The sequence below is a fragment of the Rattus rattus genome, chromosome 14 (genome assembly GCF_011064425.1).
Source record: "Rattus rattus isolate New Zealand chromosome 14, Rrattus_CSIRO_v1, whole genome shotgun sequence".
Taxonomy (NCBI): Eukaryota; Metazoa; Chordata; class Mammalia; order Rodentia; family Muridae; genus Rattus; species Rattus rattus.
Genome location: NC_046167.1, coordinates 60575967 through 60648055, shown reverse-complemented (window position 1 = coordinate 60648055; position 72089 = coordinate 60575967). Strand labels below are relative to the sequence as shown.

General features: G+C 43.8%; 1 protein-coding gene across 1 annotated transcript; it reads right to left on the bottom strand.

Annotated features, from left to right (window-relative positions):
• Positions 1-26786: 26786 nt before the first annotated feature.
• On the bottom strand, positions 26787-59303 carry Tmem170b (transmembrane protein 170B). Its single transcript, XM_032884557.1, has 3 exons — positions 58950-59303; positions 34200-34370; positions 26787-27459 (listed from the first exon to the last, which is right to left on the bottom strand). The coding sequence occupies exons 1-3, from the start codon at positions 59044-59046 to the stop codon at positions 27329-27331; spliced, it is 399 nt and encodes a 132-aa protein (XP_032740448.1). The 5' UTR covers positions 59047-59303; the 3' UTR covers positions 26787-27328.
• Positions 59304-72089: the final 12786 nt, after the last annotated feature.

The window sequence follows — 72089 nt, the reverse complement described above, 5'->3', positions numbered from 1 at the left end:
GCAGTAGTGTGAATCCTGATCGAAGTAACAGATCAAAACCACAGACTTCCACGTTCACACTTCCGAGAGATGTAACTGGGTCACGTTAGGAAGGAATCTAGAGATTTCTCATGCAGCTAGCTAGCTACCCGACTTGAATGAGATATTCAAATGTCTGAGGGCACATTCTTTTTAGAAATGTTATTAAAATTATGAAATGTATATGTACACACATACAGCATACATAATTACATAGGCATCTAATTACAAAATAAATAATATTAATATTATTGCATACATAAATATCTTTAGAGTGTTAACCTACAAAATTAGGATGATGGATATGTGTGTATATATACACATTGGGACGGGACATATATAAGAATATATTTCCTACATTTGTCGTTGACTGGTAAGATCAATTCTTCATGACAAGAAATAGAAAGCCTCAGTTGTTCCTCATCTCCCTGCCTCATTAAAATTACACTCAAAGCTTCTATTGAGATGCTCCCTCTGCCGTTGCAGCTGCCCTCTGCGTTTTTCATTCCTCTTCTGTTTTTTTCAGTTGCATTTATATATCTGCTCCTTGTTGTTGATATTTTTTGACCCTTCCTCCCCTTTCTCCTTTGTGAAGTAAGTTTATATTACAGGATAGCTAATTGTAAACGTCAAAATGAATGGCTTAAGAAACATCAGGGCTTTAGCGAGGTATGCCTTTGGCTGTGTGTGCGCATGCGCAGGCACAAGAGTGCGTCTAGAGATGATTGGCCTGAGGTCGCTCTGAATGTCAGTGGCACTGTCCCACGGACTGGGGTTCAGACAGAATAAAATTATATTCCCATAGAGCAAACAAAGGAACTTGAACCATCTACAACGAAACAGAGACACGAGTCTCTGTATACGGTCAAAACGCTCTAAGCTCAGACATTTCTAAAAGTACCCAGCTCTACAAAGCCGGCTCAAAGAGATCAGCTAGCTGCATAGAGCCCTTCGGAGAGCCTGGTGACTTCTTCTGGAGCTCCTGTGTTTGTCTCTGTCCATCCTTCCTGGGTAGGATTCCCATTACTCTAACCTCCTGATAATGCTCACCACATACTGGTATGAAAATGACTTCAATGGTGGTGGAAGGGAGGAGAAAGAGATAAAGGTCCCAGGGCATCCTGGGTGCTTTCACTCACAGTGACACGGGCTCCTATCAGCACTCCTGTGCTGCTGTAGACAGGTACAGAAAAGCACATGTTCAGATGACCCCATCCCTGCCCCATCCCCAATAAACAATTCATCTTGCGGTTCCCTTCCAAAACTGAGGTAGACAAAGAGGCCTGGGCTAACTGGAGCTGCATTGGAGATGCTCTTCATCTTGAAATTTAATATAAGGCAGAATCGGGTGGCTATTACAAGTGTCTAATAATGAAACCATTTGGTTTGTGACCAGTGCTGATCTCGAACGCCCCAGTGCCCTGAGCTAGAGTCTGTAGCTGAAAGACTTTTGTTCGGAAAGCTAATGGACCAGCCCAAAGACCTTCCAAACAGACATAATGGCTTAATTATTACTTTAATCAGAAGGTCAAAGCTTCTAAAGGGCAGCTTCCTTCCCTTAAGGTTTTCCACGCCTCCTGGCTTTATCCACAGCCGACCCGATCTTCCCACAGTTCAGCGGGCTCTGGGTTTACAAAGGGGAAAATGGCCAGCTGGATCTCCGAACAGCTTGGTACCCTGTAAACAAGATGTACCCGGATGAAATGAGGTGCACTGGAGAGCCTGCGCGGGGGAGGAAACTGAACCTGGATTCTGAAACAGTTGACTCACAGGTTAACTACCCATTAAAGTGGAATCTAAAACAAGAAATAACCTTTCCCCAGCATGGTTTGTATTAGATACTTAACATGCACAGGAAGAGATAGCGCGCAAGATAAAACCCGCTTGTGGCTAACCGGTGGGCTGGACTTGCTTGATTGGGTCTTAGCAAGCTTGTCAAAGAAATGTGTGAAGGACTTAGGGACAACACCTGCTTTGGAAGAAGACTCTTAAGTGTAACGAGAGTGTCCCAAGCCCTATCTTAGAAACACACAGCCTCTCCAGGCATCCCTCCTGCTGTCTTTCTCTTGAAAAGGTCAGAGTAGCTTCTTCTAGCACAATTCCCCACTCCCACCCTGCCCCAGCAACACTGCAACACACCATTAAATTAAAAGCAGTTCTTTGGAGAGAAAAATAATAATAATAATATGCCTGGTTTAAATGCCTTCTTAGTACTGGGGCCTTTTCAGTGATCTTAGAGATGAAAAAGAAAGAAAAGGAAAAAACAAAACAAGAACAAAACAAACCCCAAACATTGTAGATCGGAAAGTCTACTGTGCTGAGCCAGTTTTGTGTTTTGCAAATTGCTCTAATTAGGATGCCCCCAAGAACTTGGGCACTAGTGGCTGCCAGCCTCTCTGCCTGATAGCAGTGTCCCAAGATGGATCTTTGAGACTCAATTCCACCAGGCTGAACTCAGCTCGTTTTCCTGGGAGGTTGGGGTTTTCTTTGGAGATTGTTTCTGGGAGTCGGTCCCGCTTCCCCAGCTCTGATAGCTTCGGATGCTATTTTCAACTTCTCCACAGCATAACCCCTTTGTTCTCCCCATAGCCTCCCGCTGCCATGGCGTCCTTCCTCCTTTACACTCGAGTGTCTTTCTGTATATTTATCTCTCAGGGATGGAGCACCTAAGGAAGAATAATCAGTTACAGAGTTCATGCTTTGCGGTCCAGACTGCTTGCTTCTACTAGACATTTGCCCTAGAAAAGAAAAAGAAAAGAAAAGAAACATACAGAAACAACAACAAAAATAACAACAACAAAACCCACACAGTGAACCAGCCCCATGTCAGGTTCCTGAGTCAGGAGGGAACTCATAACAGATATATTATTTCCTTTGTTTTAGAACAAATGGTGCTTATGAGTGCCTAAGCTAAGGGCTGAGGAGGAGGAGGGTACCAGGACAAAACAAGTGCTGTTACAGTCCTGTTTTCTTCCTTTCCCAGAGTTCCCAGGGCGTCCCTGTACCCCACCCTGGGCCAGCCGGGTCAAGGGCAGGAGCTGACTCCTGACTGGAATGCCCGCCAATGGCTCCTGTTTTGTTCAGCTACAGGCTTCCCTTGAGGGGCTGGGCCAGTGTAATTCCAAGTGTGACTTCCCTGTGACATTCTTTGTCCTCTATCACCACTTTGAAGTCCCTAAAAACAGGTGGTGCCTTGCATTGCAAAATACACACCATGGAAGGTTCTAGAAACTGACAAATTGTTGCATTTTAGCCTCCAAGACAGAACAGGATTCAAAACTGCTATACACTTACAGGTATATCCATTTGCACTCATGTGAGAGAAAGTATCAAAACACTGCTAGGGAGCATACAGTGACCAGAGGCCCAAAATGCTGCTTCTGACTGTGGTGATGGGGATGAAGTGGGGCACCCAAAGTGCAGACGCCAAGCCACTGTCCTCCCTTGTCACCATCTCAGGAATCCCCCTCCTGACTTGGACCCATCCTGGGCTGTTGTTCTCCCCAGGAGATTCAGTGTTTAACCACAGATAAAAACCTCCTTGGCTTCCCCCATGAAGCTACCTGCCTTACCTGCATGGGCTGACTGTTACCATGGAGTAATGTTTCAGAGTACACTCACTCGCTATCCCGTACCTGACCATGCCCTTCCAACTTCCGGCATCGTAAGTTCTCTCTCGACACTCTACAGATCATTTAGCCTCAGTACTGCTTCAATACCAGAGGGCAACTTCCTGGTTGGGGGTGAGGAGGGAGAAGAGGGCGTGGTCAACAGGATGATATCAAGAAGAGGAGGAGAAAATGAGCCCAGAGAACTGCCGCCACCAACATTAGGGAAACAGGAAGCTTCTAGAAGGCGATGCTGTGGAGGAACGGGGCTGTAATCCAGAGAACATGTTTTGGCTTGGTCATCCAAGGCAGCTGAGGTGGTCAGAGCTAAAGGGAGTCATCCAAATGTGGACTCTAAGTGGACAGTCTGCTTCTGAAATAGTAGAGGGAAGAGGACTTGGTAACAGCTCAAAGGAAGAACGGGGTTAGACTTCCCTTTCCAGTCTAGGAATTTGGAGAGCCATGAGACCGTTATTAGGAGAGTTTCACAGTCTAAGTGGTCCCAGTTTGCAATGGTTTGATTTAATTGCTGACCTTACAATAACATGAGGACAAGGACATTGAGTGAGAATTGTACGACGGGTTTCGGATTTGGATCCATATTTCCCTTACATTATGGAGTACGGTCTTCTTTATTTCGGGCGATGGTGGCAAACCACAGCTCGCTGGCAGCTGCGTGATCACGAGGAGGAACTGGCTGGCACTCTACGGTGTACCGTGCTGCCAGACAGGAAGGTGGTAGCTCTTGTATTTTTGACTTTGCAACATTTCCAGTTTACAGGGGATCTATTCAGGCACGCACCCCGTCACAGGACAAGGGGCGTGCATTCGAGAAAGAGTGCGAGATTGGTAGGACGAGTTCAGTGGAGATAAACAGGGGATTCAGAACGAAAGTCAGAGGCCAAGGAGTCACCTGTCCCCCAGGGGAAGAACAGACTGTTCCTTGAAGAGTACAGGAGGAAATCAGTTAAAGGCAGCAGATGCTTGAGATGGAGAGAGAAGTTCCTCACACCCTTGGGTGTGCTAGGTAATTTGCCAAGTGGGGACTCAGGGTGTTGAGAGCCAGGAGGGATATTGAGCAAGCACGAAAAAGGCTTGAAAAGCAGTTTCTGGGTGAGCAGGAAAGACATCGCTATACACAGGACATCTGGGAGACTGCTATAACATGGGGTGTCTGGACCCCTGCAGGTCCCTTAAGTCCGTGAGGGTTACTGTTTTTAAAAATCTAGCCTTGAGTGTCCAGGGTTGAGTGAACTCAACAGGATCCTCCAAGACAGAGGAAGATTTTACGTCCAGGATAAACATTGGGCCACTGCTCCCTGCAGGGGACAGCCACCTGCTTCCTCATCTCTCCTTTCTGACCTAACAGACCTGCTTCTATCTGATTTTTAATACTCTAGTGCACCCACCATACATTGTGTTAGGCAAGATTCACTAGTGGAGCAGAACTAGATAGGCAGGCAGGTAGATAGACGAGACAGACAGGCAGATGATAAATATAGATAATATTTAGATAGATGGTAAATATGGATAATATATAGAAAAATAGCCAATACAGTATAGACTGTATAGGTAATAAAGGCAATTGTTAGATTGTTTTACATCATAGGTGCTGGATAATCCAACAATGACTATCTGCATGTAGAAGAAGAAAATAACTCAATAATTTTGTAGTTCACAAAGCTGGATGTCTCAATCGTTCCAGTCTAGCACTGAAAACCTGGAAATTCCTAGAGTCTCAGGTATTGAGTTCACCTTGAAAGTCTGGAGACCTTGGAGCGAAACATGAACGAGCTATGGCTGCAGCAGGGGTAGACGCTCATGCTCGAAAGGAAGTGAGGTCAGGTGTGTGCACACTGATCTTACCTTGAACTTCATTTCTATCAGCTCCCAACCCTAGAAGATGTCACCTACATTGAGGACAGGTCTTTCCCTCCCAGTCCCTGTTTAACAAGTCAGTCTTCTCTAGAAATGCCCGCACGGACACACAGGAACAATTAGCGTCCTGAAGATCTCTCAGTGCAGTCAACTTGACAGCCAGGATCAACCATTCCTACCTTCTAGCCATGAGTCTCTTAAGGGGTCACAAGCCTGAGGCATGACTGGAGCTAGTCCCATGAAAGGGACAGTGTGTTGGATGTGGCAGCGGGCAGGAGCTTAACAACCAAAGGGCTCTTGATGAGTATAACTGTGCCTTAGAATCCAAACGGAGGGAAATGAACGGCAGATAGGGGAACTTTATGAAATCATTATTTCACAGTCTGTTTGTATTTATAACTCCATGCTAAGTATATTCAACCTTTATTTGCTGGTCGTTCCTCAGTCATGCTTGCGGATGACTAGGAAAGTGAGATCAGCTATCGGGGTCATCTGTGGACTGGCTTCACCTCTGCTCACTCGTAAGAAAATAGCCAATAGTCGCAAGGCCAAGGAATGAAAGCCAGAAAAGGTCACTGGAAAATGGTGACTTTGGAAAATGAAGAAAGCAAGGCCACGAGAACTACATTTTTACACTGTGAGCTTTGCCGCGGGTCATGAGATCCTTTAGTTCTTGGGATTTTAGGATGCCGGGGAGAAGGAATAGAACTGAGAAGTCTACAAAACAAACAAACAAACAAAAGACTGGAGGTAGAGAGGCTGCAAACCAGAATTGACTTGATGTGGCAGGTGGACAGCAGAGGATTTTGAAAACAAACTTATTATCAATGAATTTTGCAGAACGCAGTATGCAGACAATTCAGACATTATTGTGGCAAAGGAAGTCACCCAAGTCCAGAGGAAGACAAAGAGGCATGGAAGGGAACAGGAAAAGAGAGCTGGGGAGAGAGACGGGGAGAGAAGGAAGAAGGGAAAAAGGGCAGGAAGACGTCATGGGAACCCAGGATTTACACACACACTCTCTACCTAGTGAGCCGTGGTTACCCAAGAACAAAGGCCATGTCTCGCTCAAGTGGAAAGACAAGCCACTGGCACCTCAGCCCCACAAAGGGCAGCACAGGCTGGAGTGTTTCGACATCTGGCCTGCCCCCACCTCCCGCCTCTGTGAGTAGCAGAGCATTCTTTTGATAATTTTTCCTTTTCAAGAAGATAATACTCTCACTAAAAGGTCAGCCAGCTAAAAATATTCTTGCTCGGATTTTCCATGTGCTTTTCTGCATGAGCTCTCTGCTTTCGGTCTCGCCTCGGAGAAATGGAGGAAGGGTTTTCCACCCACAGGAAATCGTTTTCCAGGCACTGGTGCCAATGTTTGTCTTTGCAATCTTCTTCCTTCGTTTCCCCCACTCCGGACTCACTGGTCAGTGTCGAAAGAACCAAAAGAATAATTTTATTGCAAAAGAGAAAAGAGAATCAAAACAATCCGGGGGTGGGGGCAGAATTTTTCCCCCCTGGGGTAGCCCTGGCTGTCCTGGAACTCTGTCGACCAGTCTGGTCTGGAACTCACAGAGATCTGCCTGCTTCTGCCTCCCATGTTATGGGATCAAAGGTGTGCGCCTACCATTGCCTGACATTCCTCTGACATTTTAAACTCTAAAGCCAAGGCTCCTTTTTTAGCAATTCCCTTCACACCAGCAAAGCTATTGACTAATTAATGCACCTTACATGTGCAGAATTAAAATGCTCTATCTTTGAAATGGGGTCTCCAGTTGCAGTGAAGCACCCAGCTGCCCGAAAGTGGGCACGACAGTGGTCTATTGACCATAGCACACACATAGATGGCTGACCCCAAATGATACTACTCCTACACGTAAGAGCCAAAAGACCAGGAAATCTGTGAAACTGTGTCTCCTAGCCATGACAGGGAAGCTACATTCATGTTCCTTCAATAATATTGCTAATAGCACTAAGCAACACTAATCGACATACACTACAGAGAGAATCTCACTGAGCTCCCACCCATAGACAAAGAACTATATACGACTAAAAGACGTTAAGAGCAGATGAAGTCTTTCGCAGGAAGGCGCCCTCTGACTGGTATCTGACACCAAGCAGTCAGCCCTGAAATCACGTCCATGCCAGCCACACTGAACAGACTCTCAAGGTTGTAATTTACATGTAACATATATGTAAGACAGTTAAATAAGAGGAGGCCAGGACTGTGAGATAATAAGGGGAGAAGGTGGGAGAAGACAAGGAAATGGAAGGAAATTATATAATTGTACTGAGAGAGAGAGAGAGAGAGAGAGAGAGAGAGAGAGAGAGAGAGAGAGACTCATAATCACCTGAAACCTCTTCTCAAGAGGTCTTGAGTTTGGGGTCAGTGTTCTGTGTGTCACTTAACTTTAGCAAAAATTCTGCTTCATTACTCAATTGAGAATCTCCCACTGTCTTAGTTAGGGTTTCCTGCTGGGAACAGACACCATGACCAAGGCAACTCTTATAAGGACATTTCATTGGGGCTGCCTTACAGGTTCAGAGGTTCAGTCCATTATCATTAAATCGGGAACATGGTAGCTTCCAGGCAGGCATGGTGCAGGAGGAGCTGACAGTTCTACATTTTCATCTGAAGGCTGCTAGGATGAGGGTCTTAAAGCCCAAGCCCACAAGGCCACACCTACTCCAACAGGGCCACACCTTCTAATAGTGCCACTCCCCGGGCCAAGCCCATACAAGCCATGACACCTACATAACTTTCATAAACTTTCAACCTATTTCCCAGCTAAACGGAATTATTTCCTTTTCTCCCTCCCCTCCTCTTCCCCTCCCTTCCTGTCCCCCTCCCTCCCTCCTTTCCACCCTCCTTTCCTCTCCCCCTCCATTCCTGTCCCCCCTCCCTTCCTCCCTTCCTCCCTCCCTACCTTCCTCCTCCTTCCCACTCCTCCATCCTTTCCTTGTAGGTTTTGCTTTTGCCATTGAAAACTTTCTCTTCAAATAGAAAAATCAACGGGTTCTTTTTATTTTGAAGTCTTTCATGTTTGAAGAACATCTTTCAGTCCCCAAGTAGTACCCAGGGATGCCTTTTAGGATTATAAGATACAAGAGGCCAGGAATGAAATGGTCTAAAGTGAACATGTCCAAGGCAGGGATTAAAGATGGCTTCTGATTGTTTTAAATCTGCTTTTCTCAGAATCAGCTCTTCCCTGGGGTGCTTCCCGTTAGCAAAGGTGACTGTGTAGAGATGTGGAATGCTCTGGGGTGCTTCCCGTTAGCAAAGGTGACTGTGTAGAGATGTGGAATGCTCTCATTAGTCCCTGTCTGCCAAAGTTAGGGGAGAAAAGAAATTTTAAAAAGAGGGAGAAAGCAAAGGTAAGGGGTGGTGAGGGACAGGAAGAGAAGGATGCCAGGGGGGAGGGAAATGTGTCACTGAGGTTCCGCCTTCTCCAGGGAAGGGTCAGTGTGGGCATCTCCAAGTCGTGGAAGGGAGCCCTCCCATTCTGTTAGTGGGAAGGTAACTCGGGGCAGTCACTATGGAAGAGAGTATAGTGGGTCCTCAAGAAATTCAACAGACAACTGTCATGACCCAGCCACCCCACCGTAGGAAAGATACTCCAAGGAAACAAGAGCGGTATCACATATCTTCAAGCCTGTGTTTACTCCAGCACCATTTATGACAGGTAAGATATGGAGTCAACCTGAGCATCCACTGATGGCTGGATGTATAAAGCAAGTGTGGTGTGTAGATGATACTATATGGGCGGAAGAAGAAAGGAGGAGGAGGAGGAGGAGGAGGAGGAGGAGGAGGAGGAGGAAGAAAAAAGAAAGAGGAGGAAGGGAGGAGGAAAGGAAGAAGAGAAAGAAAGAAAGAAAGAAAGAAAGAAAGAAAGAAAGAAAGAAGAAGAAGAGGAGGAGGAGGAGGAGGAAGTAGTAGTGGAGGAGAAGGAGGAGGAAGAGGAGGAGGAGGAGGAAACTCATTTGTAGCAATATGGATATCATGTGAAGTGAAACAAATGAAGCATAGAAATGAAACAGCTCATGATGTTTCTATCATCATTTCTATGGATGTGTGTCTGTAGAAAGGACCCTGAGAAGCAGAGAGCAGAAGAGTGTTTAGGGCCGGGCTGTGGAGCAGTATTAGGAAGATAATGGGTCAAAGGATAAGGAGTGAGTGTAATTATAAAGGAGAGTAAGGATAAGGGCTCTGCTGAGTAACACACATGACAGTTGGCAGAAATGTACTGAGTGCTAGGGGAAGAGTAGATCTTAAATATTCTCGCCATGAGTAAATATATTGAACACCACTTATGCTGCTCTACATGTTTTCACCATTGCATGATGTAAATGTATATCAAAGCATCATGAGGCATAACTGAAATCCACATTGCTTTTACTCACCACTTTTCTATGGAAATGACAGATGATGACTGGATATATGGATGGATAGGTTATAAATTATATATATATCACCGGATACACCAGAGTTTGCATGCAAATATGGTTACCCTTGTATGTAAGTACAATATAGTTATAAAATTCAGGAACTTTAACACTGATATGACCTTATAATCTATACTTGTATGGGATGATGGCTCAGTTGGTAAAGTGCTTGCCTGGCAAGTACAAGGATCTGAATTTAGTCTTTAGTGCCCCACCTCAACCCCAAAAGAAGTCAGGTGTGAGTGTGGTGACAAGTATTTGTGGTCCCAGCACCAGCCTTGTGTGCTCGTGTGCACGTGTGCGAATGTAACAGAACAAAGAAAGCAAAACAAAACAAAAACCAAAGCCGGTTTCAAATACAGTGGCGGAAACATTAAGAGGGCGGCTTCAGCAAGACACAGCCAGCCACAGACCGCAGATGCTACCTGAGAACACTCTTAGCTTCTTGGTTGGTGCAGACTAAGGTTTTGTGAACACATTCCAAAGGTGTCTTGTTTTGTTTGTTTTGTTTTGTTCTGTCAGCCAGAGACTCTTAGGTCAGTCACCAGGGTGGTGGGCAAGGAAAGACTACTTAGGAGACTGAAGTTAGGTTAAGATAATTGTACCTGGGCTCTGACCCTCAACGTTTCAACCTCTCCACCAGAACCACTGATGTTTTCATTGTTAGCATTCTGTCTAAGCTCCACCCCCACAGTTACCTGGCAACAGCCAGGCATGCCTGACACTATAAAACGGGCCGCTTGCTCCCTTCTCACTCTCTTGCTCTTGTTCTTTCTCGTTCTTGCTCTTCCCTTCTTCCCCTCTTTGTTCCTTCTCTCCCCATCCCCCTTCCCCCTTCTCTTCACGTGCTCATGGCCGGCTTCTACTATTCTTTTACTCCTCCTCCTCCTCCTCCTCCTCCCCCTCCTTCTCCTCCTCCTCCTTGTTGATGTAAGGTCTGTGTAAGGCAGGTAGCTGATCCTTGAGCTCCCAGGCATTCTCCTGCCTCCACCTCACATCTCACTGGAAGGCACTGAGATTGAAGACACCACACCTCGGGGCGAGGATGGGTATTCAGGCTTTGAAATGTGTCACCATACGTGCATGGCAAGGGCTTTGCCCACTGAGCCATTCTCCCCAGCCCCTCCTTGCATTCAGTTTTGTCTCCCTTTGTTCTGTGGTGCTGGAAAAGATGTCCTGTGGGACAGTTGTGTTTGTCACTTTTCCCATCACTGTGATCAAATCCCCTGATAGAAATGCCTAAAGGGAGGGAAGACTTACTTTGACGTAAAGCATTCATTCCACAGTGACTTGGCCCCATGAGTTCTGGCTGAGCATCCGGGTATACGGAGGCTTTTCCTCAACCTTAGAGACCAGGAAGAAGAGAGGACAATAGGAAGGAGCCTAGGAGAGTATGACTCAAAGACCTGCCTCACTACCCCAGTGGCCTACTTCTTCAGGCAAACCTCACCCTGAAAGGCTTCACAAGCTCCCAAAACAGTGACAGCAGATAGGGACCAAGTGTCACACTCCACACAACCGCGTTCCTCTTCCTTTAGGGGGTGCCCTGTTTCTCTTCTGAGATTTTACTCCGATTATCAGCCTACCAATGCCTCCCCTTCTTTCTTCCTTCTCCCCTGGCCTCTTTCCTCCTGACTGAGGCCTTTGCTGAGGCCCAGCCTCATCTGCAGGAAGCCTTGATGCTAGGGGAGTCCCAGGAACTGTGGCTTATGGGAAATGTGGTGGACAGGCTGCAAGGAGTGATGGATCACGTGAAGACCATGCCTTCCCCCCAGAAAGGCTTCCGTTTTTAGAGAAGGTGAAGATGGAGTCCATAGACCAGGGTCATAAATATACCCTTGACACGTACTAACTGCTTGCTTTGTGTCTCCCGACTAAACTCTCATTTTATGCGAGTTTACTTCTGGCCTTTGCAAACATTTTTGGCCCCACACAGTTTCCGGAGGAGGAGAGCCTTGGAGAGAACCCCCACCGGGCCGGCCTGCTCCAAGGAACTACTTTAGAAGAGGAGAAAAAGAGAAACTACAAAAGCAAATTTTGTTTTGGAGTTGTAGGCTTGCCTTGACAGACTGGGGTCAATTGGTTTCACCTCCTGTGATCTGCTGCTTTGCAAGGAGGTCCCTGGGCAGATTAAGTTTCGGGACAACATCTTCTGGAGACAGCCCAGGTGGCTGTCTGCTGATGGCAACTGGTGCTAATAAAGGTGGGGGGAGGTGAGGGTCTCTTACCAACCCAAATAACACAGGTTAATTATCATGCAAAACATACCTCGTTCTCCAAAGGGTTACTAAAAGATAGTGTATTCCCATCCAAATACCGCTACCTCAAATGACATTTACTGTCAATTAATGAACATCACCTGTCAACTCATTTACTAAATACACCTGGCCCAGGTGCGGGGTGGGGGTGGGGGTCGGAGTAGGGGTGGGGGTGGGAGGACATCAGACAGGCAGGTTTTAACAAAGTGAGGAAATCTTTGGTCCCAGACATTGGCTGATGGCCTGCTTAACTGATAGGTCAGCGGGAGCTAGTGGCCCAGAGAGCTGACATATTCCATAAGTTTAAAGGTTCCTCCTGATAGTTAAAGGCTATCAGGTCAGATACGGATAGGTGATAAAATGCCCGTGATGCTTTTGGCTCTTGATCTGCAACATCCCAATCCCCCACAGTCTCGGAAGCTTTAATTTGGTCTCTAGTCTTCACCATAGCCACGGCGCTGGGGGGCTTGGGCGGCACTGCAGCCTAGGCAAGACAGAAAGAAAATGCCACACCATTCTCTGCTGTGGGTGACCAGTGCAGTGTGGGCTCAGGAAGGCCGGTAACAGCAGAGCAGACAGCAGTGTGGCTGGGAAACTGAACTGTCAATAGTGCGGAACGCCTCCCCAGCCCCACGCACAGGAAAGCTCTCAGCTACAGTACATTTGCACATGAGTTTTGCTCCGCCGTTAGTTTCTTTTTCTTTTTACTTCTCTATTTATTTTATGTGTGCATTTGCCTGAGTGTGCACATGTGGACCACGTGTGTGAAGCACCTGGGGAGGTCAGAAGAGGCATTGGATCCCCTAAGACTGGAGTTCCAGATGACTGTGAATTACCCTGTGGGTGCTGGGTGATCAAACCCAGGTCCTCTGCAAGAGCAGCCGGTGCTCTTAATGGCTGAGCCATCTCCCCTAGCCCCAAGCTCCATGGGGCTCTTTTTCAGGCTTGTTCACCCTTCCAGTAAATTGTTGGAGTAGCTTTTGAAATCATTCCATGACAGAAGCTTTCGAGGCCGTTTCTGACGCTCAAAAAAACAATGTAAGATCCCCAGCAGCCAGTAAAGTAACGAGCCAAGGTGGGATCTGATGGGGATTCTGAAGGGGAAACCTTTGATCTTTCCTACTCTCAAGAAAGAAGCCGCCAGAAGACGGTAGAGCAGACAGCAGACTCTGCTGTGGTCTGGATGTCCATCCAGTATTGTTTATTGGAAGCTTAGCCTTCAAAACCATGGTAATGGTATTTGGAGGGAGGGCTTTGGGCGGTAATCAGGGATAGCTACAGTCACCAGAATGAGACCTCCTTGTGGTATCACTGGCTTTAAGAGAAGAAGAGAGGGCCAGGTTGGTCCCTTGCCTTGTCTTACCATGACAGGATCCTCTCCACTTTGCCAATGATGCAGCCAGAAGACCATCACTAGATTCCAGTGCCATGGTTTGGGATTTCCCGGGACCCAGAACCATCGGCTAAATAAACCTCATTCGAAATGATTCGTTCTCGGGTATTCTGTCATAGCAAGAGCAAGCAGATTAAGACAGCAATCCGTCACTTACCTTATAGTTTTAGATTATTAGAGTATTATTAGAGTATTATTTAGAGTATTATTTTTTTCACAGAAAGTAGGTTGGACAAAGTGGTATTGTTCTGCCTGCAGTGGTGAAGTCCAAACTCATTGTTCTGGTAGTCTTGGCAGAACCATCCTGGTAAAAGCAAGGCTATTCTGCCGAGAGATATTTGTGCCCCTCCCTTCAGCTAGCAGACTACCGAACAATGGTCTCCAAGAAATTGGAATTTCCCCAGGAATCTCTTGCTGGGAAAAGGAGAAGGCTGAAGCCCTGAAGCTGCTGGTGCCAGCCAAAGGAGAGACTTGTTTCCCAGGAAGAGATGTCACATCGTTCTGACCTGTCCGATGACCTCGACGGAGAGATCGGGAGCCTAGACAACGATGGGTCAGTGATGACTGGGGCTACATCTAAACGCAAACCTCATGTCAGTACTCTGAACTTGGGGTGCCACTGAGCTTCTTTATCTTCCCCATGTGGCCCCAAGGCATAAATCTCCTCTCTCTGCTTGTCACTAGTGTTTGCTTCATTGTTCATTGTTCGAGAACAAATGGCCAAGCCAAGCTTTTAGGGGATCAGGGTCCAGGTTCTGGCCCTAAGAACTCTGGTGACATTGACTCTTGTATCCAATGCCTATTCACTTTTGAGGCTCCCCCAGTACCATCTCCCTGTGAGCTCCAGTCACTTACACCTCATACCAAGCCTGCAGGCCCCACCTTTGGGTTCCTGCTGTTCCATCACCCTGGGTATTCACCTCTGTTATTTTCTTGGCGAAAGATCTCACCTCTACTTTTAGAAACTCATACTTCAGGTCAGTCACCAGGAAAGCCACTCCTGCCCGTGTCAGCCCTCAGGAGCATCTCCAGTTCCCAAAGTGCTAGCTACGATGCTCTCCAGCATGTACCTCTCGTTTGACACGGACTGGATGCAACTTTGCATGTCTGAGCATCCCCACATTTACAGGCTATTGAGTTAGGACATGGATAACCAGGGCCAGCCAACAGGCTTGTTTCTAGAAATACAAGGTACGGAATTCCAGGCATAGATATGCCAGGCATGACATCACAGGCTGGGAAGGTATTAGTGTCCTCACCGAGAGCAGAGGAGGTCAGCCAACACTGGAGGATTAGAAAGGGGTAACGCTGAGTGAGGGGTCTGGGTGAAAATGGATGGCTGAAGCTCTGGCTATGGTTTAGGTGGGAGGGCTGGTACCTTTTTGAGATGGGGAGACCATGTTGAACCTTAAAAATATGCTCACAATGCTTTCAGAAAGCCAGAGGGCGAGCTGGGGAGATGTCTGATGCTTTTCTGACTAATCATGGAAATTAAACAAAACCAGAAAGGGTCTTAAGCAATTTCTACCAACTTAAATATACATATTTAAGTTATGAATCTCTAAGATAGGAATATAGAGGCCAGCCTTATCAATTTTGGGCAGACAATTGCGTGCAAAAGCCTCTCGTTGGATGCCCTTTGGAACATGTTATTTACTTAATAACATATTATTTACATGTTAATTTAATATGCTATTTACATTTGGTCTGGTCCATGTTTACTTGTGTGTTAAAAAATAGGGAAAGATTGGAGAATTTTAGAAATGTACATTTATTTTGCCAAACTTTACTGTGTTAAAAGCTAGCATTTTTGGCAAATTTTGAACAAAAGAATGAGACCAGCCCAGATTAGGCGTAGCCAAGATAACCAAAGAATTCTTTGAGGTATGCATTATAAAATTGGAATCCCACCACGTGACTTTTTCAAATTGCTTTCCTTTTTTTAAAAAAAATTTCCTTATCTTCCAGAAATTAAAGCACTGAATGGATATTGAAGAATAAACAAATTCTTACTTATTTTCTTCTGCATTGTTCAGATTTTCGATTATAAGAAAAGCCCACATTGGGGCTTCCCTCAAGAGTTCTTTTGGTTTGTTTTAGGGATAGTTCATTTTGGAAAGTTTGTTTCTCTTTGCCTTAACTCTCTTCTACACTGCAAAGTGACAAGACCCCGCCCACTTCTGTTGTCACCGAAATGGTGACTGAAGTCAGATACACACATTTGAAACCGGGGTATTTTAACATACAAAGTGATCCATGTAAAATAACGCCATTCAACACGAAGCAAAAATTCTCTCAGGGTTGTCTGCCAATCTATTATCTCTACTCCCACCCCCTACAACAGGAGAGGTGACATAACATCTTTATCTGGGGACACCATTGTAAGCTAAACTTCAGCCTAACCTTATAATGACAGTTTCTGACACCACAAATGAATCCCGTTGTCACAACTGATACGCTGTCGCCTGATCCTGACAGGAGCTGATGAGCATGCTACTCAGTTTTTCCACCATAGCCATGGGGCAGCTGCTGACATTCCTCAGGCCCTGTCCCGCAGTCATCTAACACAGCATCCCACTACTAGGACAGTCTAAGGACCCTTTAGTTCTTTCATCTGCGCTGAACTCAAAATAACCACGAAGACTGGTTCTGACTTAGGGATTTTCCTTTTCTGAACAGCTAACTGGTGCTATGGATTATATCAGTGAAGAATTAAGAGCCTGGAATCCACACGAGCTTTATTTAGGAAGGAAAACAGTCTGGTTAGTTTAGGCCTTGATTAAAACAGTGTGGGGATACTTTTCCAGTCCTTGGACACTGGTATATAACCATTATGATGAAGGAACTGGGTAACTGCCCCACTCCCAACACAAACAAACAATTTCACCTGAACCTCAGGCAGGCCTTTCCGCTAAAGCATTAGGAGGAAGCTTTATGGTGTGTAGAGAAGCTGGGCTCAGGCTATCTAGGAAATAATCCGTTTCCAAAGAACCCACAGGCCTCCAAGGCTTACCAGAGTCCAGACAAGGACTGCTGTAGTCACTGTAGGGCGGCTCTCAGAACAGACTTTGTTTAATCAGCTGCCCAAGTCCCATGAAAGACCTTTGTTTAACAAGTAAATGTATTCTGGACAGAAAAGCAGAAGCAAAACACACATTGAGGTTTTTCCCCGTGGAAGAATGCTTTCCCAGTGTGCACCAAGCCCTGCATTGCAACCCAAACAGGACCAACATGTCCCCTAAACGAACAACAAAAGTACTTTCCAAGTAAGATCAGACAGGGAAGATAAAATAAAGTGTGTTAAAGAGAGTTGAAGGAAATTTTGGGAAACAACGTAATTACTACTCTGCCCATAATAGCAACTTTTATATTTTCTCTAGGCACACGTGCACACAGGGGTGAGGTGGGGGAACTTAATGATTTAGATTTGAATTTCTCCTGCCTTCTCATTGACCTTGAAAAACGAAGTAGCTCAGGTTACACAACCTTGAACTAAGAATCTGCAGAGACTAAAGCTTCAAACAGTGCTAGAGTTGAGCATACAGCTAGGGCTACGGCTTGAGTTTAGGTTGGCGTTGAGTTCACAGTGACAGATCCGTCCCAGCCTAGGGAAATAAGAGAACACATCTGTTCAGATGGTGTTACATGAACGGCTTCAGCTCGAGACGAGAAGGGAAGTTCATCTACCCTGGAGTAGACTAACAGACACATTAGAGTTAAAATGGAGTCTCACATACATGGAGGTCAGACCAGAAAGAGAACCAGGTTTCTCCTTCAGGAAAAATCCCACCCATTTCTGTAAGGTGTCCTAATACTTTTTTGTATCACTGCTTAGAGTCACCCCATGGCACCAGTGTCAACATAAAGGGACAAGGAAGGAACGGCAGGCTTATGAGAACTCTCAGGTCCTCTTCTCAAGGTGTCCTGACCACAGCTGGAAGCAACTTCCATGTTTATCTGCAGTCCCTACAGAGCCCAGAGCACACTGTGTTGTAATGTGCTGTGTGTCTTTCAAGTCGGAAGCTCTGTACATAAAAGCACTTGCCCTTCGGGGGTCCCAGCTATAGTTATTTCTGTACAACCATCCACAAAGCCATTAGCCACAGGATCTGAGGTGGCTGGTGACCTGGTACGGCGGACAGGCACGTCATGCTTGTCCTTCAGGGGACCTCACTGAAGTCACTGCTGTGGCTTCCTCAGCTTGGACATATTTGGTCTAGGGAATGCAAGGAATTTGCTGGCTGAGCAACTTCACCCATTCTGCTTTGTAAGGCTCCTCTCCATAACTGTTTCTAAAAAAAGAAGAAAAATCCCCCAGCAGGCTCTGTGGCAGAAGTAGCACCCTGGTCAAGGGGACAGTTTAAATGTGAAAGAAATTTCTCAAAACTGCACCATATTTACTCCAGAACCAGAATCTGGTCCTTGCTTCGCCTAATTATCACTCCCTAGAATTACTGTCTACCTGTCCTGAAGACAAATGGCTGACGGGAGTTCTTCCCGGTTTACTGATGTTTAAACTGAGAGTCCCAGAAGCTGAACATGGCCATGTTGAAGCACTGGGTGGCAGACCAGGACTTGGCAGGCAATTGTCATGGTGCTGTAAGGTTGTGCAATATTGGTAGTGTATTCTTCTCCCAGATACTGTGTAACCGTCACTACCTTCCTACTATATTCAATTTGATAAAATATCCTTAGGCATTAAGTCTGGATTTAAGAAAAATACATAATCAAGGTCAGGCTAATGACATAGTTAAAAAAAAAAGTCGTATTATTACAATTAGTGTGATATTTCTTATTTGTAAAAAAACCCCAACACTGTATCTTAAACCTTCTTCAGAAAGTAAAAATTGGGTTAGTGTCATGTAGAAACCATGCTTTCCCTCATTTAATTTACTCACTTATGAATTCAAACAAACAAACAAACAAAACAAAAATTAGCCGCATCTTAAGGGAATAAGCCCAAACTAAATTAATTTGGGTGCCTAAGTGGAAAAAGTGGAACACTATTGCCATCTAGTGACAGAATGTGGCCTGGCAACTAAAGCAGCCAACACAATTCCTTTCTACAAACTCTCCTCAGGACTATGAGCCCAGAAATGGCTCTGGTAACAAATTAATGGTGGTGATGGTGGTGGTGGTGGTGGTGGTGATGATGGTGATGGTGGTGGTGGTGGTGATGGTGATGATGGTGGTGGTGGTGGTGGTGATGGTGGTGGTGGTGGTGATGGTGATGATGATGATGATGATTTCAGTGCAAGAAAACAGTCTCAAGAGGTTTAGATGCTTCTCAAGTGTTTCTGGAAGTAGACCCAATTTTTCTCTGAAAGATGCACCATAGGTCTTGTTGAGTTCCTTCATTTTGCCTAAAACCACAGACATCATTTTATGAATTAACCAGGGTTGAGAGTGCACACACATTCAGTAAGCCTGAGGAGTTTTCTCCTGTCTGAACAGGACTTGTTCTTCACAAGGCTCGGAATCGGGCTCTGAATCGAACTCATAACTTTTTTCTTGGTTCTCTGTCTCTGATCTTGTCTGAAATCTAGGGTCTTCTCACAATGCTCAGCAGATATAAAATATGTAAAGATTCTTACCCTGCTTCAAAAACTTCAAAATATTACTTTGAGCCCAAGAAATTACAAAGTAATAAGCTTCATGTGCATTTGTGGAAGATGTACTTTGTCTCATGTTTCTGTTTCGTTTGATTGGGTTCATGGTCTGTGTGGAAAGGTATTTATTTAGGAAATTTGGAATTCATGTGGCGGGATGAGAACGTTTTCTGTTACAAAAAAAAGAGGAAAGTACATTTCAGTTTAGTAAATGTAGGAGTTAAATAAACACAAGTGTACTCGAGAACTGTACAGCCTGGGCATTATACAATTCGGCTAGGTTTTGTTCCAGTGACATTCATAGGGTGTGGCTCTCTGCTCCCTTCTCAAGAGGATGGTCGTTAGCTTGGTGTCTCCCTCAGAAATCTTTTAAAAACCCAAATTCCGACTAGACTTTGACTCCTGAGGTTCTATAAAGCCACGTATGTGTGTCAAGGTCGCCTTCCTATTCCTCTCCATTTATATTTGAACTTTCTCCCTAGGGCTGCCTTATTTTTAAAGACAGTCACTACTGGGCCTAGAACTAGCAATCAGCACTGGCTAAGAAGCAAGCACCAGGGAGCCTTTTGTCTCCGTGACCCTAGTGCTTGTTTGTAGGGATGTGTCATGGCATTGACTGTTTACATGTGTGCTGGGGCTCTGAACGCTGCCCGCATTACTGACTGAGCTGCCACCCCACCCTGTGACATAATTTTTATAATAGTGACTCTTAGAAATAGTGCTTATGTGGCCCAGCATTGGTGTAGGCCAAGATTGGCTACCAGCAAATATAAAGTTGACTAAACTGTCTTTCGACTTGCTGCTTAACCTTTCCAATTCTTTCAAAGTTCACAGGTGAAGCTGGCCCAGACAAACGTGACAAAGATCCAGAGAGGATGTAGTTGTATTTTCTATGTCTTTTGTGGAACCAGGGATCGGATCCAAGATCTTACAGATGCCAGTGCCTCCACACCACTTCGCTGGTGTGTGACAGCACAGTGAGTCCACTGGGAACGAAGTGAGGAGAGACAGAATGGAAACAAGCCAAGAGTTCATCACTGTATAAAGTTTTTAAAGACAGGTTTATTTATATATAAGTGCATGAAATTGAATACAGAAACTTTATTAAAATACTGTATATTACAAACTTTAATCCAATAAATTCTGTGTAATGACATTGAAGTGCTGGATTCACTTTAACATATGTTCTGTGTGTTTTCAGCAGTTCACCCTGTATATTACAAAGAGGAGAGCCATGTGCAGATGGATCTCGGAAGTTGTCCTGGGACCAGACGCAGATGGTGTAAGTTGTGCATCTCCCTTCACAGCAGTGAACTGAACTGCATTCTTATCTTCTGAGGCCAACTTTCAAGAATCAAAGTAACTTGCATATGTTTATTGCTGCCCTTTGAAGAAAATGTGTGGTGAAAAATAATTTAAAATAAGGACCAGCATCTCTGAGGCTAACCTGATGCTTACTGCGATTAAAATACTTAAAATTCACTGCAAAATTTGTGTCTCCAGGGAGTTATGCTATATACACAATGAGATTTGTACATGACTTGGGAAATAAAAAAATTGCTCATATAAAATTAAAAATCAATAGTATACAATATTTACAACCTGTTAGGTATTACATATAAACACAGTTTAAATAATCCTTCAAAATGAAATTGTTTTATGTAAACATGCAATACACATCCTCATACAGTGTAGTCTATAGTCGTAACAGAAGGGGAAATCGTGTTCACATAATGCGGGTTCATCAAACACACTTCTGTCTGAGTACCATCCTCCAACGTCTACTCCTCCTGTCTTAAACTTCACAGCACATTTAGTATTTCTATCGTAAAAATAAATCCCTGATGGTAAACATATTCTAAAGGTTACATAAAGTGTCTGCCTTTGTACTACAATATTAAACTAACACTGTCCACACAGGAATCTCTAGTTTACATAAAACTCAACTTTAAAATCCCACATTTAATTTGTTTGACTACAGTTTTCTAATTTCATACTTACTTGGGAAAAAAAGAAAGAAAAAAAGAGAAAGAGGAGAATGCCCCCGTGTGGTGAAGGGTGGTAAAGCAGTTGTCATCTGTCACAGTGGCTAACTTCTATGGAACGGGAACTGTAGAAAGTTAAGTGGCTGGACTTGTCTCAGAGGCTCACCTTAAGCTCTGGAATCTTTCTGTAGGTGAAGTGCACAGAGCCAGCTCCTTGGTGCCAAACCCCAGCCCTCCCTTAGGTTCTTAACTTTCACGGCACTGAGATATCATTTAGCTTAAAAGAGTTACAGTGTGGTTTAGCTAAATGGTTCATCAGTGGGCTGACAAAGATAGATTCTTAGTAGCTGCTGGATCCTACTTACACGACGCCATGGTAGCGTATAAACAAGCCGCTCCTGGGACATCTTAAGGCGGGGCTAATACTTAGGCTAGAACCTTGGGTCAATGTTCTGCCAGATCATAGGGCGACCATGAGCAGGAGGAGAGCTTCCTGTTTGTCCATCCAACAGGTAGAGCTCAAGAGTAAAGGTGAGTACAGGTGAAGAGTGAGGGTGTTTCTAAATTTCTTCATGGAAAACACATCTACTATCATCAACACTATATGCAGACAAGAGGATTTTTCTTTCTAGGAAGGAAACTTTAAAACTATTCTATCCCAACCACTTTCAGTGATGAAACGTAAACATTTTGACTTAAAAAGGAGGAGCCATGCACAGTGGTACACACCTGCAATCCTGGTACCTGATAGGCTGAGACAGAAGGATCACAAGCTCAAAGCCAATCTGGGCTACAGAGTGAGACTATCTCAAAAAATATAAAACTTAAAAACTTAAAAAAAAACCCGGGGTTGGGGATTTAGCTCAGTGGTAGAGCGCTTGCCTAGCAAGCGCAAGGCCCTGGGTTCGGTCCCCAGCTCCGAAAAAAAGAAAAAAGACAAACAAACAAAAAACCCCCAAACTTTAAACATCAGTAGTATTCCCAAGCTATAGTTTGTTTAGACAAGCCTCTAAACAAGTTAACGTCTTGAAAAGAATCCCCAGTACATGTCTAGGAAGGGAAGAACTCTACTCATGGGGTCCAGATGATGTGCATCAGAGCACAGACCTAGGGGTTCCCCAAAGGGAAGGGCTGTATCTGTACCACCGAGCCTGGACACCGGGTGTGGGTACAGGATATGGCCTAAAGATAAGAGGGGCATCCCATGGATCATCTATCCCCCACTCCCACTGTGCCTTCCACGTAACCTTTTCAATGAGATGACCACAGCATAAACAAGGGCACTGAGCTGTCTCTCTAGTCCAGTACTTCAGCTTCTCTCAAGAACTTACACAAAGGAGAGAGACTGTTAGAGAAACTGTTAAATAAATTAGTTTGGGAAAACAGAAAGGCCATTATGTATGTTCAATGCATGTGCCATACATGTGAATGTGTGAATGTGAAAGTCCATCTTAAATTAACAAAAGACTCTGTATCTCAGCTCAGCTTGCTCAGAAAGGTAAGAGCTGCCATTACCCTCATAAGGAGATAGCCAGTTAGTCACCCTGCTTCCTGAAAACATTTCACATAGGAAACATTAATTTCTCCCAAACAGATTCTAGTTGTGTTCTAAGTAAGGGAGGCAAATTCAGAAACTAACTCAGCACACTGGGTCACCTACAGAAAACGGGAACATCAAGGGCAGATCCACCACATACAAAATATACTGAGAGCACATGTGTTTTGTAGATCCCACGCTCACTGGAGCAAGGGATTAGCAAGCTTCTCTCTCCATGGTCGTTTACAGTCTTAACGGGATGGAGGAATCATGCTTGCATAGCACAGGGAATTTTTTTTCATATATGCTTTTGCTTTTGTGTATTAACCTCTCCAACAATTTCCCCCTTCGAATTTCCCTGTTGCAAATGGTATTATACATTTAAAAAACATTACATTTTAAAATCCAATAATGTCCTTCATATCCTGAACAGTTTCAAAGGATGAGAAATTATGGATAATTAGGAGACTACTGGATGACTGTCAAGTCTAACCACTGAGAATATAACCTCTGATTGTAAAATGAAATAGTAATCTACCCGGTCATACTCGCCCTATGTTACCATACTTCTCTGTAATCAGAAATTCCCCAGTAATGTTTCCACATTCTTTATGTCTTTTAAACAAATTAAATAGGGACGTTTCATTGTTTTGAGACGTTCTTAAAAAATATTTTCTATGTTAAGAGCACTGTTGTCTGCAGACATTTCAGAAAGAGCTCTTAGCCTTCTTACCCAAGTTTACAATAATGGTATTTTTTTAGGTTAAATGGAGAGAGAGAGAGAGAGAGAGAGAGAGAGAGGAGAGGAGAGAGAGGAGGGAGGAAGGAGGAGAAGAGAAACACAACAGTGACACGGACACTGCTCACAGTGACAGATGATAGGTGACCAGGGGGCAGGAGCTAATACAAGGGCAGTACTTTGCATAAGGGACCCAGTCAATGATGTTCTGTGTCAAACCAAAGAGAGCAGGTAGGAAATGGCTGTGGAGGACATGCTGGCCACACCCGCTTTTTCTACATTAACCAGTGGTGACCAGACCTGTAATGTATTCCTATTTACCCATCACACCCACCACCATCAACTCCCCAAGTCTCCTTAGAAAAGTTATCTGTTGGTTTTAAGGGGCAAAGAGGAGGTGAAAAAAAGTAAAATTATACGAAAGGTTGTTTTTTAATATACGAAAAAAATTAGAAATGGATGAAGGTGAATTTTACAAAACCCCATCCCAATGGGTATTGCAAAATACCACTTTACAGTTCTATTGAGTGTCTTGAGCCCTTTCTGTCAGATACACTGTTTACCACAGGAGGTATTAATAATTCAAAGTGAGACCCGAAGCTGAGAGTGGCTAAGTGATGCTCAGACCAAAGTGAAGGAAGTGACAGACAGAGCATGGACTCCGGCCTGTCCCACTGGCTTACAGTATGATCCTTGTCCCCAGTTCAGAGCAACATCTAGACACTGAAATGTCCAATTCAGAGGATGAGATGGAAAAAGAAAAACTGAGGTCACGGGAGGGAGAAAGGATGAGTTTCAGGAAGCAATAAGGTACTATCCCAACCTTTCTAGGGTTTGAAACTGTCCAGTTCCTGGTTGACTCTGAGGAAATCTTCCTATTTTAGGCATCTTGTACACAGGAGATCTACAAAACAGAACTCACCAAACTGAGCTAGGTATCGAGTTCCAGCCTGGGCAACTCACAGAGGCCACCCACCCACCCAGCCAGCCAGCCACCCAGCCACCCACCCAGCCAGCCTTCCTTCCTTCCTTCCTTCCTTCCACATGGGGACCTGTTTCCTAGAGCAGTCTCAGATCTTACGTCATCCTTGTCCTCACTACACATCTTATTTCCTTCCTTTCACAAACAAATCCCCTGAAGGCTTAGAAAAGGGGCTGTGGAATTCTATGTTGCAAATACTAAGAGTCCTGGGTGAGACCTTAACACTGGATGAGATACACGAGGATTTAAGTTAACCTTGTCTCCTGAGAAGCCAAAAGAACTGTGTCACGGCCCGTGTCCTCCGTCTCCTTCCTGGGAAAGTTATCAGGTTTCTCTTGTAGTGTACGTGAGGCCATGGTGCTAAAGAAGAAAATGTACTACTCAACTGTGGCTGAAGTTTTAAGAAAATGGAATTGACTATGTCAGTGAGGGCTTTTGTCAGGTTCAAATCAAGGGTCTCCAGCAAAATCCTTAAATACCCTCCAGTCTATTTAAAAGATTAATCACTTAACTGAACAAATATATCAATTTCTCCAGCAGAACAGGAAAATGTTCATCAAACAAAGCTTTCCAATTGGTCTGTATCCATACATAGCTATCTATATATGTATAGAATGATATACTTGTGTATATATATATATTTCATTAAACACTTTGTCTCTATAAGAAACAGCTTCTTGAGAACTTTGCCAAATAAGCAGACATACAGACGGTTTCATCGATCCACACTCCTTCACTGCACTTCAAAATACAGGAGTGATAGTTACACTGAATTCCAACGGAAATAAGTAAAGAAACTACAAATGCCCTCACATGGGAAGTGCACACACACAATCCTTAAAGCGAACCAGCCTGACAAGGAGATGACTGCAGGACAGTGTGTAAAGTGGTGATTAATCCTCTTAGACTTTCATCCTAGAGCATGAAACAAGCCCAAATCTCTCTGGTCCATTCATTCAAATATTCAATGTGTCAAGTGAATTTTTAGTTAGTTTTAGATTTGAACAACGGGCTCCATATTACTTCAAACACGATAACTTTCTTAGATGATAAAATAACCATGTTAAAATACGTATTTGTTCTGTACACAAGACAAGCTCCGAGTTGCTGACAAGAGCAGAGGCCAGCCTAACAGGAGAGGAGAACCAGGGTTATTTGGAAAAGACGCTCACGTTTGAGTTTAGAAAGCAGCAAGAATACAAAGAATGGGCGGTGGGGTAGGAGAGCAGGCCTGGGCACTACAGGAGGAGCAAATCTCACACTTGCTCTCCGACATCTCTGACGATGCAGGTTTGCTTATTGGTTGATTTCTGGGTTGTTAAATCTCTAAGCCACATTATGGTAAGTCTGCACTGGCTGATGCACTGGCGAGAGCAGCTCCTCCAAAAACTGAGAACAGATCCTTTTAATTAGAGAAAAGGGGGTATGGGTAATAATTCTTAAACCAAATCAAGTAAAGAGCTCACGGTGCTGTGCTATTTTTTAGATTACCTACAAATTCATAATTTCTACAATGGATCTTCCCTTAAGTTAGCACATTTGTAATTACACACACACACACACACACACACACACACACACACACACACACACACACAGTTCAACCAGGGTTTGTACTTTCCCAACTTCTTGTATTTGTAATATTGTAATTAACAACTGTGTGTTTTTCTAAACCTCTTAAAACGTTTTATAAACAAAGTGCATTTCCACTGTTAATGAGTGTGGTCTGAGACTCTTTTAGACTAAGGTAATAACTTAGAAACACAAACTTAAATCTCACCCCTAACATCCCCCTTAGATAAAGGTTCTTCGCTGTTCTGATTTACTCAGACTAACTGCCAACTTGAAAACAATCCACTCAGTCCCCCAGTCTTCCTGAAGTATAATTCCGACCCTGCCACACACACAGAGCGAGACACTTTACTGCTCTTCCTATGTAAGGTACTTACTATTTTTCTATAAACGAAGCATTCTTAACCCCAGAGCCTAATTTAGGCCACTCTCAAAGCAGTACTCCAGAATTAAATTTGGGAGGCAAAAAACTCGTTTTGAAGGGTTGAAGAATGCAACATGCATTTCAGACTTTTTCTTACAAAATGTATAAGAAAAATGTAAATTATATTTTTATGACACACAAGTGACAATGTGTCTGACTCATAAAGGTTTGATCCATAAATATAGAATATGATATATGAGGGAAACTATTAAAGGTGTAGGTTACTGGAAAGTGTGCACCCTACGAGTCTATCTGAGTCCGTAGAACAGCTCAGCTAGTCCTCCATTAGGAAGACTAGTAGTTTTCACATAAATTAAATAACAACACAGAGACATATTAAAACCCCAAGTCCCAGAAACACTCAGCTTTAAAACCAAACCTTCCTTAGTATTGAAAGCTCAGTATCTGACATTCACATGGGAGTTAACATAACAAAACAAAGCCTGACTACGTTACCTGAATCCATGTCAAGTATATTCACAGCACTCACCCTAGATCTACACTTGCAAACTGTCACATGATCAATGTTAACAGAAAGGAAAGTTTGGCACATAGATCAATCTCAAAACGTTTCTGTAACTTAACACAACACTGTTGAGAACGATGATTTCAACACCAATGTTAACCTGATTGGCAGCTAAACAAGGTGCTCTTTCTTGCGGCTTCACATAGTGTCTCGTGCACCTTGCCTGGGATGGAGGCACGTAAGGTGCAGTGCGGTAGTGCAATCGCTTGGACGCCAGAGGGCAGGCTTTCCACACAGCTCAGGGTCTTCCCTAGGTTTTGACTTGCTGGATCCCTGCTTGTACCACTTCATTTCAGCTGGTTAGCACTGCACTTCCGGGAATCTGTACACCCATTTCCTTAGTTAAGAAGACATTCCCTCAGAACTCAAAGTGTTGCGAGGATCCTTGAAAAGGAGATGATAAGTGTCAGTACAGTCTGCCCCACACCCCACACCAGGGCTTCCAGGGGGGCCATGTTCTTCCCAGCCACTCTGTAGATGCCAGCCACTGCTGCACCTGTGAGGGAAGCAGAGCACAGAGTCACCCAGGGCACCACCAGACAGACACACGGCTGCCTACCTCAAGCCACCTTTCCAGCAGAATACCTCAGCACATCTTCACCTGATAAGTATTTGCTTCTCCACACGGCTGGTTAAAGTTACCTTTACCATATACCGTAGAACCACCCAATTCGGGAATGGTGCTTTCAACTGGAAGCTAAAAGACACGGTTCATGCTCTCAGTGCTTTTAATGTGGGGATATTTTCAATTAACAATTGCCACTCATGTTTTACTCCAGAATAAACTCTCATCTCCTTAAAATACATACATTGTAAAGGAAAGAAATAGATGCTGGCCCCAGTACTCCATGCACTAATTCTAGCCAGCAGTCACGGCAGGAGGAACATCAGTGCCTCCTAACTAATGGTGCTGGAATAGCCATTCTGCTCCTACCTCACACCATGCTGCCAGGTGGACTAAAGAAAACGCAAAACTAAACCACAAGTGTAAACCTGAAAAGGAAGTAAGTAGGTTCGATATACTAAGAAAGAGGGGGCCTTAAAACCACAAGGAAGGAAAGTAGGGAGGGAGTGAAGAAGAAACGAATCGGAGGGGAGGGAAAGAAAGGGAAAGTAGTAGAAAAGAAAAGGCACAGCGGCCCTTTAATCGCCGCTCTCAGGAAGTGGAGGCAGGTGGTTCCCAGTGAGCTGCAGGCCGGCCTGTCTCTGACTTTCTTTTACCTTCCTGACATGGTCAGGAAATTTTACTCTATTTCTGCAACAGTTTGGATTAAAGAGGAGAGAGGGTTATTGCTCCTTAAAGTTCTGGTAGGGATGCCCTAAATACTGTATTTGGGTCTGGAGATTGGGGCACAGGGCTCTTCAGCGCTTCAGTGACTTAAAATAGTTACTGTTCACTAGTGATTCTCCTGAAGCCCACGCTGACACTGACACTCACTAGCCTACAACTGTCCAGTAAGTGTTACGCTTTAGATTCTCAATCGGTGACTCCACTTCCGTTGTTTCTTCAGTCCCAGTCTGTATCTGACCTAAGGCTTCGCCTGTCGCCAGTCCACTCACTTCTTCATGGCACCAGGCCTCTGTGAATTCTTCTAAACACAACTAACCAAGAGTCACAGGATTTCCTCACACAGTGCAACCACAGTGTGACAAGAAATAACATGCACATCAGCTGTAAGACGATGTTTAGGGTTTGTGCGAAGCACACAGCTCCTACTAAGGACTAGTGAAAGGGAAGATGGGTTCCTTAAGTGGACAAGTCACATACCCTAACATTCCAGAGCTTCCCGAATAAGTTCTAACAAAAACAATACTCATGCTTTGGGGGTGGGGGGGATTCAGCGGATACACAATAACATTCCTGTGAAGGAACAATTCGTCAACATCCGGCTGCACTAACTTTTAACTACCTAGGACACACTCACTATAACAACACACTACAAAACCAGAGGCCTAAGAACTATGGCCCTGCTGAGAGACTAGAAAAAGAAGATGAACAAATGACAAGAGACAAGAGCCAAGAGACGTAGCCCTGGATGTTGAGAATACAGCAAACAAGAAGGCAGCACCCACACACTGATTGGTAACTGACGGGTTACGTCGGTGGGTACTGGGGTAAAAACTACATCATAGGAGGGGATTCCAGCTGATACCGAAAACAAAGGCGACAGTCTGACTAACAGATGACTACCTGTTTCTGTGAATAATCTTCTTTGGAACAAGTGGTGTCCATTCATTTTCCCACATCTATGCTTTGTGCTACAACAGTAGGCTTAGGTAACATAGATCATTGCCTCCTGAGTCTAAACATTTACCATCTGTTCTTTAAAAGATTGCTCCTGACTCTTTGTGGTGGTTTGAAAAGGCCTGGCCTCCACAGACTCATGTCTGAATGTTTGGCCCATAGGGAATGTCACTATTAGGTGGTGTAGCCTTGTTCGAGGAGGTGTGGCTTTATAGGAAGAAGTAGGTCACTGTACAGGGGTGGGGGTGGGGGCTGCTTGAGGTCTTCTATGCTTAAGCTCTGCCCGTGCTTCCCGCCAAGATGATAATAGACTGAACCTCTGAACCTGTGAGCCAGCCCCAATTATATGTTGTCTTTATAAGAGTTGCCTTGGTTACGGTGTCTGTTCACAGCAGTATCCTATGCTAGATGAATGAAAGACTACTATAATAGGTAAAGGTCTAAAATAAAGGATATATATCAGTATCTTTTTATTCTCATATGAAACAAAATTTCTTAATGCCCCAAATTATAAACCCTAAGTGGGAAACAAACAAGCAACCCTTTAAGCTATAGTACATCGCTATTTAAACATTTCTACTCAATAAACTCACTACATGAAGGGAACCAGTAAGAACCTGGGAAAAGTGATTTGCAAAAGCCAGAGCAGCCTAGGCCCTCCGTGTGAGCATGAGAGTGACTGTAAGGTAGTGAGGAGGAGGCAGGGGCAGCCAAAGCAGAGCACAGAATCAAGCAATGTGGCCAAGAGAAAGCTCTGTGAACAGCGAGGGAAGGAAGAGACGTGGAGACTCACCAGTGTACAGAGAAATGCAAATTAAATCAACCAAAAGATGACGCTCTACATCTTTAGATTAGCTAAAATATTTATAAAAGATTAGACAGCTAAAATGGGGTACAATACAGAAATAAACCCATTTCTTCTTTTTTAAAACTTTATTTGTAGCAGGGTGTGGTGGCAAATGACCTTGATCCCAGTACCCAAGGGGCAGCAACAAAGGCAGGCAAGACTTTGAGTTCCAAGGTAGCTCGGTCTACAGAGTGCTGCAGGACAGCCAGGGCTACAAACCCTATCTCAATCAAGTAAACACACACAGACATAGACAGACAGACAGACACACAAGGGGGGGGGCAGAGGCTCTTTATGTATGTAGCAGGGAGCAGGCTGCAGTGTGAAGGTGAGAGCAGGATGCTGGGTGTCCTGGTCCTGGTGTCCTCTCCTGTCACTCTCTACCTTACTTCTTACTGAATTGGAAACTCACCACTTGGCAGCTAGGCTATCCGGATACCCCACTCCCTCCCTAGTGCTGGGGCTACAGGCTTGCATGGCCACACCCAGGGTATTGGAGGGTATTGGAGCACCAACTCAGGTCCTCACATTTACACAGCAAATACTCACACACACTGAGTTACCTCCCTAACACCACTCTAACTCACTCCTTTTCTGCTTAAATCAAACCACACAGTATCTATACAAATCAAATGAGAAGAACAAACAAACGAAAAGCCCAACAACACATCACTTTTCTTGGAAACAAAATCTAAGTAAGAAACATAATGGATATGTCCCAATATCCAATCCATCAGTACTGTACTGATAAGGATAGTTAGCAGCTGCTGAGTTCAATGTACAGCTATGTATAAGCCACTGAGCTACACTAAGAAAAGACATACAGGGCTGCAGAGATAGATCAGTGGTTAAAAGCACTGACCACTGCTCCCGAGGACCCCGGTTTGCTTCTCAGCACCTACATGCTGGCTCACAACCATCTATAAATGTAGTTCCAGGGGATCTGATGCTTCCTTCTAGCCTCTGACAGCACTGCATGAATGTGGTGCACAGATACATATACAAGAAAAACACCCATGTGCATAAAATAAAGTGGAAAAGAGCTTTTAAAAACAAAGAGAAAGAGATGACATACAGCTAAATATTCTAGGTAGTTTTCTTAATGAATCTTTGCTAATCTTTACTAACAAAACATTTGTGTGTTCTTGCTGACCCAAGAACCAAATTTTTACCTGAAATTGTGGCAGACTTACATTTTCAAGAATTTCTAAACATTTCATTGCAGTTTTAAAAATCACTAATTTATCATACTTGTGATGAAGCTGAAAGTGGGTTGGTTATATGTAAGCAGCCATATTAGACATAAATGGAGGTAGAATTAAATTCCCCACACACCCTTCAAAATCTTACAATGACATAACCACATGATTAGTGTTTACAACATCTGAGCAAACTGCTTCTCCGTTCTCTCCCCAGACCGTTACAACAGTAGTCCAGACTCACTGTCCCTGTCTCTTGGAATCAAAGTGACCAGCGCATAGCCATCACCTAGCTCAGACCCTGACACAAGTACACATTCCACTCGTAGCTCTTCCTTCTTCTTCCTTCCCTTCATTCACCTTCTCGATTCTACCGATTTCCTTCCTTCTCTTTCTCTTTCACCCTATCCACCCAGCTAACAGTACTAAGTAGTTCTATTAGTGGGTGTGCAATGAAGGCCCTGCCTTTAAGAGTTTCTCTTGCTTCTTTTCATATAATTTTGTAAAGTTATAAAACAGAATGTCTGAGTGAAGAACTTTGCCTCATACCAACCCCTTTTAAAGTATCTATTTGTGGTCTGGAGATGCTCAGAAGTTCATGTGTACTTCAAAGCCCACCCACAGATGCTCATATACACACACCTCAAAGCCCACCCACAGATACTCATATACACACACCTCAAAGCCCACCCACAGAGGCTCATATACACACACACCCCAAAGCCCACCCACAGATGCTCATATACACACACCTCAAAGCCCACCCACAGAGGCTCATATACACACCTCAAAGCCCACCCACAGAGGCTCATATACACACACCTCAAAGCCCACCCACAGAGGCTCATACACACACCTCAAAGCCCACCCACAGAGGCTCATATACACACCTCAAAGCCCACCCACAGAGCTCATATACACACCTCAAAGCCCACCCACAGGCTCATATACACACCTCAAAGCCCACCCACAGATGCTCACACACACCTCAAAGCCCCACCCACAGAGGCTCATATACACACACCTCAAAGCCCACCCACAGAGGCTCATATATACACACCTCAAAGCCCACCCACAGATGCTCATATACACACACCTCAAAGCCCACCCACAGAGGCTCATATACACACACCTCAAAGCCCACCCACAGAGGCTCATATACACACACCTCAAAGCCCACCCACAGATGCTCATATACACACACCTCAAAGCCCACCCACAGAGGCTCATATACACACACCTCAAAGCCCACCCACAGAGGCTCATATACACACACCTCAAAGCCCACCCACAGAGGCTCATATACACACCCCTCAAAGCCCACCCACAGAGGCTCATATACACACCTCAAAGCCCACCCACAGATGCTCATATACACACACCTCAAAGCCCACCCACAGATGCTCATATCATATACACACACCTCAAAGCCCACCCACAGAGGCTCATATACACACACCTCAAAGCCCACCCACAGAGGCTCATATACACACCTCAAAGCCCACCCACAGATGCTCATATACACACACCTCAAAGCCCACCCACAGAGGTGCATGTATAGCACTTACTGCTCTTGCAGAAACAGGGGTTCAGTTCCCAGCACCTATGTAGCAACTAACAACCAGCTATAACTCCAGTGGATCCTACGTTCTCTTCTGGCCTCTGTATATACTGCATGCACAAGGCACACAGCCATATACACAGGCAAAACACCAACAGGAATCTTTAAAAAAGGAAAAATAAAAATATCTATTTGTTTTCTATGGCCTGCAGGGAAAAACTGCAGACTTTTTGGCTAGCCTTTCAAGACCCTTAGCACTTAACTCCAGTCTCTTCTTGATGATTCTCTGAGAACCCCAAGAGCTAGACCTGCGTCTGGCCTGTTTCAAACCCAACCTGTGACGAAGTGGACAAAAAGCCATAGGATAAAGTCGCACAGTGCTCCAATACAAGCTAACCCAGGGAATCATATATTAAAGAAGGGATTTTTTACAAAAGAGACAAATCACTATTTCCCACAAGTGTGTCATTGCTGTCTTGGTATCAGGAGACATATTTAGACACAGGAAGACCCCTCTCCTCTTTAGGTAAGATACGCTAATCACTCTGAAGCAGGTGGTAGAGGGCCTTGTACTATAAAAATAAGGCCTTCCTCATATTGTGTGGCCTGAATCATCTGAAAGAAAGAAGTCCCTGGTGGAGACCCCGGAACAGATGCATGCAGCAGTAGGCGGTGGCACACAGGGTAGAAGACAGCCACAAGGGGGTGCTGTGTAAGTCTGTGTCTCAAAAGCAGCAGGAAGTAAGTCAGCAGCCTTAAGCACAGCCTGTGAGAAAGCAGCTGTCCTGCTTCCAGGATGCAGCTGGGTTCTGCTCAAGCAGCAGCCCCAGAAACCAGAACTAACTCTGAAGGGCAGGGTGGAGGAGGGCCAAGTTCAGCGTCAGGGGAACAAAACCAAGTGACAGGTTAAGAAAATCCACAAGACAGCTCTACAGAAAACTGCATTTCCTGAAGCAGAGAAGTTCTGTCATGATAAGTGGTACAGGAAAAAATGCAATGTTGTCACAGGCGGATGAGCCCACGGACTCAAAGGCTTTATCTTCGAGTTCTTGAAAGACAGCTGCTACTGTTGGACTTCAGTGCCTATCTTTTTCCTTAGCAGACAGTAGGCATATTTAAAGCAGAAACTTTTGCTATAAAACCCTTTCAGACTGAACCAGTCAGGCCCCTTGCAGATGCCTTTCCTCACAAATCCATGCAGAGCACATACACACAGTGACGCCTTCTGCCTGGCGAGTCAACCATCTCACCTTCGCCTTCGATGCTGTGAAGTGCTGAGGTGCACTCTACAGGAAAGACACTGTTTCTTTTACAGTAAGAACAGCACTTACAAAGCAATATTTGCATATAAAATTATGCCCTTAGACAAAACAAGGCGACTTACTAGTAATCATTGCTCCGGTTACGGAGGCCAGGAAGCCGATGCTGACGGCGATGATGGAGAGCACTCTGCCCTGCCTGTGCCGCTGGAGCATCACAAACATCAGCACGCCTGCAGCACCGTGCACAAACAGAGAGGAGAAGAGAGCCCAGAGGAAGATCCAATACCACATCTCTGAAAGGGAAAGAACAGGTTAGTCCTGCAGACAAGCACAGTTGAGAAGACTCACGAGCACCCATGTATATCAAAGGCCTCATCTGCTATCTGACCCACAGTAGTAAGGCAGCCAGTGACTATCATTAAAGCTAATCAAGGCTTGATGGAAGAATGCTCCATGACCTCAAAAGGTGAAGGCCATACTCTCACTACCTCTCCATACCCCATTTAGAAAGCTGTCTTAACACGCCACAGGGACAGGGCACAGCCCGTTACGTCTTCCAGGCCTCTGCTGCTTCACACTATCCACACACTTCTCATAGAGATTGATGCTCTCTACACTGGTGTAACTCCATCTCCTGCCCACATCCAAGAGACATGCGCAATAGAGGTAGCAGCTACTCTGGGTGGGGCGGAACATTCCCTTTCCCTGGAGATTGACTGACTCATCTCCATCTTTGAGTAACTGGGTTAAACCTGTTTCCTCATCACACAGTGCAGGCCACAGAACAGAAAGAAAAGGAAGAAAGGAAGAGAAGGAGGGAGCAAGGGAGGGAGGGAGGGAGGGAGGGAGGAAAGGAGGAAGGAAGGAAGGAAGGAAGGAGGGAATCCACCAATGACAAGAGGCCACCAAGACTACTATTTCAGCCACTTCCAGGGCCTGTCATATTATATCTTTATACAGAATAGTTTCTCTGTAATTAAACACCTGGTTCATGTGAAGCAGTTCAGGAAAGGTTGCTTCTAACTGAAAAGCCAACACCATGTTTAGCCACCCTTGAGAGGGTCATCTTTGGTATGCAAACACTCTGTGAGGAAGGGTCTCCTCCGCTATTTGTGCTACTTGTACTTTCTGTCAAGTCTTATGAGGGGACACTTTTTAAAAGTAAGACTATTTTTCCAAACATCATAGTGGAAATTTATAACCACGAAATTACCATGAAAAACAGTATGGCAGTTCCTCACAAAACCTAAGAACCAAACTACCATACGATCCAATGCCATTTCTTGGTGTGTATCTAAGCTCATTAGATTTTACTGTCAACTTGACAAAACCCAGAGTCTCCTGGGAAAAGGGACCTCAACTGAAGAGCTGCCCAGATCATTTGGTCTGCAGCCCTGTCTGTGAGGGGTTGTCTGGACTGATGAGTGTTTTGAGTGTGCACAGTCATTCCTAGACTACTAAGAAATCTAGTTGGGGACTAGAAAGACAGTCCAGCAGTTAAAACTCGAGTTATCTTCCTAGCACACAACATGGTGGCACAAACCTGTCTTTAGTACAGTTCAGGGCATCCATGTGCACCTGGTACACATATACAGGTAGGCGAAACACTCACACACATAAAAGAAAAGTAAGTAATCACTAAGAAAGCCAGTTGATCAGTTAGCATGCCAAAGTAAAGGGGGCCCCAACACTAGATGGAGAGCTATAGGCAATTAATGACTGCTGAGAGGGAAAAGCCACTCTTCAGAGACTAGTCTCTTAACTGGTTCTCCAATGCCAAGTGGTCAGCCTGAAAAATATACACACAAGCACAACTAAGTAGACTGGCAGGTTCTGGTTATGTGCATACACATATATAATGAAAAAGAGAAAAGCGGTAATTAGGAAATGAGGAGGGAGGGTAGGAGGGAAGGAAGGATTAAGGAAGAAAAGCAAGCAGGCAAGCATATATTCCAGCTATGCCCTTAGAACTTCTAAGAGGCCAGAATAAAGAGGGATGAACTAATTCCTAAGCAGAGGAAATTTCAAGACGGCATAGCACTGAGTCTGTGATGTGACTATTACTGATTACTCTGACGCAGGCTTACAATAGAGAAAAGCAACAGGCAGGGCAAAGGGAAAGAATGTGTAGCTTGGAGAGGAAGAGAATGGTAGGAAGCATAAGGCTGCCATAAAGACATCTGCTGGGGAGAAGGCTGTGATTTTTAGAGAGATAAACATTGCTAATTTTAATCGTGCTCTGCACTGGGATAAAAGGTACTCTGAAGGAAAGGCCTCTCCTGGCTAAGCATACAACTTGTGACAGGAGAAGTCGAAGGGTTTTTTTTGTTCCCAAAACAAACATCTAGCCAAGGCTTTTCGCAGCTTCAGTACATTGAAGCTTCTGCAACTATGGTTCAAGGGAAGGGCCAGTGTCTAGTCCACGCTGGCCGCTGAACTTGGCAGTGTCATCCACATGTTGTTTTTGGAGGCATGAAAGACGCATGATTAAGAAAGTCATTGGTTCTTTCTCCAGAATTCCAGAGAGCTGCTCTATTTGTCAGGGTTTTCTAGAGAAGAAAAACTGATAGACTGAATCTATACATACATTAAATGGGATTTATTATGTCTGGCTAGTCCAACAATAGCTGTCTCCTAACAGAAAAGCTAAGGGTCCTGTGGCTGTTTAGTCTATGGGGCTGGATATCTCAGCTGTCCCACGCTGGTGCTCATGTTTCAGGAAGGTCCTGGGGAGAGCTGCCCGTATCCAGTTGAAGGTTGAAGAAGTTGTTCTAACATCAGCAAAGGAATGCCCAAACAGCACGACAGATGAATTTGCCAGCCAGAGTGAAAACAAGCAAGCGAACAGCAAAAGCTCCCTTCTTTAATGTCCTTTAGTGGGAAGCCACAAGGTGTGGGCTAGATTTAAAGTGAGTCTTCCAACCTCAAATGATACAGATTTAGGGCTGATCTTCCACAACAATGATCCTATCAAGGAAAATTCTACATAGGTTTGCCCAACTGCTTGGTTTTAATTACTTTGGACTCAGTCAAAGTTGACAAACAAGACTAGTTATCTCAGTTCCTGAGGCCAGGCAACATATGGCAAGGACAAAGCCTCTGAGAGGCCACTGTGTGAAGTTGTGAACTTTGTAAAGCCTATGTTGTGGCAGAGATCCCAACATGTTGGGGGATACCAGAGCCTTACATGCTAAGGAGTGTTGGGCCCTACCTTGGTGTTTCCCTTCCCCCTCGCTGAGCCTTTTAGCCTGCTATAGCAAGAAGTTGTTTACTCCCTTGGCAGCTGCTCTTAGCCCCTGATTTGAGGCTGGGATTTTCCATGGCACCATTCCTCCCCACCGAGCCTTCCAGCTTGTTGTTGTTTAAGAAGTTGTTTATGCCCCTGATTGGGCCCGGAACTTTCCACCACACAGACTTTTCCTGTTTTCCTGGTTGGGGATTTTCACCTGCCTTGTTGTTTTCCACGGCTTTTGCCTCGCATATATAAGGAGATCTCAGTAAAGCCTTGGTGGCACTCGCTGAAAACGGGTGACCCATGTATGTGTTTTCTTTCAATCCCGTAGACCTACGCCCGATATTCACACACTGGTGGCGCAGGACAAAGGCAGGTCTGCCTAAAGCAAAGAGAACCAGCCCCCAAGCGAGATGCATGTTGCAGGCAGCGAAGCTGGAGGACAGCCTCTAAGCCCTTTAAACTGAAACTCTTAATACTGGATGCAAAGATACAGGATTTGGGGTTTTCCCCACTAGGTTTCAGTTTTGCTTTGGTCTGGTATTTCCTCACTATGCCCCCATTCCTCCCTCTTATGGAATGTGAACGTATATTCTGTGGCATTATATGCTGAAAGTATATAATTTGTTTTTTAGTCTCATGGTTGAGTCACAGTTAAGACTTTTCTTGGAAATACCTCAAGTGACTTTGAACTTCTGAACAATGCTGCAGCTGTTGAAAGACTATAGGGACTTTAAAGTTGGATTAAAAGCATTTTTGTATCATGAGATGGCCATGAGCCTCTGGAAGCCAGCGGCAGAAATGGTGGCGTGAAGAAGAACTGTCTGTCCGTTGGCTCGTCTATTTGTGCACTTGATCCCCAGTTGGTGGTGGTATTTGGGAAAGACACGGAACCTTTAGGAAGTGGAGCTTTATGGAATGAAGTACTTCTCATTTAGGCTTTGAGAGTTTATAGACTCACTTCCCTTTCTGCCCTGTTCTCTATCTCCGCTTCTTGTGGGTAGAAGACATGTGAACTGTAAGCCAAAATAAACCTATCATCTTTAAGTTGATTTCGGTCAAAGTATTTTATCACAGAAACAGAAGACTAAGACAATACCCAAAAGGATGAAGATAGACTAGCTGCTTCAAGAGATACTGGCATGTATGCTCATGCAAGCATATCCACCACAGATGGGAGGTAGAAGCAACCCACGTGTGCAACAACACATGAATGATCACACACACACACACACACACACACACACACCACACACGGGGGGGGGGGAGGGTGAGCTATCTTGGGAAATGATTCAGTTTTAAAAAGAAAACAAATTATGTCACATGGCTCAGCTTGGATGAACCTTGAGTACATCTGTTGAGTGGACTGAACAGTCACCGAAGGACGTACATTATATGATCTTTATGAGTACTGTTGGTCACTTAGTAATAACCAATCCCAAGTGGAGGACATCCCCATTTTACCTCTGGTCAGAAATATTCGTGAGAACAGGAAACAGAGATTGGCTATGCAGTTTAGGAGCTGGGTCCTCAAAAGTGAACAATTCCATTCTGGTCCTTGGCCAGAAGCAGGAACTGCCTTTGGTTTTTCGGCTGGGTATCAGTAAGTCAGGAAAGCGTCCTGGTCTCTTATGTCCTCCTACATGAACATCCCTGTCTGCAGGCTGTGCTTGGGCGGGTGACTCAAACTCCAGTCCAGACATTCATCCCCTCTACTGAACAGCTTTGGAGCAAGGACTCCACATTTCCATGGTAATAAGTTATATCTATTCCCCAATTTCAGCCTATCTCCTAAATGACTTTAGGTCCCCATTCTTCAGGGGGGAATGTTACAGGATCCTTAAAGGCTACTGAGTATGGATCCCTTCTATAATCTATTCTGGCCCTAGGTCAAGACATGGTATTCTGATCTGTTCGGAAGGTCACATTACAATGTTGTCTCCTCCGTTGAGAGTTAATCTAGCTGGATGGGATGCCCCTCAGAAGTCTAATGAGTCTAATGTAAGGGGGGGAGGGAGGGAGAGAGAGAGAGGTGACTGTCACCTTGATGAGACAATGTCCTGACCTCCCCGAGGCCTGCTCTTGGAGCAGGCACTTGCAGAGCTGGCTGCTGTCAGCAGCTCGGCCTTCCTAGGTTCGGAGTCACCTGCTCCTGCACGACCTGCCGGTTCTCACTTAGGAGGGAGCAGACACCACAACCCCCTTGGCATTCCTGGCCAGAGAATCAAAGACAACCTCTGCTTCTGGACAAGGACAAGAACTCAAGCGTCCAGGACCTAGTTACTTACCTTACTGTCTTTTTACCTCTTCCTTCCCTTTAGATACAAGCCAGAGCCTGGAAAGCTTCCTCAGACACTGCATTTCCTTCCTTTTCCTCTGAAGACACACCCTGCTCCTTGTCTTGTGTGCCAAGGGGCTGTTTGCTGGCCTCAACACCTAACTCGAAAGGCATGATTTCCCCTATTCTAACTCTCATGCTCCTTACTCCTGACAGCTGCTAAGATTCCCAGTCTGCCTTCCCCACTGTTCTGTTTTGTGTTTTTTTAATTAATTAATTTATTTATTATATATAAGTACACTGCAGCTGTCTTCAGTCATTACAGATGGTTGTGAGCCACCATGTGGTTGCTGGGATTTGAACTCAGGACCTCTGGAAGAGCAGTCAGTGCTCTTAACCACTGAGCCATTTCTCCAGGCCTTGTTTTGTATTTTTGGGGATTTTTGTTTTGTTTTGTTTTGTTTTTTCAAAAACAAAACAAAACAAAAAAAACTCCAGTAAAATTATCCTTGAGCTACCTTCTGAGTTTGTTTTTAAATTCTTATTCATGAGACTAAAAGCCAAAGAGACTAATTTCTTGAGTCACATATAGCCTCTAAGGTGGGCTCCCAAAATCCTCTAGTATGGGGAAATTCCAGATGTTGAACTGGCATCTGAAGTTAGCCAGTCTGTGGGATTGAGCCTTGACTGGTGGGATCAGGTGTTAACTGCAGGTGAAATGTCAGAATTGAACTGAATGGCAGGACACCTAGTTGATGCCTAGGAGAGCTGCTTGTCACACTGGTCACAGAGTCTTCCCTGTGAGAGTAAGTAAGAAATGTGTTTCATATGTTTATTTTTATAACCACTATTTTAAAAGATAAATAAGATAAACTGGGTAAAACATGTATATAAATTTCTAACATTTACTTTTAAGTGAAGACAATAAATGACAAAAAAAATTAAAAACAAAACTATCTTGAAAATGAAGAAAGGTACAAAAGGGCAACATAAGATGTATCTGTGGCAATGGGGCTGCTCTGCACTGGGTATCAGTAAGTCACTGTGTGAGCCACACAGCCACACACACTAAACCTGTTCGTTCTCTCTCTCGCGCTCTCGCTCGCTCTCTCTCTCTCTCTCTCTCTCTCTCTCTCCCTCTCTCTCTCTCTCTCCCTCCCTCGATTGCTCACATGCACGAACACACTGTGTGTGAGAGAGACAGAGAGAGAGGTGTACAAATGAGAACAAGTACATCCACAAGTCTGGAGGAAGCTGAGTATGGTTGGCAGACCGAGTCAACGTCAGTCGGCTGCAGCACACTGTGGGCTTCTAAGACGCCCCTCAGGCCAGCTGGATAAAAGGCTCACCAGCTCTCTCCTACATATTATTTCCTACCACTGCTGTGGAGTTATAATTACCTCAGAATGAAAGGTTTAATCACTAGGAAGAGAAGGACAGAATTACAGAAAACAAAATTGAGAGCATGGACTCTCCTGCTACACACAGAACGGACCTAGAACACTTGATTGTTTCAAGCAGGAGACATCTGATATGTTTCATAATGTGTGCTAAATAAAATACCACACATACTTCCCAACAATTAAAGGTAGAGACTCTGATAGTTAAGGGAAAAGGTGCTTTCCTATCACAGTAAAACAGCTTCAATTATAAGTTCCATTAAGAATTCAAAAGTTTAATTAGTTTGGCAGATATCTGTATATTAAAGGATATACTTCCTCAGAGTGAACCCAAAAAAGTGAAATGTAAGGAAGATTAGTGTCACAAGTAAGCTCCTGCCGCATCCTACTCTGGGCCAGCACAATCTCATGGTGGTCACAAGCACTCCAGTACCAGAAGTTAACAAAAGTCTGTATGTCCAGCAAACTCAGGAAAACCAAACACATTTTCTTACTCCAAGGTCCTCTTCCAATGTCCTTGTAATACACAAGGGAGCAACTCTTGATTACATAGACACAGGGTTATCTAACATAAAAGGGGGATTGTTTACTCACTGAATAGATTACCTCTATACAGTAAATGCACTTAATAGGGAGTTTCTCAAGCTCAATGTTTCATAAAGATCCAAGATATCAAAAGAACAATACACTAAAATACAACCTCATGAGGTCCTGAGGTCCAGCCCAGTGTCATCTGTCGAGTGAACTCTCTGAACTAACTACCCCAAAGTTAAACTTATGCTCACAGTTCAACTTTACTCTCTCTTAATTATGCTAATTTATTACTCATTTCGAGAGCACCGACCTCTGCTGCTAACGTTATTAGGTTGGATTCGGAGTTGCTACTATTGTTCTTAATTTCCTGGCATTTCAACATGGCCTTCAGGATAGACACAGCCTCCGGAACTCTTGGTCACCCTGGGCAAGCAAGTCTGACTAAGACTCAATCGCCAGTGGTAATCACAGAAAACCTTTGATTGGCTCAAGTAAAGAGAATTACAAGACTTCAGTAACAGGTACCCACAGCCCCAAGGAGGAATGATACCAAGAGGGTACTCAGAGCCCTTTCCTCATTTGTTGCATCCACCAAACAATGTATCACTAGAATGTATTCATTTGGAAAAGCCATATATCTGAGTATTTGTACTAAAACCACCATCTCAGTTAACAAACTTCTGCTCTGATGTGAATGACATGCAATACGGTGGAACTGAGTGCAGTACATCTCACTTGATCACAGCACATATTTTGGGCAAATGCAAGCCCAATATATCAAGATGTCCTCTTGTGGTATTGGGCCTATCCTGCATGGCTCCAAGGACTGATCTGACCAGAATTATGAAGGAAAGGAGGGAAGGAGGGAGGGAGGGAGGGAGGGAGGGAGGGAAGGAAGGAAAGAAAGAAGAAGGAAAGGACAGATGGACAGATAAACACAGAGACTGGGTAGACTAGTCTCTCTGATGGAGAAGCCACAATACCGCAGAAGCTTAGCATGTTTATTATATAGTTGAACAGGGAGGCAAGGCTATTACATATAGATAAACAAGGGGCAAGTTTACTGGGAAGACAGTAGGAACAGTCTTCAGGAGGCAAATATCAGGGGGCAAGAAAGCTAGGACAAATTATTTCTGCATATAGGATCAACATGCACGCTTGGACCAGAGAAGGCTCTGCTAACCCTCTGAGCCTCACCTGAGGAAAAGCTTGCCCATTTCCAATGGGCCTCAGGAAGTGAGGCTTTGGTCCTTGACATGGGCAGCTCATGTGAACAACATACACCCACTCATGACTTCACACACTCAGCTTCCTCTGCTCCCCACAGTCTTACACTCTGCTTTGCATTTGACCCAACCAGGCTTCATGTTTTGGGTCTTATAACAACTTCCAAAACAGAGATCATTAAGAACAGGGAGCATGGTGAAAACCAGTGCAAAGCTGCATGGCACGCTACAAAGCCCACAGATCCATCAATGGCAGGATCAGGCTAAACTATGCATTGCAGAACAGGTAGCAAAGCTTGACCAGAATGTTCATTAACAGTTTCCAAATATCCAACAACTGGCTGACCGGCAGTAGTCACAATTCTAATCCCCCATTCCCCTTCCTGAGCTTAACCAAATCTGGATTTGCTGATGTGTGAGCACTGACCTGGACCACTCTGCTGACAGCAATGTCCACTATCTCAGAGACGGAAAGTGGGGCTTTGCAAGCACTGGGAGAGCTGGATGGAGGCAGCTGTTTAAGCTACACAGCTAATGTGAACAAGTAGACCCATCCCCACCCCATCCCGCCCTCACCCCACCCCTGCTTCTGTCTGTCCAACTTCTATCAAGCCCCTCCATCTAAGCAATAAAGGAAAGAGGCCACATTAGGTGACACTGCTGATGCTAAACAAAATATAAAACAAACAGCTAAAAATTACCATACATGAAGTGAACACTTTGAAGTGCTTCATGCAAATAATCACAGTGCTCACTGGAAGAGACACGTCTTCTTCCAGCACACAACACAGTCTGCCTAGTCCTTTGCCACAGGCAGGGCTACCTTCCCCTACACCAACTTCACCTGGGTCAGTGCAGTGTTTGCTTATGTTCTGGTGAGGCTGAGAGGAAAATGCACTCTAGTTTCCAAACAACACTAGAATAGCTCGCTCCCATCTGTAACACCCACCAGCCCTGGTTACCAAGTCACTTGCTATCTTCTATGCTTTTGTTCTTCATCTGAACAAACACAGCTTATGATAAATTAATCTCTTGAGACACCTAGAAATCACTGAGTAAAAACATCAGAGAAAGGCAGACACTGGATGATCCTGCTTGTTAGAAACCAACCAAAGACTTGGTATCAGATATGTAAGATGGATGCCGGGTAACAGTATTTTAGAGTGTTCACTTTTGAACATAGTCTAAAATACTTTTGAACATTTGTACTGAAAATATAGTTTTTAAAAATTAGGCTTTATAAAATTTTTCAATTCATCAAAGGAGATAAAACACTCTATTAAGCTAATGGCTGCTCCTGAGAATTACCTAAAAAGCAACTTCGTTCCTGGAGGTAAGACCTAATCAATTATATTTCTATCAAATCCTTCTAGTAGTCATAATGTGTAGCACAGATGGAAATAGTAGGCTACAATTACATAAAAATGTTTATTTAAATATTCTAGTACAAGAATAACTTCTATCATTAGACACACATTGAACATTTAGTCCTTAAAAAAAGAACAATGGGCTGGACAGTAGTGGTGCACACCTTTAATCCCAGTACTCGGGAGACAGAGGCAGGAGGATCTCTGTCAGTTCGAGGCCAGCCCAATCATCAAAGTTAGTTCCGAGACGGCCAGGGCTGTTACACAGAGAACTCCTGTGTGAAAGAAACAAAAAAGCAAACAAACAAAAAAAACCCCAAAACAAAACAAAGGAGAACCATGGGACTGGAGAGATGGCTGCGCTGGCTAAGAGGGCTTGACAGGAGGACCTGCGCTCAGACCCCAGCACGGAAGCTGGGTAAGTGGCCCACGCCTGTAACTCTAGGTCAGAGAAGGGGCGAAGCAGGAAGACGGCCATGTCTTACTGACTTCTCTGCCCTCCCAGACAGTGATAGACGAGGGCACTTGATGTCATCTTATGGCTCCCATGCATGAGCAGGCATGCATTCCGTCAGCGCGCACACACACACACACACACACGCACACACACACACACACGCATGCATGCACACACATACACACACACGCACACACACACACGTACGCACGCACACCTTTGAAATAAAGTTACCAACAAACAGATAAAAACTCACTGTTCAACATACTCTCTGCCTCAAGATGAAAAACACACCTACAAAAGACTACATTTGGGGACTCTTCATAATTTTCTACTTTTATGTAAATACGTAATACTTTTAAATAATCTGTGTTAAAATAAAGTGATTACAGGATTTTTTTCTCATTCCAGAAAATCCAAAAATATTGAAATGGTTCCCACTACATTGCTAACAGCAGAAACTTCTGATCTTGCAATGTACTGATTGTGTTACAGGATGTAATCCATTCATGATCTGGTAAGGCCCTAGACTCAGGCCAATAAATACCTACAGCCTGTGAGCACGCCTGCTTCACATTGTTTCTGAACAATCTACAGCTGAAAATAATTTAAAGAAGATTTTTAAATATCTAAAATGCCAACTTTCTGAACAAATTCTACATGAACACCAGCTTGTATGCTCAGACCATCCACGGATGCTATCGTGCTACAATGGTAGACAGAACAGTTGTGACACAGGTAAAATGGGCCACCAAGCCAAATACCTTAGTGAATTCACTACTTAGAGAACATAAGTGCTAGGATTCAGGCCTGGGACAAACTCGGCTGAGGTACATATTTTACAAACCAAAGCAGACCTGGCCTCCAGGTTCTCCCGGCATCCCTCAGTCCCTACCTGTTACAGGGCATGCCTGGCACACCACACCACACCACACCATACCCTCCACCCTGAATTTTCCAGGCCAGGGGCTGGGCTTCCAAACCCTCCCCACCCCCCAAGCTATTCCCTCTATAATGCAGACATTTTGGTCCCATCTCTTTCCTATCCCTTTCTATATTTTCTCTTGCCCTGCCTATGCACTCTTTCCTCCTCTTCCTTCTTCCCACAGCAACTTCCCAGGCCTGATTCCGTGGGACCAGTGAACCTGCCTGAGAGCCGTCCCCTCCCCCCCCAATAAACCTGCGTTTACACACTTTAATTCAGCTTGAATTAGCTCATTTCATTGGAAGAACTTATCAGTAGGAATTTTTGTTTTAGAGCAGCAGTTCTCAACATCTGGGTCAAGACCCCCTTGGTGAGGGGGTGTCAAACAACCCTCTCGCAGGAGTTGCCTAAGAGTACTGGAAAAAACAGATATTTAAATTATGCTTCATAACAGCAAGATTACAGTACTGACGTAGCAACAAAGCCAAATGTTATGGTCACTACAACATTAGGGACTGTGTTAAAGGTCAAATTAGGAAAACCTTAGGAAAATTGAGAACCACAGCTTTAGAGGACAGTAGTTTTTCTGTTGTCATTCAGCACTTGTGACTAAACCTAGGGTCTTGTGCTTTGTGCATGACAATCACACACTGGGCACTGGGATTTTTCTAATGTTTCCCAGGTGATTTCCCAGGTGATTTTCATGTACAGTAAAATATCATCTCAAAGACATGATGTTGAAATCACACAACTGTATGTGAGTGAAAAACTCTGGTTTGGCCAAAGCCAAAAGCTGTTGAGAGATATGGTAAGTTGGCGGCCAACTGAAGAAGTCTTTCATTTTTAAATTCTGGACAATTTCATATGTGAACACACTATATTATGGTAATGTTCACTCCTATTACCCTCTATCATCTCCCCCTTCTGCTGACTGTCCTTCTTCCCAAACAGTCCCTACTATTCTCATATGTCTCTCCCTCCTTCCTCCTTCCCTACTCTGTGTGTGTGTGTGTGTGTGTGTGTGTGTGTGGTATGTGTGTGTATGTATGTATATGTATGTGTGTGATGTATATGGTGTGTGTGTATGGATATGATGTGTGTGGTATGTGTTTGTGTGTGTGTGTATGGTATGTGTGTATGTATATGTATGTGTGTGATGTGTATGGTGTGTGTGTGTATGTGTATGTGTGTATATATGTGTCTGTGTGTGTGTCTCTCTCTGTGTATGTGTGTGTGTATATGTGTGTGTGTGTGTGTGTATGTGTGTATGTGTGTGTATATCTGTGTGTCTCTCTCTGTGTGTGTATATGTCTGGTGTGTGTGTGTGGTGTGTGTGTGTGTGCATGTATGTGTGTATATGTGTGATGTGTATGGTGTGGTGTGGTGTGTGTGCGTGTGTGTATGGTATGTGTGCATGTATATGTATGTGTGTGATGTGTATGGTGTGTGATGTGTATGTATATGAATGTGTGTGGTGTGGTGTGTGTGTGTGTGGTATGTGTATGTATGTGTGTGATGTGTATGGTGTAGTGTGTGTGTGTGTGTGTGTGTGTGTGTTATATAGCTACAACTCCTATTGTGTTCATGGTTGTAATGGCCCTATCATATCTCGGACTTACTTCAGATTTGAAATACAAAATTATATAACCAAATTCAACTTTTAAAACCACTTCTCTGATAGATACAGGTAACTGAGACGGGAGCAGATGAGCAATTTTGTGATGCCATCAGGAGTCCTGGACTTGGATATTAGCCTTAAATGAAAAGAACTTGAGCCATATTTAGGAGGACCACTGGTCTAGAGAGCTGTCCTATCTGGCCATCCAGATTTCTAGAAAGGATTAGTGGATAGATAAGAGTAAATGGTTTACACACATGGAAAATCATGTTTGGTCTATCTACAACACTATCCAAATGTTAGCGAGAGATGAGAAATAAAGAAACTAAATGCAGGAACATGTCAAGTCCATCAAGTCAATAAGACCTATACTTTGAGTTTATATATTACATATTCACCTAAATATGGTATCTGTTTTGTCATACTTAAAATCTGTTTACTCAAACAGTACATTTGAATCAGAATTTAGGATATAGAAAACTACAAGAATCATCCATCACTCTTCCTTAACATATTACAAAAATTCAAAACTTCTTAGTTTATGAGGAGGGTATTAGGCAACCAAGTCAAAAGATGCCCCACCCCCATAGGTGGGCACCACCTAAGTAAATAAGAAGACACCAATCAGTGTGCTGTCCTCAGAGTAAAATGACATTGTGAGAGACACAGGCATGCTCTTTTCTCCTGGGTGTGCCCTAGGAAGACTGGGTGGTGAGCAGACTAGAAAGCCACCTGTAGGTGAAGATGGTATAGCCAGATAGGAGGAGCTAACATGACAGCTGGCTCTAGGGATCCTTTTACACAGAGCAAACATCTGTAGCCACTGGGGAGGGCAGTGAGCCTTGTTATCCTCCAGAGACAAATAAAAATATACTGTGAATTCAGTATAGGGAAGGATTGAAGGAAAAACTTCTATCCTCAGGAGAGAAACAGAAGACTGTCCACAAACCCACTCCAAGCAGGAGTTCATTTCTACTGAAGGCACTAGCAACTCCTACCCAGGACCAAACACAGACAAAAGTCAAGTCTGGCCACCGGGATTCACAAAGGCAGGAATTCTGGGAAGATTCTAACCCAAATTCCTAGTACACCAAGCTTAACCAAATTCCCTGTATACTAAGCTTAACCAAATTCCCAGTATACCAAGCCTAACCAAAATCCCTACAATAAGCCTAGCACCGTGTCACCAGCAAAAGCTCAGCAGCAGGTAAGTGTATGAGGGGCCTACTGCATGCAGGTAAGTGTATGAGGGGCCCTACTGCATGCAGGTAAGTGTATGAGGGGCCCTACTGCATGCAGGTAAGTGTATGAGGGGCCCTACTGCATGCAGGTAAGTGTATGAGGGGCCCTACTGCATGCAGGTAAGTGTATGAGGGGCTCTACTGCATGCAGGTAAGCGTATGAGGGGACCTACTGCATGCAGGTAAGTGTATGAGGGGCCTACTGCATGCAGGAGCTCAGAGATGACTGAAAGCTGACAATGGAACACTAAGTCAGCACCCAGGTCCCATCTCAGCACAACACAATAGCAGCAACCTCCGGAGAGTTGGTACAGCAAGGGTAACCATAGCAACAGCCAAACTCAAGACCAGCTCAACCAAGCCTGGATCACTGCTGGTCTTTTCCAGGAGTGAGGATTATGTATCTCATTCTATCTTGTAACCAACAACAAAAACTTGAGATACACTAAAAACAGGAAAACCCACCGCTGAGAAATACAGCAAATCAATATAACTCTGACTCAGATGGTACAGTTAGCAAATCCACCAGGCAGGGTATGTTAAGACCTAGGTGGAAACTCTTAGCATTAAAAGGAATCACTATGAGAGAAGTTGAACAAAACACATTAGATTAAAAAAGCAAAAACAAAATAAAAACCTCTGTCAATGGGCTCCTCAAGAGACTTGAGACAGCTGGGCTTAAAGATATGCTAAAAGAAATTATTAGAACTAAAACAGAATAAAGATACATTCAAGAGTTACAAAGCTCCTTCAAATAACTTATGTAATTGGCATCCCAGAAGAGACAACAGGAAACAAAGGAGAGAGCTTGAAGCCGTCCATTAATACCAGAAATAAAAGGCATCAAGCCACAAATCCAAGATTCTCGGAATCCAAAACCAGATGAAGGTATTCCCCTCTACAGCAAAACAGAACACCGGAAACCAACCCTGGAGAGACAACTCACACGTGCAGACACCAGCTGGAAAGAACTGACAAGGCAAAGCCCGCAGGCTTCCTAGAGGGAAAAGATCAGGCCAGGAAACACAGCAAACACCTTCGCCAACACTCAACTGGAAGCCAGCAGGCCTCACCCTCCGGAAAGCTGAAGGGAGGCGGAAAACTACATACACCAACATGTCTTCAAAGGGTGAAGTCACGGGGAAGATTTTTGTCTTCCTTCTGCTTTTCCTTTCCTTCCCCTTTTCTCTTTTTGGAAGGAGAAGTTGGAATCTCCTGCCAGCATCCCTACACTAAAAACATTCAAGGAAGTTGGCCAATGATATCAGACTGGACAGAGAGCCACTGTCAGGCAGAAATGAGTGGCAGGGTTAGATGTACAAGTACAAAGATAGACTTTTCATCACTCAAGACGAATTCCTGTCACCACCCACTTCAAACTTCCTTTAACATATAAACCTACTTAAATCTCTAAGAGTTCTCTGAGAGTTTTGCTTCTTAAAAGAAAAAAACACTAATTTTTAAAGTCAGCTCTGGGACCATCAACAGCTGCTTCACCACTGCCGTTTAAAGTTACAACACTACTGCTCACTGCTAACTGCTCACTGCTAACTGCTCAGTGCTCAGTGCTCACTCCTTACTGCCCAGTGCTCACTGCTCCCTGCTCCCTGCTCAGTGCCCACTGCTTACTCAGACTAAATTACCCTCTTGCTTACTAATTATATCATTTCAAAATTGTAAATTACAATATGCAGCACTGAACAGTAAAAGGGAATCTTTAGAACAGGTTTTTCATTTACAATAATCAGTTTCGCTTGCTTTAAAATGTTAAAGTTATTTAAAATAATTTAAAAATTGCTCTACATTAAAGCTACAGCAGTCTTTCAGAAAAGTATCTGGAATAATAATTTAAAATCTGATTCTGTTATGAAGGTAGAATATATCAACTATAAAATACTTTAATGCTATTATGTATATGCTCTAAGGCTACTTAAATTATATACGTGATGTTTTTTAAAAAGTAATAACACTAACACACGATTTTTTAAATCAGACACTGACCTAAAAGCAATTTTAACAATGGCTAACAGTTTTCAGTCTCATCATAAAGGGTTATTTATATTTAAAACTAAAAAGAAACTTACCAATATGTTATCGATAGCATAACCTCTAATGAAACGCCCCATGTTGCATGTCCCTCATGTTCAATCTAATAAGAGTGGCAGATAGGGAGGTAACACCACAAGCAGAGAGCTCGTGTGGAGTGCACTGCCAATCTGGTGGCTCACTGAGACAGTGCAGTCCACTCACGGAAGCAGCTATGTCACAGCAGGATAAAAGCAATGGTCACTTCAGAACTGGAAGAATGTCCCAGGGCTAAGATCAAACAGCTCTTATCCTACAAATGAGCACATGAAAGGGCTAGAATGGGCTGGAGAGGGGCTGCTTGAACATAAGAGAATTCAGAGATTAATGAGGCACTTACGTGCAAGTGAAAAGTTGTTTTCTGGAACCCTAATACAATTTTCTGGGGCTGGAGAGATGGCTCAGTGGTTAAGAGCACTGACCTGACACCCTCAAACAGACAAACATGCAGGCAAAACACCAATACACATAAAATAAAAATAAATAAATTTTAAAATGTTTTTTGAACTTTCCTTAACTCTTTAAAATTCAGCTTTCCCTTAATACTACTTATTATTATTAATCTTGTTTTGTTTTATCAGACAAGGTCTCTCTATATAGCACTGGCTATCTTGGAATTCACTATGTAGATGAGATTAGCCTGACTCTGCTGGAATTAAAGGCATGGTGGTGCATGCCTAGATGAAAATTGACAATAGTTAGTATTATAGGTAAAGAAAGCAAGGTTTGGATGATGCAAGCTTGTGTAAAGTAAGACAGCTTGTGGCTGGAGAGATGGCTCAGAGGCTAAGAGCGCTTGTTGCTTTTGCTGAGGACCCAGTGTTTGCTTCCCAGCACCAACATGATGGTCCACAAACATCTATAACTCCAGTTCCTGGAGATCCAATGCCCTCTTCTGACCTCCCCGAAACACTGGGCACACATGTGATACAAGTACACACATGTAGGCAAAACTCATACATATTTAAACAAACAGATCTGGAGATAAAGAAAACCAATAGATTGAGACAGCTGAACAAGACAGCAGCAACCAAAATTTTCTTGACACAAATATGTTGTTTCTTTTGCTCTACATACAGACATAAACCTGGAGAACCACATCAGCTTAGAGTCAGGGACATTCCAGTAATTTAAATTTTATGTATTACACACACTTTAAATATTTAATTCCTCTATATACTTTGGATTTAATAAAACTAATTACAATTTTACTACATTAATAGGGATCATTCTTTATATGGTTATACAAACAAAATATTTCAAAATAAATTACAATATTATCCATTAATCTTAAAAGGTAGTCACTTGGGAGAGCCAATCATTCTTAGCCTACAGAAGTGAGCTGTTCCTATGGAGATTCTGTCTGCTGTCATCCTATAGATGTCATATAAACTTCCATCACATGTTACAGCATCACTAAAACCTCATCCCAAGATGGCTTAGTAGTTTTAAGCACATTCTCATTTGCTGAGCATGCAATGCACAATTACCTGCGAGCTGGTTTAAAGTCCTTGAAGACCCATACTTTATACATAGGACTAGGCCCCTCCCCAGTACAACCAGTCCCAGTGCTCCCCCATGGGCAGCAGGTTTACAACTATACCAGCCTGAAACTGTGACAGCAGAGGGATGAGGGGATCTGAGATAGAAACCTCATTTCCTATCACTGCTTAAAAACAAAACAAAATAACCTTCGCTCAGCACTCACATCCTGTTAGCACAGTATGCCTGGAACAGTCTACAAACAGCCGTTCTTCTCACTTTCCACCATCATACAAGTTCATTCCCCACTCTTCAGTTATTTTCAAAGTCCTATTCCTGGCCTCCCTACCCCACCCAAGTCATCAAGCCATAAAGAAGCACTTCTGAAAGTGTCTAGTCCCCCAGGATCATTGTGCTGTTTATCAGTATGGACCACAATGGCCAGCGTGGGGATCACAGTTAAAGAGTTCAGGATCAGCTTATGAAAGGGCGTCACACAGCCACTCTGGGAATCTACATGTCAAGCAACTTTCCCTCTTGTCACCTTCTGTTTCTCTAAGACTACATACTCTTGCCCTGTGTGTTGACACCACTGCTCCCCTCTGAAGGCTTCTTTCCCTTTGCCCACACCTACTTAAGTTTTCAACCTAGCTCCCAGCAGATAAAACTGTCCAGGTAAACCTGCTTTTATTTTCCCATTCTTTACTAGACAGGAGCTGGTCCATGTGACAACAGAATACAACCTGATCAGACGATAACTTCTAGACTGGGGTCAATGGACTCTGCAGTTTCTGTTTGGGTCTAAGTCCTCCCATCTTTTTTGTAGGGAAGACAACAGTGAACAGTTCCTGGAAGCTCTCTGCCACCTGCTCTATCAGTGTGCTCGTGGAAGCTGTCTCTCTGGTCCCAGGGCACTCTGCAAAGATCACAAGCCCAGCTGACACGTGCACTGGAGCATCCAAACTCAGTATTATTCCTAACAGCTGATCTGTGAGATGCTCCTTATTCCGAGCTACGAAATCTGAGAGTAACTGTAACTCAGAAGTACTTCAAAATTGTAAGCTAACACTCACTGCAAAGAGGCCTGCAAGGGTAGTCACCATATGCTATTTACCTCTGTGTTTACCACAGCTCCCGGCCCAGGTAGTTACTCAATGTTTGTGATGACTCTTCAAGTCCTGATCTGCATGCTCTGTAAGCAAGGGCAAAATGTCTTCATGACTGTGTCCTTACTTTAAAGATGGAGCTAATGGAGCCTATTACATGGGATATTGTGAGAATCAACTAAAACCACATGAAATGTTCTTAGAGCCAGGCCCTGCTCACTGAAGAGGTTTAGGGAAATGTTATATCCTACAAATAAAGTTTCTAACATGGACATGTGCCCATCCTTAAAACTAAAATTCTAAACACAAATTGTTTTATAGAAGGACGCTATAAGCCATGGTGAATTATGAAAAAATGAGAAAAATCAATGTACTCTCAAGGACACAGCACAGTGCTTCAAAGGAAGGGCAACGACAGACCACGTTAGCAAGTTGACCGTGTCTGCACAGGCCCCACCCAGAAGGTGCACTCTGCCTTCTCTGAGTCCTGTAGGAAGTACATATGTGCTCCTAGGTTACACTCTACAGTCTATATTATAGCATAGGCATTTAGACTCAGGTAAAATCTGGCTTTTCCTACTTCCATAAAGTTTAGAGGAAAATTTCTTTAAGTTGAGTCTACTCAGTCCAAGGTCACCAAATGAAATTGATAGTTTAATGAGACTTCTTCAATGTGTTGGTGCCACCACTGTGTACATGATTAAATGTTACTGCTTAAATACTAGGTCATTAAAATATGTAATTAGCCTATCACACCTTATATAATCATACACAGTATAATAATAAATTATTTGATCGCTGATTACAGGAAGACATATGTGGAACGTCCTCTTCATTTCTGGCACCAGAGGTGTTCAGTAGCCATGTTTAAGATTTTTCCCTGGTAGCTACATGGGGTCAGTGCTCAACTTTCAAGGCTTGCCTCTCACACTTGATCACTTTTATTCTGGCTTCTTTCCATGAACCCAATTTCCCTTCCTTTTTGGTTTCCAAAACAGTTGCTAAAGATACAACACCTCTGACCTGTCCCCATGATTACCTCACTGCCCTGGTCACTAAAGAAAACAGAAATATAAGAAATTATTTTGTATAGTTAAATATTAAAGAGTCCAAAAGTATAGCCTACATAATCTTAAATCAATCCTCAATACTCTAGAACAGGAGCTTATGTAAAATTCCTCAATAATGGAGTGGAAAGGAAGTGAAAGCCAATGACAATAAGCCTGAGTTTTCAAAGCTTCCAGTGTTCTATCAGACACACAGTGGGCCTCTTAGAATGAGGCATGATACTAACCAAACACAACCTCGCTTGCAATTACTGATCTGTGTTATACCACAAGGGCAAGATGTGCTGATCGTGTGTTTCAATTATAGGCAACTGTGGGATGGGGCACATACCAAGAACATGCTTATCGCTGCAGTTACTGGCCGAGTAACACCAGGGGATTTCTGAGACCTCGTTCTTGACGGCCTTGGTAAGGTGGGTAACCTAGTGGTGAACACAGCCACACCAAGGGAGGTACAGCTACCTGAAAACAAAGACAAAGCCACCGACTGCACCACCAGCCAGTGGTCAGTGACTTATTCCTCTCTTTTTGGCTGACTGCAAAAACAGTTTATTAACTTTAAAGCTCTAAACATGTACTATCATAATATGTGCATGAGTATTCCAAAAGTAAGTAAACATAGACGGAGAAATGGGAACCCCAAATTACAAGTGGCTCAACTGACAAATGTCCAGCATTGCAATGCTGTAAGCCTATCCCCACACAGCCACTGTGTTCTGCACTGTGTGTGTGATAAACAAGAAGCTGTGTTAGATGACTTCTGGTCAACCAGGGACCACTACAGCTCATTTAAGACAGGTCAGGCTAAGTGTTGGTTTTCGCAAGATAGATGTATAAATACATTTTCTAATCACAATTTAAAAAAAATTACAATGGCTTTACCAGACTATAACCATCATAATTTGAGGAACAACTGTACATACATATACGTGCATATGTAAAATGAATGGAATATATCTTTCATTATATTTTGGACCCCAGACTCTCAACACGTTCCAATAAAGGAGAGGTACACTTACCCCCACATTTTCTGCTGTCAAAGAGAAAGTGGACAAATCTAAGACAGTACCCACTTTTCTTCCAGGGCCCAATATCCCTTTCCCAATACTAAACCCTGTTATATTTGGTCAACAGTTTAAGGATCTGCCTTTTCTAAAGGAAAAATTCTTCTCTAAATCCTTAGTAACCAAATTTGGATCAGAATACAAATTGGGAGCCAAATCAGTTAAGGAAAACAAAATAAAGTGAAAAGATACAGCTAATTGTTAGTAATTAAAAAACACCAACTTACACAGCTGAAAAGGTAGACATAGTATGGAGTCCCACTTTAGACTGAGGGGTAGGAATTTAGAAAAAGGTACTTGTGAATGAAGAAAGGAAACCATTCATCTCTCTAGTAGGCTAAAAAAGCCTATAACCTATTCAGGGCTAAACAAAGGGGATCCTAAAAATACATCCCAGAGAAAGGGGGAGACACACGGCAACTGTGGACGGTGGTCATCTAGTGGCAGACATGGGGCCTAAGAATGGCTTGTTCTAAAACAGAGAAACATTACACAGCCGACCAAGCCTGAGAGCATTCCTAAGACAGGAAATGCAATAAATATGGGTCAGTAACTTTTACAAAATGACAGCCACTCTGTTTCTTTCACTAATATCTTACATCTTCTAGCATTTTTTATTTACTGGACAAATTAGGCAACTGTCATTCAAGACCTCAGTTTCTGTGGCTTCGGCCACATGCATCACCAACCATTTAAACAATACTGAATGGAAAATTCTAGGAACAAACAACTCATACGTTTTAACTTGCTGGCCATTCCGAATGACAATGTAAGCTGTTCTGTTCTAGCTCAAGCAAGAAGGATTTCTGTCCCGGGTGTATGGATTCATCTCCCTTATCAGACTGACTGTTAGCTCTCAGATAGGCTGCCTTAGTAGTGTGAGCTTGTGTTCAAATAGTCCATTTACTTGCTTAATAGCACCAGAGTGCAACAGCTGTGAAACAGGGAATTTTATTACAGTGCGGAGTTAAAATGGCTTGCTTTACTGTGTTATAGTTAAGCATCTTACTGCATCTGTAGAAACTAAACCCTATCATAAGTGTGTGTTCAGGACTAGATGCTACTGTAGTTTCAGGCAGCTATAGGGAAGGGGAAGGGGGGAGGGAGAGGGATGGAATGATGTATTGGAATGTATGGGGCCCAGCTCATGGAGATACCTTTACACATCCCCAGGCTGGGACGAATATGTGCCAGGCTAATCCTAAGTCTCCTAAGACTTACTACCTCTCAGACCTGTCTGCCTTAAGTAGCTATGTGGGGCAGAGAGGACAGGCATGGAACTGAGGGTGGGGACAGGGACAAGCTCTGGCACTGTCTCTGATATTCAACAGCTCTCACCACAGGCTGCTAAGAGTAACAGAGTGGGATTTCAGAGACTCTAAAACTAAGCAGTGGCTGCTCTAGGTTACGATGCGATGGATGCTTCCAGTTCTCCTCCGTTTACGTTTATTCCTATCAGAGGAACACATACATAAGACTGTTTTCCCAAGGTTAGACTCTTGCTTCTTAGGTAAAATCCTAAGAAAAGAATAACTAACATCACACTTGCTCATGTGTAGAAAGAACAGAAGCGAGAGTTTCTTTCCCTTTGATTTGGTATTTAACCCAATTTCCTAATCCTAGACTTCTGTAATTCCTTCAGCTATAATCCAAGATAGCCTGCTTGGTTTTATACTACGCTTCTTTTGAATATCTGTCTTACTTGCGAGTCTGCTATGATGCCAAATATGCCTTCTGAATTAACAGTACATGTTACAGTCGCAGAAAATGTAAGGATTTCCTCACGTTAGCTACTAAATGTAAGCTTGCTCTCTGCTTCAATATCTGCAAAGTGAAGATAAACAATCTCTCAAAAACTGTTGAAAATATCAAATAAAGAAAATGAAAACCAATACTCGGCACGGAATACAAATGCATTCAACTTGCATTTGCCTGTCTTCCAAGTCGGGGAGATGACTGTCTACAAAGGTTGCCTAACCATCCCACTGTACTCTGATGGCACACTTACTCCAATGAACTACAACACAGCATCACGTTTAAATCCTGAATTAGGTATATCTCACAATCTCACTTTAATAAACAGGGATTTATTATGTATGTGCTAGGACTTGAGAATTCACAATCAGCAAGGCAGAAAGAAGCCTTACTCTCAAAACACATTCAGGCTAGAAGAGACAAAAATTTTAATGTGATTAAAAACAGAAGTAGGTGCAAAGAGCAGAAGTATCAGGATGAAGCAAGAAATGCACCCTGTCAGACGGAGCAAAGGGACCAAGCTGAATAAAGACCTACATAGTGGAAAGGGAAGGCACTGTGAGGCAGATTGGCTCTGAAGCCCCACTTGCTCACTATCAGACTTCCAGCAGTTTAATTTGCCTGAATTGCTTTGTGTATATATTTGCAGAGTTAGAGAGCAACACAGAGGAGACGCTCACTAAATGGTGAGCTTATTGTCTCGTCTCTGGAGCTGGGTTTGCTTGTTTTGAACAGGTGAAGCAGTACACAGCACAACAGACTATCAAGCTACATATGGGACAGCTACACTGAGCCAAGCTGGTCATTAATATAGGCAATATATATGCTACGTTTTTTATCATGACACGTTAATAAACAATTCATACTTTAGAAATATGAAACCGTGGATAAATGCACACGAGGTCGTGGATAAATGCACACGAGGTCGTAAGTGAAATAAAGGAGTCTATCTTGATGTGAATTTAACTTTTCAGAACTATAAAGATGCAACCAAGAAGACTGCTGGCTCCAGAGTCTCCTTTCCATCTGTGGTTTTCATAAATAAGAAATTAAGTACCCTGAAAAGTGTCTGGGTGGTACATAACTGAAGCCCCACTTGCACACTATCAGACTTACAGCAGTTTTTTTTTTTCTCCTTGAACATGGGAACCATGCATCATGCCAGATTTTACCGATAAATATATGTATATTATATGTTATTAATTTGCCATCACACAGATTTTGAAATAGTAATGTTCAGTTGGAGTTAAGACATTATAAAGAACTGAGTTTTTGTTTGGGGTTTTTGTTGTTGTTTCACAAAAGTAGCCACTCCAGATTCAAATTGCTAACCCTATTGCTTTCCAGTCAATGTTACTCTTTAGACACTATTTTTTAAAACTAAGAACTTAAGAGTACTTATACTTGCACATTAAGAAAACCAGAAGTTTCTTCACAAAGCAAACCTACAGATTAGATGAAAATATTATGTGTATTAATGCTCACTCTGACAACCTGATGCTATAATGTAGCTTAACCCAATTCCCAATCACCTTCATTAATGAAGGGAAACACACAGAACTCTCAAATTTCACAAATACAGCAACTTGAGGCCAGAAGGAGACAGCCTGACAAAAGGAAATAGGAGAGAAGACAACAGTTTCGACTGCTCTAGACCTAGGTCCAGCCCCTGACCCACTAGAATCTACTTAGTCATCTCTCTCTCTACAAATAAAGAAATGAATGGTCGGTCCACCGCGATCACGGTGAGCAGGCAATATAAGTACTGCAAATGGTTTGAGATCTGTCAGCAAGAAAAAAAGGCTAAACCAGGAATGAAAGAATAAAAAAAGGATAAACTGCAAGAAGGTATGTGTGTGCGCGCGCGCACCGGGAGGTGGGGGGTAGTTTATGACAGAAACATGAACTGTGATCCACTCAGGGCACTGGCGCGACTCGCGCGTGCTCCAGCGGCCGGCACCGGGCCGGGTTTGCGGACGCCCCGAACACCCGTGGAGTGTGGGTCCCCCACCGCTCCCTCTGCCCCGCGCATTACCCGTGAGGTTCCTCAGCACCGTGCCATGGGCCCAGAGGCTCAGGACCTGCTGCACCGACAGGTTGATCATCGAGTGGTCGGCGCCCTCCGCCCTCATCGTCCCCGCGAGGCGGCAGCGGGCGCTCCGGGGGCGCCGCTCGGCAGGTGTCGCAGGCAGCGTCCTCCCCGCCGGGGAGACATCGAGGAGCGCTGGCGGGCGAGGCCTGGGCCGCGGGAGGGACCGCCGCTCCCGCTCAGGGCCCGCGTCGCGCCGCGGGGGCCCGCCACGCTACGAGGCCCAGTCACGCGGTGAGGTCCGCGCGGACCGGCAGCCGGCAGGGGCAGGCCGCGAAACGAGGCTCATCGCGGGGACGCGACGAGGCAGCGGCGCACGGCAGCGGCGCACGGCCGCGGCACCTGCCGCCCGCCTGCCGCTCGGCCTTCAGGTCGCCGACACTCGAGCCGCCCCCCTCCGCCCGCGACCGCCCCAGGGCGCGCGCATGCGCGTGTCCGCTCCTCTGCCCCGCCTCCCCCGGGTGAGCGGCTGCGCACGCGCACTGCCCCCGCTCCGCGCGCGCGGCTTCCTCAGCACCCTCCAGCTCGGACGGCCGTCGGCTCGCAGCGTCCGCCCGCAGTGGGGCGGAGGGAGCGCCGCGACGTCACTGGCGCCACCGCCGGGCCTCGCTGCTCATTGGCTGCTCCGAGGGAACAGCCTCCACGCCCCTCGCCCCCTCCCGACTGCGCGCCCCCAGAGACTCGGAGCCGGTGAGCTGGGCGGGGATGAGAGCGACCGCTGCGTGTGGATCCTGGGAGCTGCCAATTTTTTTTTTGGAGAGGACGCTTCGCTCCTCCAGATCATTCCCTCGCCGTGAGGGCATCCGCGAGCAACTTTTTTGCAAAGGTGTAAATGCTAATGTTTTATTTGCAGGGTTTTCTGAGAGTGCGTCCAGTGACCTGGATACGTCTCTTCCTTTGCTAAATCCACTAAAACAGAAATAGATCCTTTGTCATTTCAGCCAGCCTTCCGGGCGGCAGTAAAACTTGAACTCCTCTAGCTGCAGGATCTGAAATCGCTTACTGACACAAGGCCCGGCAGGTGTCCCGGCCAAGGCTGGCTCTAGCGCTTCTTCCTGATAGGATTCTTTTCATCTAAAATTTTGAGTCTCCCCAGCATTTAAACTAAATCAGCCCGGTCTCCCTGTCTTTCAGATTCACTTCTGAAGCATCTTAATCCCAGTTATGCTGGTTACATTCTTCCTTGAAGTTTGAGACCTTTTAATTAGAAAACATTTTTTAAAAAATTGTGTTTGCAATAAACATTAGTTCTCGTCACCCCACCCCCTTCACCAACTCCATCTTTTCCCAAAGACTCTGCTGCTAAAGTTTACAGAAGGAAATAAAGAAAGACTAGCCAAACCAATAGATGCATTTGCCTAGACCCTGAAGGGTAGAATTGCCGAAATATTGTTGATGGTGGTGAGTACCTTAAAAATGACAATAATGTATAATGCAGGCTTATACTTATGCATTTTTTTCTTTTGCTCCCACAGTATAGAAAAAAGTTTGGAGATTGTAATAGGAACTGTACTAAAACCCACTGTAGTGTAGGGTTTTAATGGCTGAATTAAATGTCAATTCAAGATTATACACTATCAGGTAGAAGTGAGGCTTTGGCATCCTAATGCATTTTATATAAATCAACTGATTTTGAGGAATTAAGTGAGTTGAAGAGACTTCATTTCTTTTTCTTTTTTTCTACTTCCTGGCAACCATAGTATCTGTCCTATCTCTCTAGTCTGAATTAACGTTCAGAATGGGTAGTTACTTAATGGTACTACAAAGGGATTTGACATTATTAGGGAGCATGACCACATTCAGTGAAAGACTTAAATAGCCCAGTCTCTGAGGAACATGTTAAACTCTCCTGTTGTAACCAGAAAACCTGCTTAACTAGCCAAAGGAGATGTTTGCAACAACCACAGAAAATCACTCATGCTAATGAAGGTTTGTGGTTGCAACAACTACACAGTAGTCCCTTTGGTATCAGCAACACCCATCCTTACTACTAGGCTGCCAGGAAAAACTGCTGCCCTAGGTGGAAACAGTTGCAGGATCAGCTAGAGTTCATTAAAGGCTGTACAGCAAAAAGTACAGGGCAAGCTGTTTGAAGCTCCTTTCCTAAAGGCATCTGTGGAATATTCCAGATGCTTGGTGCTGGTAGACTGACCACTTGACTGGCTGTCCCTTTGCTCAAGGCTGACAGGGCGACAAGAGAGAGTCGACACCTGCCAAATGGTCAAATTAACCCGTCCCCAACATCTTTGTTAGTAGACAAATATTGGAAAGAGAGCCCACAATTTAAGAAATCATCATTAACTCTAATAGTGTTCCTAATGTGTTTTGGCAGTGAGTTGACAGCGGCTAACTAACACCTGTCTTATCACCTCAGGGAAAGGTAGGTCCTCCTCTGCCTCATTCTCAAGAGCCAGCCCACAACAGAGTTGCTCCTCCAGCAACTGTTTACTGCTTATGTAACCTCAGTTATGTAAGTCTTCTAACTCTGTTGTTGTGAGTTCTTGTAATTTTCTTGTGAGTCCCCCTACATCCATCCAAGGAGAAGTGTTCCCGTCTAAAGGAAATACTTACATGGTGACACTTGAGGTGGGTTCTATGATTGTTCCTGACACTATCACCATGACTAATGAAGCACTTCAGTTGAGAGTCTACTGTCCATTTACTCCAATCTAAGACTCGAACATCCCCACTTCCTCATAACTGCTCTCTGCTTCGCCCATCATAGCACAGCACATTGACTATTTTGTCTTCTCCTAAAGCCTGAGTATCTGCGTCCTAGCCCTAATTTGACTGCATTAATGTGAACATTTAATGACAATGGGTTATTATTCACTAAGTTTCAGTCTCACTATCTGTGCATCTTAGTATTTCATTATTATTCATGCATTTCATATGTCACTCACTGTAGAGAACATATTACATTATACTAACATGTCATTGCAACATTTCTTGAGTTATTTTGAGGGCCAAAGCACTTAGCATTTGTTGTTGTTGCGCGTATGCACGTGTTACAGTGCATATTGTTAAGCCTTTAGAATGGAATCTGTATTTATAGATAACACGAGGTGCTAGTTTTTATTACTGTCACATTTAAATATGGATACATTTTGAAACCAGATGAAAACTGCTACCTTGTAAAAATTCCTTCTAGAGAACAAGCAAAAGGAGCTTGTAAAGCAGTCTTTTGAAAGGAAAACATGGACTTAGGTTCTCCTACTTTGAAAACTGCAACTGTAGTCCTGTGGTTCAAAGCTCTCCTGAGAAGGGAGAGCCCTCCCTCCACTGCACCCCAGTGGCTCATTGCTCCTCAGCCAAACTCACTTACAAGGCTTTTAGGATGCATTCCCAGTTTTTAGCCAGGTGAAGTAACACCAACTCCATCAGAAGAAGATGAGAAAAGTCAACATATTTAAACTTCATTTTTTTTTTTTTGTAATTTCCTTCCCCATTCTGTGAAAAGCATGGGTTTGACCTCAAAGACATTCAATAGACCTGAAAAACACGAACCACAGTATAGACCATGCCGTGGACTGAATGTTTGTATCTCTCTAACTTGATGCACCTCCCAAATTGTTAGGAGGCCTTGATGGAGGAGCCCTTGCGGGTGGAATTGATGCCTTTATTAGAAAAGATGAGAGAGAGGCTTTCTCATCTTTGTCGTACATCAGGAAGGTGCTCTTCTTCAAGGGAAAGGACCCTCAATAAACCTTTGTATCTCCCAGCCTCCAGAACTATAGGAAATACATTATTTAAACTACCCCACCTGTAGCGTTTGTTTCAGCCAATCACCCCCTAAGGCAGACTGCTGTTCACCTAGCAGAGTAGAGGAGCCATGAGGAAAGAACTCTAAGCGATGGCAAAGCTCTAAGTGTCAGTGTGAAGACTCTGAAATCACAACCCACAGAAGACCGCTCTGAGCTTGCTGCAGCCTGACAAAACCTCCTTGACGGTTTGCTTTGAAAACAAAAGGCTGAGAGCTGGAGAGATTTGCTGTCAGTTAAAGCACTAGTGCAGAAACCAAGTCTGTTTCCAGCGCCCACATCGGATGGCTCGAAACTGCCAGCAACTGCCGAGGGGGATCCGACACCCTCTGACCTCCGAGGGTACACATACCTGCACATAAATAAACAATAAAATCTTCAAAAACAAGTTAGTATTCCCTCCACAAATGGAATACAGAAAATCCGCACCAAGAAGTCAGGCTGTGTAAACTTGACCGTGTAGTTCTTAGGCATTTGGAGCAGGTGCATGGGAGGGATGTGAAAGAGTTTGGAGATATGAACTAGAAAAGCCCTCCAGTGCTACAAGCAATGCTTAATGGTCCTTCTGGTGGGTGTTGCAGAGGTGAACAGTGGGGGGTTCAGAGGTGAGCAAGGACTCTGTCAAGAATCAGGTTAGGTAGCAGTACTGTTATGTTCTGACAGAGAATCATACTCTGCCAGTGCCCTGAGAATTTGAGTGTGGCTAAATTCAACAGTAATGGACTAATTTGTCTGGCAGAGGGAATTTCAAGACAGGAGAGTATTCAGGCTACGGCATGGCGGCTGCTAACTGCTCTCATCCAAGTCTGCAGCGAGAGAGTGGCAGACGAGTAGAACAAAAAGATATGAAAACCGTGTGGTTTGCCAAGGAAGGGTAGCCTGGTGGGAAAGTTCCAAGGCGATGGGGAAATTACTGAGACCCCTAATTATAGAAACAACCAGCAGTAAGGTCAACTTGGGAAATCTCAAATTCATTTGAAAGGAATGTGCTTAGGCTGACAACCCACTGAGGGGACTCCTTGCTCAAAAACAATCACCTAGAAAAAAAAATGTTTCACCAGGTTCCACACACAGAGGAAATGAAACTGTGGTTCAAGGGGGCCAGGCTACATCTAGGGCTGACAACAGAGCTTCGTAGCCTTGGCCCCATGGTACAATCTTTCAGACATGAAACATGCAAAATAAGGGCATCGCAGAGGCTTGTACCAAGAAAGCTGTACTATAAAGCTGAACCAAGAGGCTTGTACCAGAAACCTGAAGGCCTGCAGGTGCCATGCAAGAAGTCCCCAAGAGGACACTGTATGAAGCTGTGAAAGTGAATAGTAACTGTTAATGGGGACCCAGTATGGGTGTTGCGGGTCCAACACCCGCAACAAGGAAAGTTACAATCCCAGGAGTGAAGCCAGCCTCAGAGACAGGCTATTACAGTACAAGCAGCAGCACTGTAAAGTCAGCATTACTGGAGTCTGAATGATTCTACCAAGAACCCTAGATACAGGACATCTACGTTTTCATAGAAGACAACCAACAGACAAGTCTGAGATGAGTATGTTGTGGCACATCTAAAGAGACCCCTTGTCACAGGCTGAACAGGTGTGGCAACCAGACCCCAAGTTTTTAGCTTTGTGTTAGTCACTTGTTTTATTGCTGTGAAGAAGACACCGTGACCAAGGCAACTCTTATAAAGGAAGGCATTTCATTGGAGCTGGCTTACAGTTTCAGAGGTAGTCCAGTATTGTCATGGAAGGGAGCATGATGGCCTGCATGGTACTGGAGCAGTACCTGAGAGCTACATCCTGATCCACAGGCAGGCAGTCAGACCGACAGAGAGAGAGAGAGAGAGAGAGAGAGAGAGAGAGAGAGAGAGAGAGAGAGAGAGAAACTGGGCTTGGAATATGGAGCTGTCTTTTGCTAATTTGTGAGTTCTTTTCCTGCTTTTCTTCACCCTTTTAACCTCCTAACACTAGATAGGAGAGAAGAAAAAATAGAGGGATATATATATATAAATATATATATATGTCATATATATACATGTGTGTGTGTGTGTGTGTGTGTGTGTGTTTGATTCTCTATATATGAACTCAGTAAATATATTGAACATACTCTATATGGGTACGTACTCAAAATTTATGTATCTACACTCAAAAACACAAAATTGTATATATCTATTTTTCCATAAATGCTGAGGTGATTAAAAAGAACTATAAAAAGATGAACATCTGACTTTTGCCTTGGTGAAGGCAAGAGATTGGCGTGGCCTTATGTGCACAGCACTACAGTCTAATCTCAAGTTTGAGACATGACTGAATCAACTAGGAAAACAATCTACTCCCTCCCTCAGTATCTCTGTCTTTCCTAATTATAAAAGGAGTGAGAGACAGTGTTTTAAAACCCCGTTGGCCAATGTATGTTGAGAAATTCACTGAGCTAGGCAGCGGGTGACTGTCACCTCTTAGATTGCCAAGGGCTCTATGACCAACAGCTTGCACCACACAATGTACTTCCTCCTTGCAGCCAGAGAACATTTCAAATACTCAAGGGTCTGGTTGTCAAGGGACCCTCCCATTTTATGTTCAGCCTCCTTATCGCTGTCCTGGATTTCCAAGTTTAAATGAAATACAAAGTTAAATATATGTTTGTTTGCTTGTTTGTGTTTGTGTTTGTTTTTGTTGATAAAGGTTTCTCTGTGTAGCCCTGGATGTCCTAGAACTCGCTCTGTAGACCAGATGGCCTCGAACTCAGATATTTGCCTGCCTCTGCATCCTGAGTGCTGGGATTAAACCTCTGCGCCACCAATACCTAGCTTATGATATAGTATTGTATTGTCAACTATGGCGCTCAAATTGCAGTAAAGGAGTAAATAAGGACTTTCTTTAATTTCCTCTGGGTTAAAGATAAGGCATAGTCAAATTCTTAGTCCATTTTAGTCTCACAGCTTGAAGGATAGATTTCATGTCAAATGTTCTTTAGATATTGAAAAAATAATGAAGATTTCAACTTGACTTTAAAAAAAAAACTGATGGGAATGTTCTAATTAGACATTTTACTACTGAATTACACGCTGTCATTGTTACTTTTATAAAGGTCCTCTCCCTTCTTCCCAGAACTTCTGAGACAGTTACTTAAAAGGAGAACAGTTTTTATAGCCTCTGCCTTTTTCTCATTTTCCTTCCTTCCTGGACATGATATGAGGAGTTTGTTTATTCCTTTCTATTCTTGGTAAAAAAAAAAAAAACAAACAAAAAACAAAAAACAAAAAACAAAACCAAACAAAACCAAAAACAACAACCAATGTCTAAATTCTGAGAAAGTAAAAGTAAATTCATGGAATTAGATCAGTCATTCGCTTTGAACTTGCTTATAGAACACAATTAAAAAAATTCACCCCTGATCTTTTCTTTTTCCCTCAGGGCTTCAGACAAGGTAGATCGAGCTGTTTACATGTCTGGGAGAGAATGGTGTACTGTGTAGTTTCGAAAAGTTATGACGAAAGACATCTTGTCTAGATTTAAGTCATTGAGAATTTAAATCAAAGTAGATTTCTCACTTAAAATCAGAGTCTATTCTTTCATATGCAGATACCTAAAATTGGCCTTGAGGAAATTGGCCGTCTTGTGAAAGCTGTGTTCAATGGTGCTAATGTCTGTCATTTCAGGCTGAGGCCTGGGTTCTGGAATTTTGAAGTATGGTGTCACACCCATTAAGTGGCCAACCTAGAGAATGCTTTTTTTGATCTAAAATGTCACATGTCCTCATAGGTAAGGCTTATGTCATCTACATTTAAATGTGCAGCGATTATTTAGCAAGAAATACAACCAAAATTGCACACTGTATTGTCTACATGACTTGACGAGGATCATTTTCTTTCCTTCTGTCCAGAACTAGAACCTTTAAAACAGTGGTTCTCAAACTTCCTAATGCTGTGACCCTTTAATATAATTCCTCATGGCACGGTTACCCCAACCATAAAATTATTTCATTTCTACTTCATAACTATAAGTTTGCTACTGTTATAGACCGTAAGATAAATATCTGATACATGGTTCCCACAAGTGGTTGTAACCCACAGGTTGAGAACCGCTGCTTTAAAGACTAATATCGAAATTCATCGTCAACATTTTGCTTGAACTCTATAGAGCAGACACTGGGCTAAGCACTTTTCGGTGTGATATTTCCAATCCTTTCTTTGAGAAAGTATCATCTTCAGCTCAGCTATTAATAACAAAGATTTCATGCAATTCGCAGGCAAATGGATGGAACTTGAAAATATCATCCTGAGTGAGGTAACTCAGTCACAAAAGAACTCACATGGTATGCACTCACTGAGAAAGCTCAGAATACCCATGATACAACTCACAGACCGTATGAAACCCAAGAAGGAAGATCACTCCAAAGTGTGGATGCTACAGTCCTATTAGGGGGAAGAGAATAATTTCTGGGAAGTAGAGGGAGAGAGGAATCTGGGAGGGAGAAAGGAGAGGGAGGGGGAAAGGGGGGTAGTTCAGATATGGGAGAGATGGGGAAGAAGTACTGAGGGTCAGTAATTTGAAAGTAGGTATGTAGCACTAGGGAATGGGAACTGAGGGTAGCTACTATAAAGTCCCAGATACCAGGGACCCAAGAGGTTCCCAGGACCCAACAATGAGGACTTTAGCCGAAGTACCCAACAAGGGGAGACAGAACCTGTAGAGACCATATCCAGTGGATAGGCATGGCCCCCTGTTGAGAGATTGGGCTACCCAACCACCTCAAATATATTAATCTAGAATTCCTCCTGTCAAAAGGAAATGCAGGGACAAGGAGTAGCACAGAAACTGAAGGAAAGGCCAGCCAGAGACTCTTCCATCTAGGAAACAATATCAACTCACCAGACCCTCCAAAGCTCCCAGGACTAAACAACCAACCAAAGAGTAGGCAGGAAGTCCTCCTATCCTCTCAAGCTATTCGAGTTTGAGAACAGATCTTTTCCTCTCTTGAATAATCCCCCATCCTTACACACATGTGCATTGTTTTGATAAGGTCTTCGCTGTGTGACAGATGGACCACTCTCTGATGCTCCAATTAGCTTGCCTGGCTTCAGCCTCCACTCAGCCACACTACCTCTTGCATAACCTCATCCCTACTTCTATCACGTTACTCCATGGTTCAGCCGCTCTTTCTGTGCTGATAGTCACATTCAAATGTGTCTGGCGTGTCCATTGTGACATGCGGGGCAGTTTCCCAAAGCTTCTGGCTCCTGTTGGAGTCTAGAAAGATCGATTGTGCTTCTGCAGAACAGAACATGTTCTCATCTCTGTTTCGCTTTCGGTCTTACATCCAGTGCTTTATCCTCTCAAATCTTCTCCTTCAATATCCAAATCAAACCTCACCCCCTTCTAAAGATTTTTCTCCAACAATTTCAGTTTCCATCCACTCCATAAGAGCTCAAAGGTGATAGAAGAGATGTCAGGGGTACAGCGTCGCCCCTCTATCTTGGTATCCTCTGTAATCGGCTTCTCTGTTTATGTATTCCGCATCTCAGGACTTACAAAGTTCAACATTCACACCAGTCTGGGCCATCTTGTTTTCCGTAGTGCTTCTTTATACCGCTTTCTCGTCTCAGGCCTTCCTTCTCTCCTGCAGTGCTGTAACACTGACAACTAATATGGGACATTTATTTGATTGAGGCGTTTTTGCTTAGTTTAATGAATAAAGCTTTTCGACAGTTTGAGAACGAGATTTCATATAGAGAAAACCAAGTTTCTGAAAACCAAATGTATGCCTGAAGACCTGGAGCTAAAGGGATCCTGAACGGAAACCAGCAAATCCATAAAACAAATCAAACCTTTTCTCTGTGTCAGCCATTTTGATGGGTAATTTGTTACAGTAACAGAAAGCTGGTTAGCATAGTGGGTATTCCTGAGAGATAGTTAGCTAGCGTTGTGAGTGTGTTATCTCTTTGCCTCAGTCACTGAAAACGTGTCACCGAACTGGATGCTGTACCCAAGCCAAATGTCTGAAAACAGAACTCATTGACATTCAAGAGTGAAAAATTACAAGTGCTTCGTTTTTACAGTCTTAATGTTACCGACAACATTTGTTTCTGTATACCTTTTTCCTTTAGACATAACATGATCATCCCAACACCATCTCAGAGAAGGGGTGACTTTAACCTAGTTGCCATGGCAGCAAAATAACCAGAACACTACAATGATGCATAGTTACATTGTATCAATATTAGATGTGCGGACGTCATCTAGTAGGTAGAAGGGCTGGACAGATAGAACTCTTACCTGGGAGTCCAGTCTTGACTCCCTCTTGTTCCTTCCACTTGGGAGATAGGGAGTATACAGGAAGTGACAGGTACACTAAAAGTGTACCCCTATGATTGTAGCTGTCATGCTGTGGTCATCCAGGAAGGGGCAGAACTCTGTGCTGATGCAGCTGTTTGGAGAGATCACCAGTTCCTAGAAATAATCTCTCACTCAGGCTCCTAGAAGTAAGCTAAATAAACTCATTGATTCACATAGTGGACTGAGCAGAATCCATTCTTTGATCTGTTGTTAAGAGCAGATATACATGGATTGGGTTCGTGGCTCCAGCTACCTATGTAGCAGAGGATGGCCTTATCTGGTATCAGTGGGAGGGGAGACCCTTGGTCCTGTGGAGGCTTGATACCCTAGCATTGGGGGATACTAGAGTGGTGAGGCAGGAGTGGGTGGGTGAGTGGAGGAGCTCCCTCATAGAGGCAAAGGGGAGGGTGGATGGGTTGGGTGGTTTGTGGAGAGGAGACTAGGAAGTGGGACAACATTCAAAATAAATAAGATAATCAATCAATCAATCAATCAATCAATCAATCAATCAATCAGCACTGGTTGCTTTTCCAGAGGTCATTACATTAAACACATATATTTTTCAAAAAGATGTTTATTCATTCCTCCTTAAGAAAAAATTAGTGCAATGCCTTTCTAAGAACTACATGATAGGATTAGAGTTTTAAAAAAACCAAAAACCTAAAGGAGAGATCAGATGTCAAAGTCTAAGCATTCGCTAGCAAAACACATTCTCTGGCCAGGAAAACGCACAAAAAAATTCACACTAAAGCATCATTAGAGCAGGAGTATTCTCCATAGACAGCACCTTGATGAATGAAGCAGCATCACTCTGGATTTCTATCTGAGATTGAACTTATATTGAGGGAATAGATAGGTTAAGCCCTCCATATGTAAAGCCAAGGTTGTGGAGAGCATCGATAGGACTGGGGGACTATTTGTAGGGGAAGCCACCCAAGAGGCACTTTATTTTTTATTATTTGGGTTTCTTTGATAACAAATCAACCCTACCAAAAAAAAAAAAAAAAAGCAAAGACAAACAGGAGGAGGAGGAGGAGGAGGAGGAGGAGGAGGAGGAGGAGGAGGAGGAGGAGGAGGAGGAGGGCGGGGAGAGAGAAGAATGATGAGAAGAAAATTAGGAACTGAGGTGAACAAGGATCTTCGCAGAGCCCAAAGGCAGAAGCTAGAGAAGTTCTGGAAGGAACTGAAACCAGGCTCCACAGCTGACAGACTTTGAGGAAGTGTTTCTGCTCTGTCTTTGCTTCTTCTTTGGGCTTTCCTCCTCCCTTCTTTCTGAGGACTATCTTCTCTGGACTTCAGCCCATTGTACAGAGGTAAAGTCTCAGACACAAGGTCATGCCTGGCTGAGAGGAGCACAGACCTATTTAAGTAGATCACCGACACTGGAACAATTACTTGTCGCCCTGCAATGTTGTCATGTGCTACAGGTTTGGTGCTTACTTCCGTGCTTACTCCAATATTAGGATGAAACGTTGAAGTGTTCAGTTTGTGGCCTTCCTTAAACACCATGGGCAAGGAAGTACGAGGTAACTTAGAGCATGGTTATATTTGATTAATTTCTCTAATGTAGCAGTTTCTTGCTGAGATTGAAAGGAAGTACTGAGTAGATGACAAGACAAACTTAACGTCAGTACGGACAACAGAAACATATCATTACACATTCTTCCATCATCACTTGCTATATTAACTAAGAGACTGGGGGGGTCAAGGAGTGTCCATTCGATTTCTAATTGGCTTAAACATTTGCTTTCGTAAAGATCTTTTATTAAGCGTTTGTCTTTTTCCAGGTGTGTTTTACACATCTGCTGAGAATAGCCTATGCTTTTGCGTCTTCATTTGGTCAGTATAAAAAATCACATGTACTGACTTTTGAATATGAAATCAGCTCGGCCTTCTTGAGATAAACTCCACTCTGCCACAGTTCGTCACTACTTTGATGCATCAGTGCATCTAGTCTGTTAGTATTTTGCATGTGTGTTTATGAAAAGGACGTAACTTAGTGAGTTTTCTCCTAAAAACAAAAATCGATCAAAACTCACACTTTGTTTAAAATAAATTGTAAAATTCTCCTTTCTCATCCAAAATAGCAGCACTAATTTCTATATTTCTTTCCCAAAAGCACCAAAGTGCTTTTATTTCTCTCTCCAATAATTCTTAGGAATTCTGAAAAGACTCTGGATGTGGTCATGGAAGAAGTGCGTCAAATACATTGTCAGCGACTTTGGACTCTGATATCCAACGTCCATCTTCTAGAAAACTTTATGAGAGTATATTTAATCTGATACCCAATAAGCTACAGATTGAACGAAGTGATGCAAACAGTGTGACGGGGTCTATTCATACCTTCGTTTTTCCTTGATGGTTGCTAATGAAATCTGAGTTTGTTCAAATCAATTTCTGATGCTCGTGGGTAGTTTTCTAACTTACCTATTGCAGAGTTAACAGCATATTAAATATTTACTACTAGTGAGTAGTCAAACTTGTGCTCTGTAGAAATACTTAAAACATTTTTTAATCCGTGCATGAGTGTGTATGTGTGTGTGTGTGTGTGTGTGTGTGTGTGTGTGTGTCCCAATGAGACCCAAAGCGTGTGGAGCTGGAGTAGCAGCCATTGTGAGCCGTTTAAGATGGGTTCCAGAAACCAAACTCAGGTCCTCTGTTTCCATCTTCTGGAAGAACAGCAAGTTCTCTTAACCACTGGGCCATCTCTTTAACCCTATAGTAATATTTTATAAGATAAATTCCTCAACAACAGATAATTAACCCCTATAACTTTCGTGCATGGTGTTATGTTCAAAGTAAAATAACCTGGCACAGACCTGTAATCTCAAATACCTGGGAGGCTGAGACAGAAGGATGATGTGTGCAGGCCCGCTTGGGCTACAGGTGAGTCTAGGGGTAGCCTGGGCAACTAGACAGATCCCATCTCAAAATGAGAAATAAGAAAAAGGCTTCTGGGAACACCCATTCAGAGCCTGCCCCACATGTGGCCC

What these genes read in the sequence shown, in the direction of transcription:
- Tmem170b (XM_032884557.1), bottom strand. Translation starts at nt 59,046, where the DNA reads ATGAGGGCGGAGGGCGCCGACCACTCGATGATCAACCTGTCGGTGCAG. An exon ending in GGTGCTGAGGAACCTCACGG is followed by an intron (nt 34,371 to 58,949) that starts GTAATGCGCGGG and finishes TTTCCCTTTCAG; the next exon opens with AGATGTGGTATTGGATCTTC. An exon ending in AACCGGAGCAATGATTACTA is followed by an intron (nt 27,460 to 34,199) that starts GTAAGTCGCCTT and finishes CTTCCCTCACAG; the next exon opens with GTGCAGCAGTGGCTGGCATC.